Below are 72,089 nucleotides of genomic sequence, written 5' to 3' on the forward strand. Positions count from 1 at the left end.
TTACCTTTAAAGATCTTTTTGGTGAGAACTTATAAGTTTTCTTCTCTTACATGTGTGCTATGTGACTTCAGTCATGTCCAACTCTTTGTGACCCCATGGACTTTATAGCCTGCCAGGCTCCTCTGTCCATGGGGATTCTCCATGAAATAATACTAGAGTGGGTTGCCATGCCCTCCTCCAGGGGATCTTCCTGACCCAGGTATTCAACCCATGTCTCTCATGCATCATGCACTGGCAGGAGGGGTCTTTACCACTAACACCACCTGGGAAGCCCCACAAATCTCAATAACACATTACAAACCATAATCACATTACATGTTAGATTCTCAAACCTTATTCATTATCTTACATCTTAAAATTTGTGCTCTTTAAAAAATTCATTCTTGAATCATTGATTTCTCAGCACTTATTTTTACATGACCTGTGACATGTTCTTGTATTTATGGTTTTGGAGTCAGGAGAAAAGATGTCCCCCTCCTGTTGTAAGCAGTTTAGCATTAGATCTTTGAGGGACAATATTTATCTAGCAGCTCCATCTCCCTATCATTGTCAGAAATCAAGATGATTTATACAGATAAGGATAATAGGGGAAAGTGGTTTCCCTGGTGGCTCAGATGGTAGAGAATTTGCCTGCAATGTGGGAGACCTGGGTTGCACCCTTGGTTCAGGGAAGAACCATGCAGAAGGAATTCGTTACCCACTCCAGTATTCTTGTCTGAAGAATCCTTTGGACAGAGATGCCTGGTAGGGCTACAGTCCATGGGGTTCACAAAAAGTCAGACATGCCTGAGTGACTAACACACAATGAACTTAAGGATTTGGAAGTTGTATCAGCGCTAAGGATAGCTTAAAAGGAAGAGCAAAACTCTTTGAGACAGGCAAGAACAGGGGTACATGAACACTTTTACGCCCACATGGCAAAGAAGACAATGGATATTACAGTCTCTAAAGAGTCTTGTACATAGCTACAGCTAAAAGTGAGGGCCTGTGACCAGAGCTCTGGGCTCAGTGGAGAAACCTGACCACTTCCCAGCAAGAAAGGAGCCAGAGGAAATAATCAATCGACTAATCTCTTTCTCCACTGACTCACCAATCTCTTTTGGCCATCCCTGGCCAAACTCAAGTAGAAGTCAGAGGCCAGAAGAGCTGGAGGTATAAAGTCTGGTCTTCTCAGCCTCCAAAGGTTCATAACATAATACAAAATTATCAGGGTTCCTGAGGGGCATATAAGGAATATCAAATACACCCACCATTTCTATGTAGTAGATCTGTTTTCTTTATCTAATGAATCGTGTTGTAGTTATCTTGCTAGACATTTAGGATGACTGGGTAGGATTAACTTTAATGGGAGAGGTCAGTTTCTGATTTGACCTAGACTGGAGTATTTGTCATTGTATTTCTGATATCATAATATTATTACTGGGACCATAACTGACTATATCCTTGATTCACTTAAACCCTTTGGAGAGATAGGTAATGGGACCAGACTTAGGAAGGGACCAGAAACTATCAAGAGATATTTTTTATACATTGTTGAATTCATTTGGTTGATTTGTATGTGTGAGAGTGAAAATTTTAATTCCAACTTTGTCAGAGATGTTAGTCTGAAATTTCCTTTTGTACGGCCTTTATCTGATTTTGATATAGAGCAATATTGGCCCCATCTCATTAGTAGGGAATGGTTTCCTACTCTTTCATTTTCTTGAAGAGATTATGTCAGATTGATCTTAATTTTTTAACTGTTAGAATTCTCTAGTCTGGTCAAACTATCTTGGATTGATGATTTCTTTTTCAAAAGTTTTATCTCACAGTTTCAATCTCATTCAAGTTTATAGGAGTATTCAGATGATGCAACTATTTTTGCTTCAAGTATTATGAGATTATATTGTTTGATATATACATATTTAGGATTATTATGTATTCCTGCTGGATTGACTGTTTTTTCCTTATGTAATGTCCTTGTCTTCCTTTGTCTTTCAAAATTTTCTTTGCTCTAAAATCCACTTTATCTATTATTAGTATATGTTTTTATCTTTTTATTTTCCAAATACCCATGCCATTATTGAGTTTCTTGGGCTTTCCTGGTGGCTCAGACAGTAAGGAATCCGCTTGCCTTGTGAAGACCCTGATTCAATCCCTGGGTTGCGAAGATCCCCCGGAGGAGGTCATGGGAATCCATATTCTTGCCTGGAGAATTCCATGGACAGGGGAACCTGGTAGGCTACATTCCATGGGGTCACAAAGAGTCAGGCACAGCTTAGCAACTAAACCACCACCTGGTGTTCTTTCACATGTATTCCTTGGGAGGAACAGCCCTACTCAGGCTGCTTCTGATCTAGGTTGGAGGTCAGAGGCCTGCCTGCACAGGGGAAAACTTGAATCTTGAATGCAAGAGAGCATGTTTGCTCCGCTCAGTTTATTCTAAGTTGTTTTTCTCTAAATCACCTCCCTTTCTTCACCTTTATTCCCTGAACCCCATCCTCTGATTACTATTTCTTTTCCCATAGTATAGATCACCTGTTAACATACCATATAATGTACTTGGATTCAGGTTTATTGCAGATTATCTGTCTTCCCCCTGCTGGAATATCAGTCACATCAGAATAAGTGTCTGCCTGCTTTGTTTATTGATGCAAACTAAGCACCTATAAGAGTTTCTGAGTCAGGGAGGAATTAAGTCAATGATCAGTTGGTTAAATGACCAATAGCAGAGTACTGGGCAGGCTATAGGTTTCAAATTTTTGTGGTTTCAATTAGCTATTGTAAATAAGCTGTTCTGCAGTTAATGTTACAAGGCTAAGACACATTTCTGTTTCTTTTATCAGCATAAACATAAACAACATTTGAAGATAAGGTTTTGACCCAAAATGATAGCTAAAATGCACATTTGGAAAACAAAGTTATATGCCATTTGTTTTCTTTTCCAAAATACAATCATATTCCATTTCAAAAACTTTTCCTTACATAGGTGTGTGAAATAAACTTCTATCTAGTCAAAGCTGTGGTTTTTCCAGTAGTTATATATGGATGTGAGAACCGGACCATAAGGAAATTGAGCACCAAGGAACTGATGCTTTTGAACTGCGGTATTGGAGAAGACTCTTGAAAATCCCTTGGACTGCAAGATCAAATCGGTCAATACTAAAGGAAATCAGCCCTGAATATTCATTGAAAGGACTGATACTGAAGCTAAAGCTTGAATACTTTTCCCACCTGATGCAAAATACTAACTCATTGGAAAACACCCTGATGCTGGGAAAGATTGAAGGCAGGAGGAGAAGGAGATAGAAGAGGATGAGATGATTGGATGGCATGACTGACTCGATGGACATGAGTTTGAGCAAGCTCTAGGAGATGGTGGAGGACAGGGGAGCCTGATGTGCTACAGTCGCTGGGGTCTCAGACAATTGGAAATGACAGAGTGACTGAAGTCAATTGAAGGTATGCATATGTGTTATGTATATAACATAATGATTATATGATCATTATACATAGGTCACATTGACATATAATGCTATTTTAGTTTCAGGTATCATTATACATAAATAATATTGAATATAATGTTATTTTGGTTTCAGGTGTACAACATAATTATTTGATATATATTGCAAAATGATCACCACAGTAAGTCTGGTGAACATCTGTCACTAGAAATAGTTACAATTTTCTTCTTGTGATGAGAACTTTTTTTAAGATCTCTTAGCAGTGTTCAACGGAGAAGGCAATGGCACCCCACTCCAGTACTTTTGCCTGGAAAATCCCATGGATGGAGGAGCCTGGTGGGCTGCAGTCCATGGGATCGTGACTGAGCGACTTCACTTTCAATTTTCACTTTGATGCATTGGAGAAGGAAATGGCAACCCACTCCAGTGTTCTTGCCTGGAGAATCCTAGGGATGGGGGAGCCTGGTGGGCTGCCATCTATGGGGTCACACAGAGTCGGACACGACTGAAGCGACCTAGCAGCAGCAGCAGCAGCAGCAGTGTTCAAATAGGCAATAAGTATATTCCCTTTTTGACTTAGTGCAGTTAAATGAGACAAGTGGCTTTGAGTCTTAGAATCAAAGAATCATGTTGAAACAGTTGAGTTGAATCAAACTTCTCAGTACCAACTCATATAGAGCTTTCTTGAAAAATCCATCCCTCATTAGGCCCACCTGGCACCCATCACAAATGGTATGGTGTACAGGCAGAGATCTGTGTTTAAGGCTTATGGTATCTTTTCCACGTGTCCATGCATTTCTTTCTCGACATCATTCAGTGCCTCATCCATCTCCTGTCTTCACTATCCAAACAGCTTATAATTACAGCAGAAGACATCTAAGTAGCTAGACTCAGAATTGCTGCCCACTGGGCATTTTGGAAAGAGGCTGGGAAGGAGTCCTTCCAGTTTTAGAGTTTTACTTTCAGGGGATTAGAAAGCCTTTCAGTTTGAAGAGTCCATCAATACAAATATCTATCAGTAGTTAACACTGTTTAATTTATTTGATTAGAGATTAGCTGACCATCTGCTTAGAGTAAGGCAATGAAAGGTTAGTAAACAAGGGAGGATTCAGAGAAAAGGATGAGAACCTCTTGGAGAAAGTGGACACATGATTAAGGAGACCATGACCTCTAGTTTGTTTGGAAGGAATGATATTGAAGCTGAAACTCCAGTACTTTGAAAGGAATGATACTGAAGCTGAAACTCCAGTATTTTGGCCACCTCATGCAAATAGTTGACTCATTGGAAAAGACTCTGATGCTGAGAGGGATTGGGGACAGGAGGAGAAGGGGACGACAGGGGATGAGATGGCTGGATGGCATCACTGACTCGATGGACATGAGTCTGAGTGAACTCCAGGAGTTTATGATGAACAGGGAGGCCTGGCGTGCTGCAGTTCATGGGGTCGCAGAGAGTCAGACACGACCGAGCGACTGAACTGAACTGAGCTGAAGTAGGTCGGTATTGTTTAGGCTGGTTCTGTAAAGGTATGGGTTGTTTCCATTTTATTTCCATTCATCCTCTATGCTTTACAATGTATGTCTTATTTAAGTGTTGGAAGTGACTAGTGACTTGCTCCTTGTTATCACTGGGTAGTCACCCTTTAGATCTGGTATTCCATAGGGTCTAGCAGAGGCTCCGTACAATATTTATTTCAATCATTTGCTGCAGAACCTTAACATTTTTTGGTGATTTCTGGTACTAAGTTGATGAAATACAGGAAAATAGAGCTCAGATGCTTTTGGATAAAACCTTAATTTATCTCTTCCTTTCTCTCTGACTTTTCAGTTATTTATTCACTCAACTCGTTCCATATTGTTGGATGTCTTTTTGACTCTTATGTCTGCCTCATTCCTTGCATGTGATCAAGGTCTATTTCATTTCCTGTATCTCTCACATCCTTTGCTTCTTTTCACTTGGCAGAGCCCTCTTTGATTTTCAGTGTCATAATATTCCCAGCTCTTTCTCATCCCTTTCTTTTTCTCTATCAGCCCCAACAGCCACAACTCCTCAATCCACATTAAAGTTTCTCTTTTCTAATTCTGGACATTCTGCTCTCTTGGACTAAATATTCTTGGTTTCCTGTTGTTTTGTAGAATAAAGACAAACTCTCCAAATTGGAATATATGATTCTCCATAATGCAAAAAAATCCATACAAATATTTCTCCATTCTAGCCCTACAATAATATTTACAGTATATCATGGGAGCATAATCATGAGAGATACAACATGAATGGTAAGAAATGAACATTTCTCGTGTTTTTGTCAGACTTGATTATTCACTGATACCTTATAATGTTATACATATTAATATCTCAATTGCCTTAATCTAGGATGTCAGAGATCCTTACTTCATAAGATAATCCTAACTGAACTGACAGATATACTGTTTTCCTATTTTTTGCACTCAGCATCCCATCAACTTTTCAAAACTCCATCATGAAACTATCCCATTTGCGTCACTCCTATGACACACTCAGATGGCTCCTAGCTTTACTTCAATCTAGTGTAGCACAATGTTGACCTCACATATTATTCTTTTTCAGTCTACCACGTAATATAGCAATTTGTGCTTTTATATCACCCTCTCCTTCTCCACAACATGAGGGCCTATTTCTGGAAAATAAAGATTTTTTTTAAACCTCAGTTTAAGTCCTCACTGTATCCATGACATGTGATTTACTAAACTATAAGGTCAGTGAACTTCAAAGGTTCTTCATTCGGTAACCACTGCTACTATTCTTTATATAGCTGGGCCATTTCTTCAAATGTAATCTTACATGGAAATCTGTAAAAGACGGGGAAATGGATGCTTTCTGGATGGCAAGGGAGTGATTGTTAAATCCTGTCCAAATATCCCCACTTTGGCTATCCCTGATTGACTCTATAGAATATTTATGGCTCTGTTCAATATTGTCTGAAACCCTACAGTATTCAATTTATATGTCACAGTCAAGCAAGGAGAGAGCTCTCAATGTCACCACCTCTGTTCTTGTTGTAAAGTCTTAAATAAATGGTTGAAATAAATCCTCTGAGACAAATACATGAAGATGTATGTGATCTATTGGTGAGTGTATGTTTCCTCAAATTGCATTGTCCCCATTATTGCCAAATTTTCCCAGTAATAAATACCATCCTCTGCTGGAAATATCTAGAAATTGAAGGAAATAAAGTAAAGCAAATAACAAAAGAGAATTAGATGTTTTGGGCAGTAAATGACTTACAAAGTGCTTACAGAGTTTTTTCATGTTCTCTTACCTTCTGGAAGAAGAAAGAGAAAATGCAAGAAAGCTGACACTTTACATGCATGAAGGAGCCTATGGAGGGATTGATAGATTGCTTTGGGGCAGATTATTCTGTCATGTTCTGAAAGGTTTGGGTCATCCCAGGTAGAGGCAGGGGCAGGACTCAGGCAAGAATAACCCTGGCTATGAGGGAAGAGATTGGTTTTGTTGGACAATGTTCCTGTATGTGGGTGAAAGGTGTCCTTGCCTTAAAGAAGATAATTTGGCTGGATTCTGCCCTGAAGAGTTGCCAAGCTTTCTTCATCTCTAGAACTATGCCCTTTAGTACAAACAAAGGAATACTCCTAATATAAATAACAATTTCAGAAAAAAGAAGAGAGAAGGGAAAATAGAAACAAAAGGGAATATGAGATATTTGCTCTTAGGATAATAAAAAAGCATTATATATTAGGGTTCTTAAAAATAACGTCTTCTAACAGCATTTCATCCTTCACTACCCAAGTCCTAGACTCACTTTCCCTTTGCTGCTTTTCCTTCCTTCTGTCGTTCACTTCCTTCTCTCTTATTCATCCCCCTTTCCCTTCTACCTTCTGATTTCCCATTTTCTGTTTACCAAGAATTACTGCTAGAGCCCTAAAGATGCTGCAAAACCAGCCCAGCAACACCACTGACTTCTTAGGAGAGCCAGTCAAGAGACTGGCCCTCATCCCAGGTTGTTTGGAGGTTGTTAAACAAGCTGAGCAATGCTAATCCAGTCACATTGCTCCAGTCTCAGTAGAGACTCAGTCTATTTGGAGGATTTTATAATTCAGGGACCTACTAGGGCATGTTTGTAAGGCCATATAATTAATGACAAGTATAGTTACTCTAAAAGGAAGAGAAAAATGGTATCTCACTCCTCAGATACATGTGTTTTTAAATACAGCTTTCTGATCTACTCAGTGTCTATGTGATCAGTTGGACAGTTATCCAGAGGCCCCAGGTGGGGGACAGATGCACACCAGTATTTCTGCCATTCAGTTGTTCAGAGTGTTTATCATACATGGGTTTCCTGTGGGTCAGCTAGTAGGCAGCTGACTATGGGCTGCTTAATTTCTCCAGATGGTGCTTGCAGAGTGAGGGAAACAGGCTCTGGTGAATACTGCAGGTGGGGATCTGTCGGTTCCAGAACATTTCCCTTGATTAAAAAGGAAACTATGAATTTGGGGATCCCCAACTTGTTAATGTCTTGGAAAATCACCAGGGTTCCCCTCAAGCAAAACGCTTGTCAGTCAGGGGGAATTTCAGATCAGTTCATCTGGACCAAGAGAAGGCTACAACAGCACCATGTAAGTCAGTGATGTCAGAACTTTCCCATCTCGTTACCATCTACCCTGTTCCAACATGGCCCGAGGAATGAAGATCCAGAGAGGGAGAGAGAAGGAACCTTGCAGAAATGGACACATCTGCACTTCCTGGTAGGTCCCCTGGGCCTCAGCAGGGGAGAGGGAAACATTGAATAGGCTTAATGTGAGATGGAGCTGACACTTGACTGACTTGGACTTGTGAAACCCAGAGTGATAGAATATATGGAACGGCTGCAAGATGATGCAGAAAATCAGTGTGCAGTGGAGTGTGGGTGAAGTCAGCCACTGGAGGAGGATGGAGCCAGTTCACATTTGTATCTTCTATGTTCTCAACATTTGTGTCCCCCATAAACTTCATATGATGTAATTCTGATTCCCATGGTTATGGCATCCATAGGTGGTGCTTTTGTGAAGTAATGGAGTTACAAGAATGGAGCCTCTTCAATGAGATGAGTGCTTTTATAAATAAGAGACACTCAGAGCTCCCGAACCCTCCCCCCATGTGAGGATACAGTAAGAAGTGTGTGACCAGAAAGGACCCTGCATGACCACGCTGTGGAAATCCATTTCCATTGTTTTTAAGTCTGTGATGTTTTGTTATAGCAACCCAGAAGGACTAAGACAGCATCCTAACAATCTTTACACAGTTCAGTAAACCTCATGCTATTTATACAAAGCTGCAAAGCACTTATCTTGTCTGGTGTAACACGGTGATAGTTGGCTGACAGTTCGTGGCTGGCTTTCATAAAGAATCCTGAGTATTCAGTCTTCTTGGTGGCATGACCAGAACCATGAACAATTGTTTAAATCTTTGATTCTAATAATTTGACCCAGAATAATTGGCTGTGATTCTTACAGAATCTCTTCATGGTCTTCTTTGAAATACCAGGTTCTGCTATTAGTGACTAACTTTAATAGGAGCTTCATTCTCTCAATTGTAGGGGTGGATTTTCTTTTGATTTTCTATTAAATGAAGATAAGAAATGTTAACAAATTGCCCTCTTAGATTTTGACATCTCTACAGAGTCTGTGTTTATTTTTTTAAGAGGAGACCCATTTCACAGAGCATGCATTAAAAAGCTATAAATTTCAAAGAAGTTTGCTATGGGTTAGATCATTATGACCACCTCAGAGGTGAATGGGATGGATGTGGATTTAGCATGTGTTGGTGATCGGCACATCAGGATCCTGGTGTAAATGTCAATTTTACATGTATCCCCTCACAGGTACCAGAACAGGATATAAAATACAAAAGGATGCCTTTCTTCATTTCTGAAATTCAGGATTGGAAGGTTTGCCCTTCCAATGCGAGCTTCCAACATCTTTCACTTGACTGGAAAAATAACCTCAATACTCAATAGATAATGACCTCCTAATGCATTTTGTAAGTATTTGCTTATTTTTGTCCCTTCTAATTATCAAATTAAAATTTGGGGAAAACATATAAATAATTAAACCCTCTAGATATGGATTTTGGAGCCAGCCTATAAGAAAACTATTAGAAATCTAAAAAGTAGAAACATAACTCAAGTTTAGTTTTAACTTTCTCTTTTCTTCCTTCCCACTCCTATCCGTTGATTTGAGGAGAACACAGAAAGAAGACAAGTGGAACTTCAATAGCAGATGTCCTGGGTTACTTTGAAGAAAATGCTGACCTTGAAAATTCTGTTCTCTAGTTCTTACTCTTGAAAACATTTCAACAACCTGTGCCAAGGAAGAGGCAAGCTTTTGGTGGAATTGTGTGCAATTCAGGGAAGGCTGCCCATGTCAAAATTTGCAGTGAAATTCTGATTCCTTTACAATAGAATCTATCACTATTAATGACTAGGCTCCTGCTTTATGTAGTAGCAGTCTGGCATATAGAAGTCATGAATTGTTTTCTTACACAATTCGATATTTCCAAACTCCTTATTCATTACAGAGGTCACCTCTTTCTTTCATGAACAAAGCGAGAAAGCCCTCTGCAGCATGCTCACCTGGCTGAATTGCCTCTCTATGAGTGCTTGAAGTTTGTATGATTTTTTAATATTGTCTCTGCCGCTTCATGTCTCATAGCATCTGAGACATCTTTCATACTCCACAGTATCGTGACTAGATGATACACAGGTCTCTGCCACGAGTACACTAACATGAGTATCCACTTACTAAGGTCTTCATTCTAAGCAACCATAAGAAACAGTCTCATTAAAATAATCATAATTCAGTGGAGCCTGGGACTTCCACTCGTGCGTGAGGCGAGCGGAGCCGGAGACGAGACTAGAGGCCGAACTCGGGATCTGACAAGATGGCCGGGCTGCCCCGTAGGATTATCAAGGAAACCCAGCGTTTGCTGGCAGAACCAGTTCCCGGCATTAAAGCAGAACCAGATGAGAGCAACGCCCGTTATTTTCATGTGGTCATTGGTGGCCCTCAGGATTCCCCCTTTGAGGGAGGGACTTTTAAACTTGAACTATTCCTTCCAGAAGAATACCCAATGGCAGCCCCTAAAGTACGTTTCATGACCAAAATTTATCATCCTAATGTAGACAAGTTGGGAAGAATATGTTTAGATATTTTGAAAGATAAGTGGTCCCCAGCTCTGCAGATCCGCACAGTTCTGCTATCGATCCAGGCATTGTTAAGTGCTCCCAATCCAGACGATCCATTAGCAAATGATGTAGCGGAGCAGTGGAAGACCAATGAAGCCCAAGCCATAGAAACAGCTAGAGCATGGACTAGGCTATATGCCATGAATAATATTTAAATCGATTCGATCGTCAAGTGTGCATCACTTCTGTTCTGCCAAGACTTCTTCCTTTTTTGTTTGCATTTAATGGACACAGTCTTAGAAACATTACAGAATAAAAACCCAGACATCTTCAATCCTTTGGTGATTAAATGCACATTAGCAAATCTATGTCTTGTCCTGATTCACTGTTGTAAAGCATGAGCAGAGGCTAGAAGTATCATCTGGATTGTTGCGAAACGTTTAAAAGCAGTGGCCCCTCTCTGCTTTTATTCATTTCCCCCATCATGGTTTAAGTATAAAGCACTGTGAATGAAGGTAGTTGTCAGGGTTAGCTGCAGGGGTGTGGGTGTTTTTCTTTATTTTATTATTATTATTTTTTTTTGGTGGGGGGGAGGTAGTTTTATTTTAATTTTATGGGCTCCTTTCCCCCTTTTTATGGTGATCTAATTGCATTGGTTAAAAGCAGCTAACCAGTTCTTTAGAATATGCTCTCTAGCCAAGTCTAACTTTATTTAGACGCTGTAGATGGACAAGCTTGATTGTTCGAACCAAAATGGGAACATTAAACAGACATCACAGCCCTCACTAATAACATTGTGACCTTGCTGTCAAGTGTAGAATCCTCCCTTCAAGAAAAAGCTTGTGACCATTTTGTATGGCTTGTCTGGAAACTCCTGTAAATCTTATGTTTTAGTAAAATATTTTTTGTTATTCTAAAAAAAATAAAATAAAATAAAAGATCATAATTCAGCAGTTTTGGTAACATGTGATCTTTGCTCAGAGCAGCTGACCCAAAAAAATTTTGGTTATTCCTATGTGTATGCAGAGATTTTTGAAGGTGGTAAAAGTTGCAAAAGTATAAAATGTAAGCTATTAGCTCACACTTCACTAAATTATTAAAAATCTGGGTTAGTTTAGGAACTAATTCTTCTGATGAGTTCTAATCTATAACATGAAGAAGTTTCTTTTTTCCTCTGAAATTTTACCACCCACTCAGTGAGTTCTTTTATGTTGTATATTTGTGTGAGATAAATCTAAGTATTTTATGGCAAGGCAGTATGTGCCTGCAGTGTCTGACCCAGGAAAGAGGGATTCCACCTGTGCTCACATCATTGACACCCAGTGATTCATTCGCATTAATGAATTAGGTGAGTCATTCGTATTGATTTTTGATCAGTAATATGTTTTATGATATTACAACAAAGAGACAATGAAAAGGCATGACATTTCTAAACAAGCTTCTCTTCTCAGCTGATCCCACACGAACCCTCTGCTGACATCAGAAGAGTCTGTTTTGTTGACATGTCTCTGGGCAGAAAATGGCACAGCATTGTCTTTAGTAACAGCATCAGTGGGATTCCCAATGGAGGGTTCCCCACTTGTTCACTACTACTAGCAGAATTGAACATGAAAATCCCGAGGGCTGAAAATCTATAGTTAATATGCTTGATTTCTGTACAGCCATGAATTGTTTTACTGGTAAAGAACAGAGAACTGAGTAGGATTAAATATAGTAATGCACATAAAGTGATTAGTAAAATGTATGGCCATGTAGTAGCTCTCAATAAACTTTAAATTTAAGCTTATTGAAAAATCCAACCTCCTCCTCCTTTTTGACCTTATATTCATTACTAATGAGATTAACAGAGGAAAAGAATGCTGGTATCATTAAGAAAGTTGTAGAGAGAGAAGAGAGTATTTTAATGGGGGATGCATGTGAAAATATTTTAAATAATGTTAGGATGAAGGATAATGCAGGAAATCAGAAAGGAGAGATTATAACGGTGAAAATTCGGAAATAAATGATTGAGGCTTGATATATATAAATTGCCTCAAAACAGAGGCAATTGTTGTGGCCATGAGAAGCAAAGCGATGTTTTATAGGCCAATGTGGGAGAGACTTACAAGTTAAGAATAAAAGGTGACAGAAGAGTCATTGAGAATGACAAATGAAGGAGGTGTCAGAGAAGTAGAAGAATCAGGAGAGCCTTTAAAGGCAGATGCAGTGGCTCAGATGGTGCAGTATAGGACTCCCACGTTGCAGTCACTAGTAACAGGGAGTACTCAAAACTGGGGTGTGTTTCTTACATATTCATGAATTTTGCAATCTTATATTTTACACATGGAAGTTCCTATTCACTTTTTGTTTTTGTACAGTATAATGGCTGCAATCCTGTGTCTAATTCATCAGTTGAACTAAAGTTGTCTGCATGGACAATTTATAGATCTGTTATTTATCTTGCTACTACAGATCTTTAGTCATCCCTTGATTTTGCTCATGCTTCATCAAGTGCATAATATAATTTCTCTTCAACTGCTTACAGATCCTCCACCTTTTTCTGCATGTACAGTTACCATTACCTCTAATAATCTGAAGCCTGGTAAACTACATACTGTCGCATTTGATCTGGTGAAAAACCCAGGTGAAACTCACGTTCATCTGTTGGGCTTTTTCTCTTTCTTCAGGAGTGTGGAGGGAATTGGTGTGGCAGTTTTTGGTTGCATTGATATACTCAGGTTTGCCCTGGGCAATTTTTCATCCTGAAAGTGATTAGGCAATTAGTTAGGGTTGCTGGGTATTCAGTAGATGAATCCATTACGAGAACATTAACATGCTTGATAGACTGGAATTTTTTTAACGGGGCAAGGAAGAGCTTCACAAAATTTGAAAGTCATTCTTTTCCTACTTTTTCTATACATTGTCTCTATAAAAATGATTTTACATCTAACTTTTCTAAGTTCAGTCTTTTCCCTTCTCTATTTAACCATTATTTTTTTAAATTTTTTTTTGTATTTGAATCAAATATAGTATATTTGTACCAATACTTGGTGCTTCCCAGGGGACAGAGATATAAGATGACTCAGGTTTGATCCCTAAGTGAAGAGCATCCCTAGGAAGAGGGTACAGCAGCATACTCCAGTATTCTTGCCTAGCCAATCCTATGAACAGAGGAGCCTGTTGGGCTAGTTAGTAAGGTTGCAAAAAGTTGGACACAACTGAAGTGACAGAATGCATGCACCTATATTTAACCATTTAGTCTCTTGTTTACTGTGGGTTAGAGCCAATATATTGCCTTATAAGGACCAATACAGTTGTGACGCTGACTTATCTCTAAATCCACACACCAAAAACCTTAGTGTTCATCCCAGGTGCAGAATACAATCTTGTTTATGGTGGGAAAATGGTGCGTCAGAAAAACATGGTATAAAGTTATAGGAAATACTAAGCAATGGACTGAGAAAAATAAGAGTAGAAAAATCTAGCTAACACATTGATAGAGAAAAACTAATCTTTAGTGAAAGTCATGAACATTTCAAGAGATTCCTTGGAAGGGTTGGAAAAAAATGGACAGTCAAAAATGGAGGATGAAACAAAAACTGGTGATTAAAAAGAACTACATGAATTCAATAGAAACCTTCAGCACCACTTTTTATTAGCTGTCTGCTCTACTGTGTGCTTCTTGATTGACCTAAAAGAATTAACATGCAACTTTCAAATATTTTCCTCAGAAAGAGAATAATTGTTTCCAATTAGCATACTATATTGGTGTTTTTGTTTCTGGCTTACTTTACTGTGTATAATAGGTTCCAGTTTCATCTATCTCATTAGAACTGATTCACATGTATTCTTTTTAATGGCTGAGTGAGTAATACTCTGTTGTGTATATGTACCAGAGTTTTCTTGTCCATTCGTCTGCTAACGGGCATCTACGTTGCATCCATGCCCTGGCTATTATAAACAGTGCTGCAAAAAACACTGGGGTGCACATGTCTCTTTCAGTTCAGGTTTTCTCAGTGTGTGTGCCCAGCTGTGGGATCGCTGGGTCATATGGCAGTTCTATTTCCAGTTTTTACTGAATCTCCACCCTGTTCTCCACAGTGGCTCTATTACTATTTTAATAAATATCAACCCTAGTATACCAGAGAATTAAAGGGAATAAAATTACAATAGTATTAGTAATAACACATTCCACCAAATTATAATCCAGTAATGCTCCCAGTTTTAACTGACTTTCTATCCATGTATAATTGAGGTCCCCTACTCATTTTTCCTTACTAGGTGTTTCAATTTTGAAATAGAATGTAGAAAACAATTGAGTGGAAAATTTTGAAAATCACCTTGGATTTTAGATACCTCAAGATTAAGTATGTAATTATTAGTTATTTACAGTTAGTAGGGCTATTCTTCAGAGAAGGCAATGGCAACCCACTCCAGTACTCTTGCCTGGAAAATCCCATGGACGGAGGAGCCTGGTGGCTACAGTCCATGGGGTGGTGAAGAGTCGGAGATGACTGAGTGACTTCACTTTCACTTTTCACTTTCATGCACTGGAGAAGGAAATGGTAACCCACTCCAGTTTTCTTGCCTGGAGAATCTCAGGGACGGAAGCCTGGTGGGCTCCTATCTATGGTGTTGCACAGAGTTGGACATGACTGACATGACTTAGCAGTAACAGCAGGGCTATTCTTAGCACATATACCTCAGTGTAGGGTGATTGCTATTGAGTGAAGGATGTATACTGTGAAGTGCAATCACCAAACAGATGATTGGAGATAAAGAATGCAATGCCAAGAAGACACAGGCTTTTGTTCTGGAAGGAAAAACCTACAATGTCTGTCATCTACAGTCTAATCTTCAGATTTTTCAAATACTTATTCTTCCTTTGCTCATTTAATAATTTGAGTTGCTTGATTTCTTTCCTACTGAGTTGCATGAGTCTCTTATATAAACTTGGATATGAAACCCTTACCAAATATGTGAATTGCAAATATCTTCTTTTCATTCCATATGTTGCCATTTCATTTTATTGATGGCTTCTTTTACTATGCAGGTTTTGAGTTCAATGTGGTCTCACTAGTTTATTTTTGCAGTTCTTGCCTTTGCTTTTGATGACTGAGTTGTTTGAGTTGCTTGTATTTTGGAAAGCAATCCTTTATCAGTTGTTTTATTTGCTATTATCTTCTCTCATTTTTACCAAAAGACACAGACTGGCTGAATGGATACAAAAACAAGACCCATATATATGCTGTCTACAAGAGACCCACTTCAGTCCTACAGACACATACAGACTGAAAGTGAGAGGATGGAAAAAGATATTCCATGCAAATGGAAATCAAAAGAAAGCTGAATTAGTAATTCTCGTATCAGAAAAAAATAGACCTTAAAATCAAAACTATTATGAAAGATAAAGAAGGACACTACCAAATGATCAAGCGATCACTCCAAGAAAAAGACATAACAATTTTAACTATTTATGTACCCAACATAGGGGCACCTCAATACATAAGTTAAACAATAACTGACCCAAAAGGGGAAATTGATAGCAACAAGGTAATAGTAGGGCATGCTAACACCGCACCTATAATAATGGAAAGATCAACAGAACAGAAAATTAATAAGGAAACACAAGCCTAAAAGGAAATATTAGAGCAAACAGACCTAATTGATATCTAGAGCACATTCCATCCAAATGCAGAATGTATTTTCTTCTCAAGTGCACATGGAACATTTTCCTCATCTTGAGTCACAAATCAAACCTCAGTAGATTTAAGGAAATTGAAATTATTTCAAGCATTTTCTCTGACCACAACACTATGAGACTAGATATCGATCATAGGAAAAAAAAAAAAAAACAACAACAACTTTAACGAACACAAACACGTGGTGACTAAACAACACATTTTAAATAATGAAAAGGTTACTGAAGAAATAAGGGAAATCAAAACATTCCTAGAAACAAAGAACAATGAAAACACGATGATCTAAAACCCATAGGATGCAACAAAAGCAGTTCTAAGAAGGAAGTTTAAAGTAATAGAAATCCTACCTCAAGAAACGCATTGAATAGACAACCTAACTTTACATATCTTTAACTCTTTTTAAATTTCTCTTATCAATGTCTTAGAGGTTTTGCATAAAATCTTTCAACACCTTGCTTGTTTATTTCTAAATGTTTTATCTTTTTTTGATACAATAGTAAATGGGATTGTTTTCTTTATTCCACTTTCTTATAGTTCATTGTTGATATATAGGTCAGCAACTGAGTTTCATATATTGGAATATAGTAAACATAATGTATGCTACATTTTTAAAGACTAGACGTTTTCCCACAAATGAGACATATAGATGATCAACCGGTATATGACAAGATGCTCTGCATCATTAATAATAAAAGGAAATGCTTATCAAAAGCACAAAGGATATCACCTCATACCTATTTGAATGGCAGGTACCAAAAATGTAAGAAATGACAGATGTTATTGAGGATGTGGAGAAAAAGGAGTGCTTATGCACTGTTGGTGGGGATGTATACTGGTGCAACTCCCATGGAAAAATATTGTGGAGGTTCCTCAAGAAATTTAGAAGAGAACTGTTATGTGATCCATTATCCCACTTCTAGATATATAGTCAAAGGAAATAAAATCCTTGTCTCAAGAGAGATCTTTATTCCCATGTTCATTACAGCATTATTCACAGTAGCCTTGATATAGGAACAACCTGGGTATCTTTCAAGAGGTAAATGGATTAAAACAATCTGATGTGACTGATATATTGGTAAATATTATTTATCCATTAGAAAAAAAGAGAAATCCTTCAATCTGTGGCAACATGGATGAAAGTAGAGGGCATTAAGCTAAACAAACTAAGTCAGAGAATGACAAATACCACAATATCTCAATTATAAGGAGTCTCAAAAAAAAAAAATCTCTGAGAGAGTGGACATTATCTTGTGGCATACCAGCTCAATGGACATGAGTTTGAGTAAGCTCTGGGAGTTGGAGTGGACAGGGAAGCCTGGCATGCTGCAGTCCATTGGATCTCAAAGAGTTGGACGCTACAGAATGACTAACTCAACTGAAGAGAGTGGAACTTACCTGTGTTCTCCTCAAAAAGCAAAAGTTAAACATGTGTGATGATGGCAAGGCTACTTAATAGAAAGGGAAACTCATTTCTAATATATGCACAAATGGGGATGGACAAGATGATGGAGGGGTAGGTAGAAGTGGGGTACACCTCTCTCCACCCATGCATCAAGAACATCTAAAGACGCAGCAGTTCTCACAGAAGACCAGGTGAATGCTGGCAGGACTCCCTGACTGCTGAGAAGGAATATCTGGATCCATACAGAACTCGGTAGGACAAAGGAAAGAAGGGACAAGGAGGAAAGGGAAGGAAGGAGCAGAGCAAGTGGAACCAGCCTGCACCTGCGGGAGAGGGAGCTAAAGCGCAAGGGAAAGATCCCTGTGTCCATGGCAGTCCACCGGGATGGGGGAGGCATTTGAAGCTGTTGGGGAATGAACTAAGTAATCTGTGACAATCTGAATGGAGTGAGAACCACATAGACAAGCCATGCTGCAGCCTTTCATACCTTGGACAGGGTTGTAAATCCACTGGTGTCCACGGATGCTGGGAGCTGGAGCCATGGGGATTGCACAATGATCCCAGGATGAGGACTCCTATGGACCGAAGGGAGTCAGCCCAATGGGATGGAATGGAGGAAATCTGCTGCATGCAGTGCTCCTTAAGGAAAACTATGAGGCCATAAAATTAGGGTTCCACTGCCTGTGGAATAGAGTTATCTCTTTCTCCATGCTGGTACCTGTAGGTTGAGCAATAGAGAAAGACTTCAGTAAGTGTGGTCCTTGAGTGCCTGATGCACTAAGCAATGGAGAATTTTGAATGTCTATATACCCTGCTGCTGCTGCTGCTAAGACGCTTCAGTCGTGTCTGACTCTGTGTAACCCCATAACTGGCAGCCCACCAGGTTCCCGCGTCCCTGGGATTTTCAAGGCATGAACACTGGAGTGGGTTGCCATTTCCTTCTCAAATGCATGAAAGTGAAAAGTGAAAGTGAAGTCATTCAGTTGTGTCCGACTCCTTGCAACCCCCATGGACTGTAGCCTACGAGGCTCCTCTGTCCATGGGATTTCCCAGGAAAGAGTACTGGAGTAGGGTGCCATTGTCATCCCTACCCTATTTCACTACCACAAAATTGGACTCATCTCACGTGCTAGTGAATTAATGCTCAAAATTCTGAAGCCAGGCTTCAGCAATACGTGAACCATGAACTTCCAGATGTTCAAACTGGTTTTAGAAAAGGCAGAGGAACCAGAGATCAAATTGCCAACATCCGCTGGATCATGGAAAAAGCAAGAGAGTTCCAGAAAAACATCTATTTCTGCTTTATTGACTATGCAACAGCCTTTGACTGTGTGGATCACAATAAACTGTGGAAAATTATGAAAGAGATGGGAATACCAGACCACCTGACCTGCCTATGAGAAAGCTATATACAGGTCAGGAAGCAACAGTTAGAACTGGACATAGAACAACAGACTGGTTCCAAATAGGAAAAGGAGGACATCAAGGCTGTATATCGTCACCCTGCTTATTTAACTTATATGCAGAGTACATCATAAGAAACGCTGGACTGGAAGAAACACAAGCTGGAATCAAGATTGCCGGGAGAAATATCAATAACCTCAGATATGCAGATGACACCACTCTTATGGCAGAAAGTGAAGAGGAACTAAAAAGCTTCTTGATGAAAGTGAAAGAGAGGAGTGAAAAAGTTGGCTTAAGTTCAAAATTCAGAAAACTAAAATTATGGCATCTGGTCCCATCACCTCATGGAAAATATATGGGAAACAGTGGAAACAGTGTTAGACTTTATTTCTTTGGGCTCCAAAATCACTGCAGATGGTGATTGCAGCCATGAAATTAAAAGAAGCTTACTCCTTGGAAGGAAAGTTATGCCCAACCTAGATAGCATATTCAAAAGCAGAGATATTACTTTGCCACCAAAGTTCCATCTAGTCAAGGCTATGCTTTTTCCAGTGGTCATGTATGGATATGAGATTTGGACTGTGAAGAAAAGTGAAAGCCAAAGAATTGATGCTTTTCAACTGTGGTGTTGGAGAAGACTCTTGAGAGTCCCTTGGACTGCAAGGAGGTCCAACCAGCCCATCCTAAAGGAGATCAGTCTTGGGTGTTCATTGGAAGGACTGATGCTAAAGCTGAAACTCCAATACTTTGGCCACCTCATGCGAAGAGTTGACTCATTGGAAAAGACCCTAATGCTGGGAGGGATTGGGGGCTGGAGGAGAAGAGGGTGACAGAGGATGAGATGGCTGGATGGCATCACCGACTCAATGGACATGAGTTTGGGTAAATTCCAGGAGTTGGTGATAGACAGGGAGGCCTGGCATGCTGCAGTTCATGGGGTCACAAAGAGTCAGACATGAATGAGAGACTGAACTGAACTGAAAAATAAAATATGAATTAAAAATAAATAAAAGATCTGGAATAAACCATAACCACATGCATAACAGCTTTCAGTGAGCTCTTGGAGTTCTAACTGATTATGGAACCCAAGAATGGTCTTGGGAGATCCTCAAACTTGTAATTGCTGTCTGAAGTGAATGAAGTCTTAAGGACTTTCCATAATGAAATTTGCATCCCTCTAAGGCCCTTCTTTTCATATGCATAGCTGTGATGTTTCCATGTTGTTCAACTGGTACTTTGTCTAAGAAATCAGTAATTAACTCATATTTCAAATAGGAACATATATAGGAGGGAGGGGATTGCTCAATTACTGATAACCAAGGAAGACTTAACTTACTCATATACTGTTGGGAAATCCATCAAAGAGTTTGTCATCTCAGACCCTCCACATGGGGCTGCTGGTCCTTACTCAGCTTCCTTAGTCCTTGGCTTCCTATCAGCACCACAGAGCATTCAGTATGGATGAAGCTTTGAGCTACCTTAGACAAGTAAGTCTCCTCATTGGGTGCCACATTCTAAATGCTTGTGATCTCCCAAAATTCATATGTTGAAAATCTAATTCCCAAAGTGATGATGTTAGGAGGGAGGACCATTGAAAAATGATTAGGTCATGAGGCAGAGCCCACATGAATGGGATTAGGGCTCTTGTGAAAGAGGCCTGAAATACTTGCTCATCCCTTTTATTTAAGAATATGTCCTGGAAGAGGCCCTCACTCATTTGACTATGTTGGCACCCTGATCTTGGACTTCTAGCCTCCAGAACTGTGATAAGTAACGTGGTATATAAACCACCCAGCCTCTCGCATTTTGTAATAGCAGCCTGCATGCACTAAAACACTGGATATGATTAAACAGGAAAAAAAATTGTCAATCTTGTTTTTCCCTTCCAAGGTCATGAATGTGGAACAGGTAACATAGATATAAATAATTCCAAATAAACTGGCAGATGATAACATACTCCATAGAATTGTACATTTCTTTCCAATTGTAGTTCCTTGACATGCCCATTTGGGAAGATATTTTCTTAGAGGTAATTAACATTTAAACCAATAGACTGGATTTTATGCAATCAGTTGAGGACCTTAAGTGTAAAGATAGAGGTTTCCCAAAATCAAAGCAATTTGGCCTGAAGACAGCACCCTTAACTGGTACCCCAATCTCCAGCCTGTCAGCCTAAACTGGACCCTAAGGCCTGTCACTGGGCTCTCATCAGAATCCTAACATAACTGCTCTTTGACTTCGAAACTTATCTTCACTTCTCTAGGCCTTGGTTTTCTCACCCAGAAAAGGAAAATTAGAGTAGAAAATCCTTTACATTTCCAAAGATTATACAAGTCTCTGTATAAAACAGGATTCCAAACTGAGGTTTTATTCTTTTTCCTGAAAAGAAAATTATCGATTGGTTGTGCAGCTTACCTGTTTGGATCTCTTATACTTCTCATTATCTGCCCTATCCCACAGTGTATTTCTCTAGCTTCGCTTTAAGAAAAAATCCTTGATAGAAATAATTACTTGACTGTTATAGAATATTATTTTTATCTTTGATCTTCCATTGAAAAGCAGGAGTTGTAGTTAAGCACACTAGTGAAAGAAACTGTCTCTAAATGTCAGGATGTCACCTTGAAAAGTTTGCTGTGCATAGTTGCTGAGTTGTGTCCAACACTTTACAACCCCCTGGACTGACTACCCTTGGGACTACAGCCCGCCAGGCTCCGCTGTCCATGGAGATTTTCTAGGCAAGCATACTGGAGTGGTTTGACATGCCCTCTTCCAGGGATCTTCCTGACCAGGGATGGAACCCAGTTCTCCCATACCGCAGACAGTTACTTTACTGTCTGAGATGCCAGCTCCCAATAAAATGGGTCTTGAAGTATACAGAAGAAGCGTGATATGCCTACTTTTGTATCCTGCAACAGTGTTTTTTTTTTTTTTTCTAATTATCAGTCCCGTTTCTATTTACCTGAACATTATCTAGAATGAGGCTCTCTCTAAAAGAAAAAATTTAACACTAAAGGAACTTTTATCTGGAATAGCAGTTAAGGTTTTGTCCCGTTGTCAATTCATCCAAAATACCAGAGGCTGGGTATTTGCTTTTAATTATAATATTTACCTCAGAAAGAACAAATGGCTGTCCAGTTTCCGCCATGTTTGATACTCAATAAATAGTAACTTCAGGGCAGTTGGCATACTCCTGTAGCCCCAGTGGAACTGAATGAAAGGAGTGGGAATTGATGTTGTTCAGATAATTAACTATAATGTAAGTCAGAAAGTGGTGAGTGAGATGAAAATGGTGAGAATGACATTAGGAAGCCATCAGGAGGGAGATGGCACTTTCATCTAGGAAAGGTAGGCAACAATTCATCAAGGAAGTGAATTTCTTTTGAACCTTCAAAGAGAGATTAGGTGTTTATGTACAATGTAAGAATATTTAATTTGTAGGGTCTGCTTAAAGTATTTTTATCTGTCATGATCAGAGAGTACAGCTAAGAAAATGAACTCCTTTAGTGAAGTTGAGAATCCTATGGTAAAAAGTAGACTCAAGTGGCAGGTTCTGATCACTGTCTCTGCTGCTGCTGCTGCTACTAAGTCGCTTCAGTCGTGTTTGACTCTTTGTGACCCCACAGACCACAGCCCACCAGGCTCCCCCGTCCCTGGGATTCTCCAGGCAAAAATACTGGACTGGGTTGTCATTTCCTTCTCCAATGCCTGAAAGTGAAAAGTGAAACTGAAGTCGCACAGTGGTTTCCAACTCTTCATCATCCCGTGGACTACGGCCTACCAGGCTCCTCCGTCCAAGGGATTTTCCAGCAAGAGTACTGGAGTAGGATGCTGTCACCTTCTCTGGCACTGTGTCTAGTTCTGCCCTATTCAGGCTTTTAGTCAGTGATTAGGTTATCACATTATGTTAGGAAATGAACTGTGAGGGCTAGTGTATGTGGAATAAAAGACTGAACATCCAGTGCTTTCCATCTAATAGGGTAACAAAAGTTGATGCATCCACAGTTCTGTGAAAGTGAAAGTCAGTCAGTCGTGTCCGACTCTTTGTGGCCCCATGGACTATACAGTTCATGGAATTCTCCAGGCCAGAATACTGGAGTGGGTAGCCCTTCCCTTCTCCAGGGACTCGTCCCAACCCAGGGATCAAACCCAGACCTCCCACACTGTGGGCAGATTGTTCACCAGCTGAGCCATAAGGGAAGCCCCCACAGTTCTAGTTCTGTAATTATGTCCCAATAATAAGGATATAAGGGTTTTGGTGGGGAGAGAAGTCCTCCATGGTTTTAGTTCACTGTATGCTGTGAGAGCAGCATCAATAATTCATTGGAATTTTACTCTGCACGAATAAAAGTGTTTCACTGAACAAACACTTAAGGAAAGCCTGCTGGATGCAAAGAATGGATAGACGTGAAGAGCACACATGTGGACTTTGTAAATTAGGACATAAATTTTAGAAAAACAGAGGTACCCAAACATGTAAGAATTAAAGATTTTAAAATTTAAAAAAATAAAAAACTAAAAAAAAAAAAAAAAACAGAGGTAAATTTCAAAGTTAAATGTTGCACCACAGTTGGGACATGAGTCAAGAGGGAAAAGTACAGAATGCCATATGTCCACATAACAAGGAGACCTGAGCTCTGTCAGAATCAAAATAGGCTGCTTTGGGGAAGTGGTTTTTACTGAGATCTTAAAGATGTGGGGGAAGTCATGAGGTAAAAGAGCAAGGACCTTCCATGGAGAAGGAATGGCATTTATAAAGAGCTTTAGCCATATGTGAGAATATAGAGTGAGAAGATCAAACATGACAGGATTGAACGTTCAAGGAATTCAATTTACCTGGTAAAACTTATGCAAACTGGACAGTGAATACAAGGTGGAATATGATCAGTCTGTGAAAGAAATAAGAATCAAGTTTTGCAGAGCATAGGAGATATTTCCATTTGCTGGGTAATTCGGTAAAGATTCACCTAAACCTAGGAAACCTGGTTTCTATTGCTACTTTTGCATCAAGTTTTTTAAGTTTAGATAAGTGATTTAATCACTCTTGGATTTACTTATATATCCTTAATATGGGAAGATTGTCCAAGATTTCTTCCTTTTCTGATTATCCAGTGAATCCCACTGGTGATTTTCTGGAATTTAAAAAACTCTTCTACATACCAAGAGTAATGGCTGAAATATCTATAATATTATATAAAAAGCATTGAAATTCTTAGTTTGTCTCCTTTTTCAGTTTTTTAGAATATAATTTCCAGATTAAATGGCGAGATGTTTAAAGTATATGTGACAATTTAAATAGGCATACATAATTAATGGATTCCCTCATTGATTTAATTAACACATCTATTAATATCACCTCACATATTTACCTTCCAAGATCTTTTGGTGAGAACTTTTAAATTTTCCTCTCCTGCATGTGTGCTAAGTGACTTCAGTCATGTCCAGCTCTTTGCGACCCCATGGACTTTATAGCCTGCCAGGCTCCTCTGTCTATGGGGATCCTCCAGGAAAGACTAATAGAGTGGATTGCCATGCCCTCCTCCAGGGGATCTTCCTGACCCAGGGATTCAACCCACATCTCTTATGCATCCTACACTGGCAGGAGGATTCTTTACCACTAACACCACCTGGGGAGCCCCACAAATTTCAATAACACATTACAAACCATAGTCACGATGTTACACATTAGATCCTCAGACCTTATTTATCATCTTACAGCTTAAAGTTTGCGCACTTTTAAAAAGTCATTCTTAAATCATTGATTTCTCAGCACTTATTTTTAAATGACCTGTGACATGTTCTTGCATTTATGATTTTGGAGTCAGGAGAAAAGATGTCCCCCTCCTGTTTAAGCAGTTTAGCATTACATCTTTGAGGGACCATCTTTATCTAGCAGCTCCATACCCACCCCTATCATTGTCAGAAATTGAGATGATTTACACAGGTAAGGAAAATAAAGAAAACTGGCTTCCCTGGTGGCTCAAATGGTAGAGAATCTGCCTGCAATTTGGGAGACCTGGGTTGCACCCCTGGGTCAGGGAAGATCCATTCAGAAGGGAATGGTTACCCACTCTAGCATTCTGTCTGAAGAATCCTTTGGACAGAGAAGCCTCATAGGCTAAAGTCCATGGGTATCACAAAAAGTCAGACGTGCCTGAGTGACAAGCACACGATGAACATTAAAGATTTGGAAGCTGTATCAGAGCTAAGGATACCTTAAAAAGAAAAGCAAAACTCTTTGAGACAGGCCAGAACATGGATGCATGAACACTTTTAGGCCAACAGGGCAAAGGAAGAGAATGGATATTGCAGTCTCTAAAGAGTCTTGTACATAGCTGCAGCTAAAAGCAAGGGCCTCTGACCAGAGCTCTGGGCTTCAGTGGAAAAACTTGGCCACTTCTCATCAAGAAAGTAGTCAGAGGAAAAAATCAATCCACTAATCTCTTTCTCCACTGACTCACCAGGATTATTATGTATTCCTGCTGGATTGACTCTTTTTTCCTTAGGTAATGTCCTTGTATTCCTTTGTCATTAGATATTTTCTTTGCTCTAAGGTCTACTTTATCTAATATTGACATCTGTTTTTATCCTTTTATTTTCCAAATATCCATGCCATTATTGAATTTCTTGGGCTTTCCTGGTAGCTCAGACAGTAAGAAATCCACTTGCCTTGTGAAGACCCGGATTCAATCCCTGGGTCGGGAAGATCCCCTGGAGGAGGTGATGGGAATCCGTATTCTTGGCTGGAGAATTCCATGGACAGAGGAACCTGGTGGGCTACAGTCCATAGGGTCATAAAGAGTAAGGTACAGCTTAGCAACTAAAGCACCACCTGGTGTTCCTTCACATTTAATTCTTGGGAGGAACAGCCCTACTCACGCTGCCTTCTGATACTAGGTTGAAGGTCAGGAATGCTGGGCCTGGCTTGTCTTCTCTTAGGTGCTGCTGGTGTTGTTCTTCCATTCTTCAGGCCCTAATCTAGTTCAACTTCTTCTTGCCAACTATAAAAGGTCTCCTTTAGTAGTCTTTTCTTATTTCCAGAACAGAGGAGTGGGCACAAAGAGATCAAGACCATCTTGTCTGAACCAGAAGCCCAAGGTGTGTTTTGTAACCTAGGGAAGAGATTTCATGGAGGGAAGTGGAAGAGGGAAGTGCAAAGGATTCCAGTGTAGGCTGGCAATGAAAGTCATGGAGTCCCTTTCTTTAGAAGTCATCAGAAGCTGAGAAAGTATTTTTTCTAGATGAGTGTATATTCAGCTCTAAGTGAGTAAACTCTCTGGTTCAGCAAATGGTAAGTCTTCTGTATTTTTTCATTAGTTTTCTTTACAAATGCATATATAATGATATCCATAAGACATTTTATTTATTTTTTCTTCTAGGCCATTTCAGTTCAGTTCAGTTCAGTTGCTCAGGCATGTCCAACTCTGTGGCCCCATGAACTGCAGCAGGCCAGGCCTCCCTGTCCATCACCAACTCCTGCAGTCCAACCCCATGTCCATTGAGTCATTGATCCCATCCAACCATCTCATCCTCTGTTGTCCCTTTCTCCTCCTGTCCTCAATCTTTACCAGCATCAGGGTCTTTTCAAATGAGTCAGCTCTTTACATCAGGTGGCCAAAGTATTGGAGTTTCAGCTTCAACATCAGTCCTTCCAATGAAGACCAAGGACTTATCTCCTTTAGGATGGACTGGTTGGATCTCCTTGCAGTCCAAGGGACTCTCAAGAGTCTTCTCCAACACCACAGTTCAAAAGCTTCACTTCTTTGGTGCTGACTCAGCTTTCTTTATAGTCCAACTCTCACATCCATACATGATCACAGGACAGAACTCTTTGACAAAGTAATGTCATTGCTTTTTAATATGCTGTCTAGGTTGGTCATAACTTTCCTTCCAAGGACTAAGCGTCTTTTAATTTCATGGCTGCAATCACTATCTGCACTGATCTTCAGTTCAGTTCAATTGCTCAGTTGTGTCCGACTCTTTGCGACCCCAGGAATTACAGCACGCCAGGCCTCCCTGTCCATCACCAGCTCCTGGAGTTCACTCAGACTCACGTTCATTGAGTCAGTGATACCATCCAGCCATCTCATCCTCTGTCATCCTCTTCTCCTCCTGCCCCCAGTCGCTCCCAGCATCAGAGTCTTTTCCAATGAGTCAACTCTTTGCATGAGGTGGCCAAAGTACTGGAGTTTCAGCACTGATTTTAGAGCCCAGAAAAAAGTCAGCCACTGTCTCCCCACGTATTTGCCATGAAATTATGGGAATGCATGCCATGATTTTAGTTTTCTGAATGATGAGCTTTAAGCCAACTTTTTCACTAGTCCATTTGTTTCAAAGCCATTGCTCTGCTTTTACTAGGATTTGAGATTTAAACCCTGAAAAAAAGAAATATATTGTAGACTTTGAATTATTTACCAGTAGATGAATTGATGATATACAAAAGAACTAAAGATGTTCACTTTATTGAGCTCACAAAATTTTATATATGCATATGAAGAGAGTTATTCACATATAATTTTATTCCTGGCCCCTTGTGGTATTCTGAGAACTTTGACTGAAGCTATATGTAAAAGAAATTACTTTATTATGATAGTTAAACTACTGGTATAATTATATGCGCATATTCAAAATCCATAGGCCAATGGCCATAAAGATGAGTGTCTTCATCCCCTAGGGAAGAAAATGATAGCAATTCCATTTCTATTTATTTTTATCTCACAGTCATTTAATTTCTACTTTGTGTATATTTTTAAATGTCATAATATATTAGAATAACAATGCATATATAATATTTTTGCATAATATAATTAGGTCACTGACAGTGTGTTGAAAACTGGAAAATACTTTGGAGATTAGTTCTTTAGGAAACAGAAAATTATCAAAATTTGCTGCATAAAATGTTAATTTGGGGGAGTTTACCAATAAGTTTTTATGAAACCAGTTCAACTGAAGAGAGGCAGAATGTTCAGAACATCCATGTTGGTATGAGTTTGCACAGAGCCTCAGAGACGGAAATATTTTTGAAGTTGTGTAGAAGACCAAGAGACCTGACTGGACAGGGGAAAACTTGAATCTTGAATGCAAGTGAGCATGTTTGCTCCCCTCAGTGTGGTCTAAGTTGTTTTTCTTTAAATCACCTCCCTTTCTTCACCTTCATTCCCTAAACCCTGTCCTCTGCTTTCCTATTTCTTTTCCCATAGTACAGACCACCTGTTAACATATAATATAATATACTTGGATTCATGTTTATTGCAGATTATCTGTCTTCCACCAGCTGGAATATCAGTTCCCTGAGGATAAGTGTCTGCCTGCTTAGTTTATTGATGTAGACTTAGCGCCTATAAGACTATCTGAGTCAGGGATGAATTAAGTCAATGATCAATTGGTTAAATGACCAATAGCAGAGTACTGGGCAGGCTATAGGTTTCAAAATTATTTTATTTTAATTAGCTATTATAAATAAGCTGTTCTACAGTTAATGTTACAAGGTTAAGATGTGTTTCTGTATCTTTTATCAGCATAAACATAAAACTACATTTGAAGATAAGGTTTTAGACCCAACATGATAGCTAAAATGCACATTTGGAAAATATATATATACTAGTTGAACTGTTTTCTTTATCCAAAATATAATTATATTCCTTTTCAAAAACTGTTTCTTACATAGGTGTGTATACATATATGTTTATATATATAAATAAAATTCTATCTAGTCAAAGCTATGATTTTTCCATTAGTCAGTATGGATGTGAGAGCTGGACCATAAGAAAACTGAGTAAGGAGGAATTGATGCTTTTGAATTGAGGTGTTAGAGAAGATTCTTGAGAGTCCCTTGGACTGCAAGGAGATCAAACCAGTCAATACTAAAGGAAATCAGCCCTGAATATTCATTGAAAGGACTGATACTGAAGCTGAAGCTCCAATACTTTTTCCATCTGATGCAAAGAACTGACTAATTGGAAAAGACTCTGATGTGGGAAAGATTGCAGGCAAAAGGAAAGGAGATGGCAGAGGATGAAATGGTTGGATGGTGTCACTGACTTGATGGACATGATTTGAGCAAGCTCCAGGAGATGGTGAAGATGCTGAGTCCATGCGGTCTCAAAGAGTTGGATATGACTGAGTGACTGAACTTTACTGAAGGTATGCATATGTGTTATGTATATAACATAATGATTATATGATCATTATACATTGGTCACATTGACAAATAATGCTATTTTAGTTTCAGGTATCATTACACATAGATAATATTGACATATAATGAAACTTTGGTTTCAGGTGTACAACGTAATTATTTGATGTATATTGCAAAATGATCACCACAATAAGTCTGGTGAACATCTGTTACTAGAAATAGTTATAATTTTCTTCTTGTGATGAGAATTCAAAAGATTTCTTCAGTTCAGTTCAGTTCAGTCACTCAGTCTTGTCTACTCTTTGCAACACCATGAACTGCAGCACTCCAGGTATCCCTGTCCATCACCAACTCCTGGAATTTATCCAAACTCATGCCCATCGAGTCCGTGATGCCAGCCAGCCATCACATCCTCTGTTGTCCCCATCTCCTCCTTCCCCCAATCCCTCCCAGCATCAGGGTCTTTTCCAATGAGTCAAATCTTCTCATGAAGTGGCCAAAGTATTGGAGTTTCAGCTTCAGCATCAGTTCTTCCAATGAACACCCAGGACTGATCTCCTTTAGGATGGACTGCTTGGATCTCCTTACAGTCCAAGGGACTCTCAAGAGTCTTCTCCAACACCATAGTTCAAAAGCATCAATTCCTTGGCGCTCAGCTTTCTTCACAGTCCAACTCTCTCATCCATACATGACCACTGGAAAAATCAAAGCCTTGACTAGACGGACCTTTGGTGGTAAAGTAATATATCTGCTTTTGAATATGCTATCTAGGTTGGTCATAATTTTCCTTCCAAGGAGTAAGCGTCTTTTAATTTCATGGCTGCAATCACCATCTGCAGTGATTTTGGAGCCCAAAAAAATAAAGTTTGACACTGTTTCCACTGTTTCCCCATATATTTCCCATTAAGTCATAGGACCAGATGTCATGATCTTCGTTTTCCGAACATTGAGCTTTAAGCCAACTTTTTCACTCTCCTCTTTCACTTTCATCAAGAGGCTTTTTCATTCCTCTTCACTTTCTGCCATAAGGGTGGTGTCATCTGCATATCTGAGGTTATTGATATTTCTCCCAGCAATCTTGATTCCAGCTTGTGCTTCTTCCAGTCCAGCGTTTCTCATGATGTACTCTGCATGTAAGTTAAATAAGCAGGGTGACAATATACAGCCTTGATGTCCTCGTTTTCCTATTTGGAACCAGTCTGTTGTTCCATGTCCACTTCTAACTGTTGCTTCCTGATCTGCATACAGATTTCTCAAGAGGCAGGTCAGGTGGTCTGGTAATCCTATCTCTTTCAGAATTTTCCACAGTTTATTGTGATCCGCACAGTCAAAGGCTTTGGTATAGTCAATAAAGCAGAAATAGATGTTTTTCTGGAACTTTCTTGCTTTTTTGATGATCCAGCAGATGTTGGCAATTTGCTCTCTGGTTCCTCTGCCTTTTCTAAAACCAGCTTCAACATCAGGGAGTTCATGGTTCACATATTGCTGAAGCTTGGCTTGGAGAATTTTGAGCATTACTTTACTAGCGTGTGAGATGAGTGCAATTGTGCGGCTCCTTAGAGTACTTATTTCTATCATTTGCTGCAGAACCTTAACAGTTTTTGGTGATTTCTGGGACTAAGTTGATGAAATACAGAAAAACAGAGCTCAGATGCTTTTGGATAAAACCTTAATTTATCTCCTCCCTTCTCTCTGACTTTTCAGTCATTTATTGACTCAACTAGTCCCATACTGTTGGATGTCTTTTTTGACTCTTAAGTCTGCCTCGTTCCTTGCATGTGGTCAGGTCCATTTCATTTCCTTTACCTCCCAAATCCTTAGAGTCTTTTCACTTGGCAGAGCCCTCTTCGATTTTTAGTGTCATAATGTTCCCAGCTCTTTCTAGTCTCTTTCTTTTCCTTTACTAGCCCCAACAGCCACAACTCCTCAATCCACATTAAAGTTTCTCTTTTCTAACTGGACATTCTACTCTCTTGGACTAAATTTTCTTGGTTTCCTGTTTCTTTGTAGAGTAAAGGCAAACTCTCCAAACTGGCATGATTCTCCCTAATGCATAAAAATCCATACAAGTATTTCTCCATTCTAACCCTACAATAGTATATATAGTATATCATGGGAGCATAATCATGAGAGATACAACATGCATGGTAAGAAATGAACTTTTTTTATGTTTTTGTCAGACAGGATTATTCACTGATACCTTACAATGATATACATATTAATATCTCAGTTGCCTTGATATAGGATGTCAGACATTGTTACTTCATAAGATAATCCTAAATGAATTGACAGATATACTGTTTTACTCTTTTTGCACATCAATATCCCATCAACCTTTCAAAACTCCATCATAAAGCCAACTTAGTTGTGTCACTCCTATGACTATTCAGATGGCTCCTAGTTTTACTTCAATCTGCTGTAGCACCGTGTTGGCATAACATCTTATTCTTCTTCATGCTACATGCAATATAGTAATTTGTGTGTTTATATCACCCTCTCCTTCTCCACAACATGAGGGCCTACTTCTGGACAATAGAGACTTTTTTAAACCTCAGTTAATTGCTCACTGTATCCATGACATGTGACTTACTAATCTATAAGGTCAGTGAACTTCAAAGGTTCTTCATTTGTTTGTTACCATTCACTAACCACTGCTACTATTCTTGATATAGCATAGCCATTTCTTCAAATGTAATCTTACAAGGAAATCTGTAAAAGAGAGGGAAATGGATACTTTCTGGATAGTAAGGGAGTGATTGTTAAATCCTGTCCAAATATCCCCGCTTTGGCTATCCCTGATTGACTCTATAGAATATCTATGGCTCTGTTCAGTATTGTCTGAAATCTACAGTATTCACTTTATATGTCAGTCAAGCATGGAGAGCACTCTCAATGTCACCACCTCTGTTCTTGATCTAAAGTCCTAAATTTATGCTTGAAATAAATTTTATGAGACAAATACATGAAGCTTTGTGTGGTCTGTTGGTAAATGCATGTTTTCTCCAACTGCATTGTCTCTCTTATTGCCAAATTTTCCTTCTAATAAATACCATCCTCTCTGCTAGAAATATCTAGACATTGAAGGAAAGAAAGTTAAGCAAGTAACAAAATAGTTTGGATGGATTCTGCCCTGAAGAGTTGTGAATTGTTGTTCATCTATAGAACTATGGCCTTCAGTAACAACAAAAGAATACTCCTAATATAAAGGACAATCCCTGAAAAGAAAGGAGAGAAAAGAAAATTGAAGTAAAAGGGAATATGAGATATTTGCCCTTCAGTTCACTTAGTCTTATCCCACTCTTTGCGACCCCATGAATTGCAGCACATCAGGCCTCCCTGTCCATCACAAAATTCCGGTGTTCACCCAAACTCACCATTGAGTCTGGGATGCCATCCATCCATCTCATCCTCTGTTGTCCCCATCTCCTCCTTCCCCCAATCCCTCCCAGCATCAGGGTCTTTTCCAATGAGTCAGCTCTTTGCATGAGGTGGCCAAAGTCCTGGAGTTTCAGCTTTAGCATCATTCCTTCCAAAAATCACCCAGGACTGATCTCCTTTAGAATGGACTGGTTGGATCACCTTGCAGTCCAAGGTACTCTCGGGCGTCTTCTCCAACATCACAGTTCAAAAGCATCAGTTCTTTGGAAATAAGCTTTCTTCACCGTCCAACTCTCACATCCGTACACGACTACTGGAAAAACCATAGCCTTGACTAGACGAACCTTTGTTGGCAAAGTAATGTCTCTGCTTTTGAATATGCTATCTACGTTGGTCATAACTTTTCTTCCAAGGAGTAAGCATCTTTTCATTTCATGGCTGCAATCACCCTCTGCAGTGATTTTGGAGCCCCCAAAAATAAAATCTGACACTGTTTCCACTGTTTCCCTGTCTATTTCCCATGAAGTGACGCGACCCGATGCCATGATCTTCGTTTTCTGAATGTTGAGCTTTAAGCCAACTTTTTCACTCTCCTTTCACTTTCATCAAGAGGCTTTTTAGTTCCTCTTCACTTTCTGCCATAAGGGTGGTGTCATCTGCATATCTGAGGTTATTGATATTTCTACCAGCAATCTTGATTCCAGCTTGTGCTTCTTTCAGTCCAGTGTTTCTCATGATGTACACTGCATAAAAGTTAAATAAGCGAGGTGACAATATACAGCCTTAACGTACTCCTTTTCTTATTTGGAACAAGTCTGTTTTTAGGATATTTTAAAAAGCATATATATTTGGGTCCTTAAAAATAAAGTGTTCTAACAGCATTTCATCTTTCACTACCCAAGTCCTTGACTCACTTTCCCTTTGCTGCTTTTCCTTCCTTCTGTCTTTCGCTTCCTTCTCTCTTATTCATCCCCCTTTCCCTTCCACCTTCTGATTTCCCATTTTCTGTTTACCAAGAATTACTGCTAGAGCCCTAAAGATGCTGCAAAACCAGCCCAGCAACACCACTGACTTCTTAGCAGAGCCAGTCAAGAGACTGGCCCTCATCCCAGGTTGTTTGGAGGCTGTTGAACAAGCTGAGCAACCCTAATCCAGTCACATTGATCCACTCTCAGTAGAGACCAAATCCTCTATTTGGAGGATTTTATAATTCAGGGACCTACTAGAGCTTGTAGGTAAGGCCATATAATTACTGACAAGGATCGTTGTTCTAAAAGGAAGAGAGAATGGTATCTTACATCTCAGATAAATGGGTATTTTTTTTTTCACTTTTAAAATTTTAATATCTTTAATTCTCACATGCGTTCCCAAACATGAACCCCCCTCCCACCTCCCTCCCCATAACATCTCTCTGGGTCATCCCCATGCACCAGCCCCAAGCATGCTGCATCCTGCATCAGACATAGACTGGCGATTCAATTCTTACATGATAGTATACACACAATGGAGTATTACTCAGCCGTAAATGGGTATTTAAATCGGGCTTTGTGATCTACATCTACTCTGTGTCTATGTGACCAGTTGGACAGTTATCCAGAGGCCCCAGGTGGTGGACAGATGCACACCAGTATTTCTGCCATTCAAGTGTTCAGAGCGTTTATGATACATGGGTTTCCTGTGGGTCAGCTAGTAGGCAGCTCACTGTGGGCTGCTTAATTTTCTCCAGATGGTGCTTGCAGAGTGAGGGAAACAGGCTCTGGTGACAACTGCAGGTGGGGAGCTGTGGGTTCCAGAACATTTCCCCTGATTAAAGGAAACTATGAATTTGAGGATCCCCAACTTGTGAATGTCCTGGAGAATCACAAGGATAATCCCTCAAGAGAAACACTTGTCAGTCAGGTGGAATTTCAGATCAGTCCATCTGGACCAAGAGAAGGCTACAACAGCACCATGTAAGTCAGTGATGTCAGAACTTTCCCTCTTGTTACCATCTACCCTGTTCCAACACGGCCTGAGGAATGAAGATCCAGAGAGGGAGAGAGAAGGAACCTTGCAGAAATGGACACATCTGCACTTCCTGGTAGGTCCCCTGGGCCTCAGCAGGGGAGAGGGAAACACTGAATAGGCTGAATATGAGATGGAGCTGACACTTGACTGACCTGGACTTGTGAAACCCAGAGTGATGGAATGTGTGGAATGGCTGCAAGGTGATGCAGGAAATGAGGGTGCAGTGGAGTGTGGGTGACGACAGCCCCTGGAGGAGGATGAGCCAGATCACCTTTGTATCTGCTATGGTCTCAGCCTTTGTGTCCCCCAGAAATTTCATATGATGAAACCTTGATTCTCATGGTTATGGTAACCCTAGGTGGTGCCTTTGTGAGGTGATAGAGTTATAAGGATGAAGCCTCTTCAATGAGATGAGTGCTTTTATGTATAAGAGACGCACGGAGCTCCCGAGCCCTCCCCCCATGTGAGGATACAGTAAGAAGTGTGTGTCCAAAAAGGACCCTGCATGACCACACTGTGGAAATCCATTTGCATTGCTTTTAAGCCTGTGATATTTTGTTATAGCAACCCAGAAGGACTAAGACAGTATCGTAACAATCTTAGACAGTTCAGTAAACCTCATGCTATTTATACAAAGCTGCAAAGCACTTATCTTGTCAGGTGAAACATTGTGATAGTTGGCTGACAGTTCGTGGCTGGCTTTCATAAAGAATCCTGAGAATTCAGTCTTCTTGGTAGCATGACCAGAACCAGGAACAATTATCTAATTCTTTGATTCTAATAACTTGACCCAAATAATTGGCTGTGATTCTTACAGAATCTCTTTATGGTCTTCTTTGTAATGACAGCTTCTGCTATTTTTGACTAATTTTAATAGTTGTTTCATTCTCTCAATTGTAGGGGTGGATTTTCTTTTGATTTTCTATTAAATGAAGATAAGAAATGTTAACAAACTGCCCTCTTAGATTTTGACATCTCTGCAGAGTCTGTGTTTATTTTTTTAAGAGGAGACCCATTTAACAGAGCATGCATTAAAAAGCTGTAAATTTCAAAGAAGCGTGCTATGGGTTAGATCATTATGACCGCCTCAGAGATGGATGGGATGGATGTGGATTTAGCACATTTTGCAGATTCACCACACCAGGATCTTTGTATACATTTCAAGTTTATGTGAATCCCTGCACAGGCATTTGAACAGGTTAATCAAATGCAGAATGACTCACATCTTCATCTCTGGACATCAGGGATGGGAGTCCTGACCAGTAAATGCAAGCCTTGTACATCTTCCGCCTTACTGGAAAAATAATCTGAATACCCAAAAGGTAATGACTTTTTCTGTGCTTTATTAGTATTTGCTTATGTTTTTTTGCTTCTAATTATCAAATTAAGATTTGGGGAAGATACACCAATATAAAACTCTCTAGATATGGATTTTGGAGCCAGCCTATGAGAAAACTATTAGGAATCTAAAAAGTAGAAGCATAAGTCAAGTTTAGTTTTAACTTTCTCTTTTCTTCCTTCCACTTCCATCCATTGATTTGAGGAGAACACAGAAAGAAGACAAGTGGAACTTCAATAGCAGCTTTCCTGTAATACTTGAAGAAAATTCTGCTCTTGGAATTTCTGTTTTCTAGTTCTCTTATTCTTGAAAATATTTCAAATACCTGTGCCAGGAAGAGGCAAGCTTTTGGTGGAATTGTGTGCAATGCAGGGAAGGCTGCCCATGTCAAAAATTGCAGTGAAATTCTGATTCCTTTACGGTAGAATCTATCACTATGAATGCCTGCTGATGCTGCTGCTAAGTTGGTCAGTCGTGTCCGACTCTGCGCGATCCCATAGACGGCAGCCCACCAGGGTCCCCAGTCCCCGGGATTCTCCAGGCAAGAATACTAGAGTGGGTTGCCATTTCCTTCTCTGTATGAATGCCTAGGCTCCTGCTTTATGTAGTTGCAGTCTAGAATATAGAAATCACGAATCTTTTTCTTAGAAAATGAGATAATTCCAAACTCTTTAGGCATTACAGTTGGTCACCTCTTTCATTCATGAAGAAAACGAGAAAGCCCTCTGCAGCATGCTCACCTGGCTGAATTGCCTCTCTAGGAGTGCATGAAGTTTGTATGATTTTTTAATATTGTCTTTGCCGCTTCATAGGATAGCATCTGAGACATCTTTCATACTCCACAGTATCGTAACTAGATGATACACGAGTCTATGCCAGGAGTGCAGTAACATGAGTATCCACTTACTAAGGTCTTCATTCTAAGCAACCATAAGAAACAGTTTCATTAAAATAATCATAATTCAGTGGTTTTGGTAACATGTAATCTTTGCTCAGAGCAGCAGACCTAATAAAGCTTGGTTATTCCTATGTGTATGCAGAGATTTTTGAAGGTAGTAAAAGTTGCGAAAGTATAAAATGTAAGCTATTAGTTCACACTTCACAGAATTATCAAAAATCTAAGTTATTTTAGGAACTAATTCTTCTGATGAGTTATAATTTATAACATGAAGAATTTTCTTTTTTCCTCTGAAAGTCTACCACCACTCAGTGAGTTCTTTTGTGTTTGTATATTTGCGTGAGAGAATCTAAGTATGTATGGCAAGTCAGTACGTGCCTGCAGTGCCTGACCCAGGAAAGAGGGATTCCACCTGTGCCCACGTCATTGTTACCCAGTGATTCATTTGTATTAATGAATCAGGTGAGTCATTTGTATTGATTTTTTATGTTTGTGATATTTTTGATATTTTGATATTTGTTTTATGATATTACAACAAAGAGACAAGGAAGAAGATGTGACATTCCTAACAGGCACTCTTTTCTCAGTTGATCCCACACCAGCCTCCTGCTGATCCCAGAACAGTCTGTTTTGTTGACATGTGTCTGGGCAGAAAATGGCACCGTGTTGTCTTTAGTAACAGCATCAGTGGGATTCACAATTTAGGGTTTTCCCCTCTAGTTCACTACTACTAGCAGAATTGAGCCTGAAAATCCCAGGGGCTGAAGATCTCTAACTAATATGCTTGATTTCTTTACAACCATGAACTGTTTTTATGGTAAAGAACAGAGAACTGAGTAGGATTAAATATAATAATGCACATAAAGTGCTTAGTAAAATGTGAGGCCATGTAGTAACTCTCAATAAACTTTAAATTTAAGCTTATTGAAAAACCCTCCTCCTCTTCCTCTTTGGCCTTTTTCCTTTACTTGATCATCCTCAATATTAATGAGCTTAACAGAGGAAAAGAATGCTGGTATCATTAAGAAAGTTGTAGAGAGAGTGTGTTTTAATGGGGGATGCATGTGAATATATTTGAAATAATGTTAGGATGAAGGATAAGGCAGGAAATCAGAAATGAGAGATCATAATGATGAAAATTTGTAGCTGCCATAAATGATTGAAGCTTGATATGTAAACTGTGTTACCCTCAGAACAGAGGTAATTGTTGTGGCCATGAGAAGCAAAGCAATGTTAGATAGGTCATTGTGGGGGAGACATACAAATTAAGAATAAAAGGTGACAGAAGAGTCATTGAGAATGACGAATGAAGGAGGTGTCAGAGAAGTAGAAGCAGAATCAAGAGAGCCTTGAAAGGCAGATGCGGGGCCTCGGGTGGTGCAGCATAGGATTCCGAAGTAGGAGTCACTAGTAATAGTGAGTACTCAACACTAGGGTGTGTTTCTTACATATTTATGAATTTTGCAATCTTATATTTTATACATGGAAGTTCCCATTCATTTCCTGTTTTCTTACAGAATAGTGTCGAATGCATTGGTTGAACTAAAGCTTCTGCATGGATGATTTATAGATCTGTTATTTATTTTGCTACTACAGATCTTTAGTCATCCCTTGATTTTGCTCATGCTTCATCAAGTGCATAATATAATTTCTCTTCAATTGCTTACGGTTCCTCCACCTTTTTCTACATGTACAGTTACCATTACCTCTAATGATCTGAAGCCTGGTAAGCTATATACTGTCTCATCTGATACTGTCTCATCTATATACTGTCTCATCTCATGTTCATCTGTTTGGCTTTTGCTCTTTCTTCAGGAGTATGGAAGGAATTGGTGTGGCAGCTCTTGGTGGCATTGATATAGTACTGTTTTCCCTGGGCATATTGTTCATCCTGAAAGTGATCAGGCAATTAGTTAGGGTTGTTGGACATTCAGTAGATGAACCCATTACCAGAACATTAACCTATGTGATAGACATGTAATTTTTTTGATGGGGAGCATCACAAAATTTGAAAGTCATTTGTTTCCTACTTTTTCTATACATTGTCTCTATAAAAATGATTTTACATCTAACTTTTCTAAGTTCAACCTTTTCCCTTCTCTATTTAATCATTATCTTTTTCTTTCATTTTTTAGTATTTGAACCAAATATAGTACTTTTGTACCAATACTTGGTGCTTCCCAGGTGACGGCAGTGGTAAAGAACATTCCTGCCAATGCAGGAGATATAAGAAGACTCAGGTTTGATCCCTAGGTGAGGAGCATCCCTTGTAAGAGGGTATATTAGCATACTCTGGTATTCTTGCCTGGCCAATCCTATGGACAGAGGAGCCTCTTGGGCTACAGTCAATAGGCTTGCAAAGAGTTGGACACAACTGAGGTGACTTAGAATGCATGCATGAACCTGTATTTAATCATTTAATCTCTTGTTTACTGTGGGTTAGAGCCAATATATTCCCTTATGAGGAGTAATACAGTTATGACTCTGACTTATCTCTGAATCCACCTGCCAAAAACTTTAGTGTTCATCCCAGGTACAGAATACAATGTTGTTTATGGAGACAAAATGGTGCAGCAGAAAAATATGGCATAAAGTTATAAGAAACACTAAGCAATGGACTGAGAATAGTAAGAGTAGAAAAATCTAACTAACACATTGATAGAGAAAAACTAATCTTTAGCGAAAGTTACGCACATTTCAAGAGATTCCTTGGGAGAGTTGGAAAAAAAATGGACAGTCAAAAATGGAGGATGAAACAAAAACTAGTGATTAAAAGGAACTATGTGAATTGAACAGAAACCTTTAGCACTGCTTTTTATTAGCTGTCTGCTCTACTGTGTGCTCCTTGATTGACCTAAAAGAATGAACATACAACTTTCGAATACCTTCCTTAGAAAGAGAATAATTGTTTCCAATTTTAAACACCCCTTCTACTGTAGCTCTAAAGTTATTCACTGCAAATCATTAAACAATAATTTGTAGCATTAAAAAACTACCATTATTTGTTTTTGTGACCAGGATTCAGCTTTGTTTAACATGTTCCATCCACACAGTTCACTGCAGAGCAGTTCTCATTTATTGGCTATTTACTCTGAGCCTGGAGAAGAAAGCCCAAAGAGAATTGAAGGACCAGAAAATCAACATGCTTCCTTTTCCCCAGTCCCACCTAAAAGTGCTTTATGTCAGGCAGTATTGTGGACTGAATGTGTGTTCTTCAAATTCATGTGTTAGAACCCTAACTGCCAAAGTACTGTGTTTTGAAAGGGTTGCAACTTTTTGGGATCCCATGGACTGTAGCCCACCAGACTCTTCTGTCTATGGGATTTCTCAGGCAAGAATACTGGAGTGGCTTGCCATTCCCTTCTCCAGGGAATCTTCCAGACCCAGGGATAGAACCCAGGTCTCTCACATTGTGGGAAGATTCTTTACCATCTGAGCCACCACTAAAGCCCCTTAAGGTTAAATCGGCCCTTAGGGTGGAACACTGATCCAATAGGTTTAGTGTCTTCATGAAGCGAAACACCAGAGAATTACTTCTGTGTCTCTGTGTCTTTTCCTCTATCTCTCTTCCCCACCCCCTACCCTGTGAGGACTCACAGAGAATCCAGCCTGGAAGGAAAGAATTTTTACCAGAACCACACCTTCCTGGTGCCCTAATCTGGGACTTTTAGCCCCCAGAACTGTAAGGAAGTAAATTTCTGTTGTTGATTCCACTGAGTCTATTGTGTTCTTTTATGGCATTCTTGGCTGACAAATACAAAATCATTTATTTCAAAAATTTACAAAAGGAAATGAATGAATGGAAATTGACAAAGTTATCCTACTTCTTAGGAATCTTAGAGATTTCACAAAACTGATCTTTTCTTTGATTTCCACATCTTATGAGCTGACGGCTTCTTTGACCTAGAGACTCTGCTATTTGAAATTTGGCTGATGCAGCCTTCTTGTTTAAAGTATAGTATAGCCCAGTCAGTTAAGCGAAGGTACCTTCTGGGAGCCTGGTGGGCTACATAGTCCATGGGGTCACAAGAGTTGGACACGACTTAGCAACTAAGCCACCACCACCACAGTACTTACAAACTCATTGAACATTATGGTGGAAAGGTTATGGAAGTCGTGGGACAGCCTGGCGGCATCAATAAACAGGTCTGTAATTTACCCAGAGTTTTTTTTTTTTTTTCAATAATTGTTATATGAAGAAGGGTTAATGAGTTGATATGGAGAAGGCAATGGCACCCCACTCCAGTACTCTTGTCTGGAAAATCCCATGGATGGAGGAGCCTGGTAGGCTGTAGTCCATGGGGTCGCTAAGTCAGACATGACTGAGCAACTTCACTTTCACTTTTCACTTTCATGCTTTGGAGAAGGAAATGGCAACCCACTCCAGTGTTCTTGCCTGGAGAATCCCAGGGACAGGGGAGCCTGGTAGGCTGCCGTCTATGGGGTTGCACAGAGTCGGACATGACTGAAGTGACTTAGCAGCAGCAAGGGATTCCAGGGGGATGTCAAAACGTCAGAACAGCAGAACAGGCATGAGTTGACTGGCACAAGAGCAGATTTGACATGACCAGCAAATGGAGCAGGCAGGACCCTGCTAAAATAAAAACATGAGCCATTCTGAGATTATCTAGTCACCTGAGGTTATCAAATCCATCCTGCGGAGGGAAGCCTTCTCTTTCCCTATAGCTCATAGCAGGAGTTGGTGCTGTAGTAGTTGGGGTGGGAAAGGAGTGTCTTCTGTGTAAATTTAGACAGATGATGATATTTGCACAGATAGATAGTTGGAGAAGTAGGTTACTCCTTGTAATTTTATATTGCTCCCAGAAGTACTTCTGTGCTCTGCAAACATTTGGCACTTAATTCTGAGCTAGAGTGTCTAGGCCATTTTTTTAAAAAACAGTTTAATGTTGGGACTCTGCAGACTCTGGCAGCAAGGCCATCTAGGAGTTTGTAATTTTTTTCACTCTACATTGACTAATGCTTAAATTTTAGACACTGAAATGACAAGAAAAGTCCAGTTGATCTGTGTGGTTTACCATCATGCTGGGGTAAGAGTAAACATATAACTGACTGATCACTACTTTTGAGTACCAAGAGAATAGTAAGAGAAAAGGATACTGTACCTTGGATCTGCTCACTCACCTTAGTAACCCCATGCATGTGTTTGATACTTTCCCAAAAGCTTTAAAACATCTTAAAATTTGTGTTTCACAAGAACCCTGTGAGATAGCCTTAATCTTCACTAAGATCATCAAGCTCTGTTAATGAAGATATGATGACTTGGAGAGGGCAAGTGATTTTCCCCAGGTTCCATTATTAGCAGATGCAGGTGACTGGGCAGATGTCACATCACACATGCCTGTGGGCTCTTGGTCTGCATGTGTGTAACCAGGACCACATCCAGAGCTGTGATGACTCTGCTTAAAGAGAAAAATATTTTGTCTTTGACTGCAAAACAGCAGTGATCCTAGAACGTTGGTTTTATCCACTTGTTCTGCTCTGTCTATAAAACACTCACTGTTACAGTCTCTGACAATTATCAGTGTGGGGGCCTGGTTCTCCTGGCTAGCCTTTCTTTTAGGCACCTTGACAGCTCTTCTACTTTTATGCATCTTTAATCTTCTCATTACGTTTGTTTCTTCAAGAAAATAGCAAATATCTCTCCAAATGGTAAAACAAGAATATTACCTGGTCAGCACCCAAGACAACATCATTGACTCTGCCAACAAGGCCTACCCTTTCCTGACTTGGACTTTTTAGGGACAAAATTTATCTGTCTGATGTGGAGTACATCCTGACAACCCATAGAACTTAGTTTTTGAACAATCTCCAAACATCTCCTTTTTGATAGTAGAACTAGACCTTCCTGCTTCAGTGATGTATTGTAATATTTCAGAAATTATTCCTGGCCCTGCCTTTGGCCAACAGAAGCATAAAATCATAGACTCTTGCAAGCATGATTTTAACATTACTCTTCCTGTCCATCCTTTGTAAGTAAGCAAAATTTAAGACTAAAGTGAGCAAAAATTGAGTTTGGACAAGAGAACTGATAAAATAGAGATTTTATCCTCCTGAATGAGATCTTAACATGATTGTTTTTCCAATATACCAGAAGAGTGGTAATTTAATTAAGGATAAGATATCAACTAGATTTACTAGATTTTCTCTGTTCTTATTTAGTTTAAAGGGGCATAGTATCTAAGAATAAAATGGTTATTTAAAATAAGGTGATGAAAATAAAAGAAGTGGTTTTCAAAATGAAGACATAGAAGTTGGAGAAATTTAGGACTATCTCTCTCATCAACTAAAGAGCTTATTGTGACAGGCAAGGAGAATAATAGCTTGTATAACATAGAGGTATTTGTGTTCATATATTTCTGCGCATTTATACATGTCTTATGCCTAAATATATATTTAATTCCTTCATGGAACTTGGACATTATAAAATTCAATTTTATAAGAGCCACTAAATATAGCAGAATATCCTAATTCTAATGTGATTGATCTTCTGTTGGTAGATGACTGACTATATGATTTTTTTCTGTTAAATTGTTATTCGTGTGTTTGCTTTGGTAGCACATATATTTAAAAATGGGAATAATACTGAGGAGATTAGCATGGCCCCTGCCCAAGGATGACACACAAATTTGTGAAAACTTCCATATTTTTCCATAACAACTTCGAGGGGTGGGACGGGAAGGAAGGTGGCGAGGAGATTCAAGAGCAGGGGGGACATCGGTGTACCTACGGCTGATTCATGCTGATGTTTCACTGAAAGCAATACAGTATTGTAAAGCAATTACCCTTCAATTAAACATCAATAAATTTAATTATTAAAACTTTTATTGAGGATCATATAACAGGTTCAGATATTCATTGTATGACTAAAGAGGATCTGACTGGAAACTGATGGTGCCAATTATCATTGGTTAGTGATTCATTAACTTTATAGTTGAATGAGAAAAGTAAACTAACAAACACTACTGTCATGATTCAGTGCCATAGCAAGCTATAATCCTTGTCTGTGTTCGCTTTTAGGTGGTATAGTGCCCAAACTTTGAAACTGAGCCTGTTCCCAGAAGCGCAGTCATGAGTCCTGCCCAGGGTTTTTGTTCCTGATGCTGGAGGCTTCTGTTCGCTGGTCACTAAGGCCCAAATTTTCTCTGCTGAGCATTCTCTGGGTCTATCACATGCAGAAGTCTTTATATTTTGGTTTTCTAATTTGATTCTCTTATTCTTTTGATCAGACTACTAAGTCCCTTTACAATTTATTTTTCAGACCATCTTGTGCTTTGATTTTTCTGATGCTCATCAGTGTATTTGCTTCCATGTCTACCTCTCTGAGTAGTTTTCAGCATCTACATAAACCCTACCCTATTCTCTTACTGCCTGGATTTTGGTGTTTAGCATCAGCATATTTTATGAACTTCATTTTCTTTCTGGTGCAGTTTCTGGTACACAGTTTAAGCTGGCTGGCTCCCATCTGACTTGTTCGTGTTGTCTCCAAAAATTAGAGAACTCTGTTTTCTTTTGAGGCAGTACTTCCCCTTGTTTTAATACCATTGCTAATTTTCTATGTTTTCACTTCCTGCCTCATAAGCTTTGTCTTTCTCAATCTACTGTAACTTAAGTACTATGTGTCTCTATGTTGGTATTAATATTTTAAATAAATATCAGCCTAGCATACCTGAGAAGTAAAGGGAATAAAATTACAATAGTATTAGTAAGAATACATTCCCCCAAATTATAATCCAGTAATGCTCCCAGTTTTAACTGACTTTCTATCCATGTATTGTTGATGTCCCCTACTCATTTTTCCTTATTAGGCGTTTCAATTTTGAAATAGAATGTAGAAAACAGTGGAGTGGAAAATCCTAAAAATCATATGGGGTCGCACAGAGTCGGACACGACTGTAGCGACTTAGCAGCAGGAGCAGCAGCAAGACTAAGTATGTAATTATTAGTTTTTTATAGTTAGTAGGGTATTTTTAGCACATATAGCTCACTGTAGGGTGATTGCTATCGAGTGAAGGATGTATACTGTGAACTGCAATCACCAAACACATGATTGGAGATAAAGAAAGCAATGCCAGGAAGACACAGGCTTCTGTTCTGGTAGGAAAAACTTACAGTGTCTCTCATCTACTGTCTACTCTTCAGATTTTTCAAAACACTAACTCTTCCTTTGCTCATTTAATAATTTGGGTTGTTTGATTTCTTTTCCTACTGAGTTGCATGAGTCTCTTCTATGTTCTTGGATATGAAGCAAAAACCAAATATATGACTTGCAAATATCTTTTATTGATTCAATAGGTTGTCATTTCATTTTATCGATGGCTTCTTAAACTATGTAGAAGGTTTTGAGTTTGATGTGGTCTCACTAGTTTATTTTTGCAGTTCTTGCCTTTGCTTTTGATGACTGAGTTGTTTGAGATGCTTGTATTTCAGAAAGCAATCCTTTATCAGTTGTTTTATTTGCTATTATCTTCTCCCATTCTTACCAAAAGACACAGACTGGCTGAATGTATGCAAAAACAAGACCCATATATATGCTGTCTACAAGAGACCCACTTCAGTTCTAGAGACGCATACAGACTGAAAGTGAGAGTATGGAAAAAGATATTCCATGCAAATGGAAATCAAAAGAAAGCCAGATTGGCAATTCTAGTATCAGAAAAAATAGACCTTAAAGTCAAAACTATTATAAGAGATAAAGAAGGACACTACCAAATGATCAAGGGATCAGTCCAAGAAAAAGACATAACAACTTTAACTATTTATGTACCCTCATAAGCATACCTCAATACATAAGGTAAACACTGACAAAAAAGGGGAAATTGACCGTAACATAATAATAGTAGGGCATGTTAACCCCGCACCTATACCAATGGACAGATCAACAGAACAGAGCATTAATAAGGAAACATAAGCCCAAAAGGAAATATTAGAGCAAATAGACCTAACTGATATCTTCAGCAGATTCCATCCAAATGCAGAAGAATACACATCCTTCTCAAGTGCACATGGAACATTTTCCTCATATTGGGTCACTAATCAAACCTCAGTAAATTTAAGGAAACTGAAATTATATCAAGCATTTTCTCTGACCGCAACATTATGAGACTAGATATCGATAATAGGAAAAAATAAAATTAAAGAACACAAACACATGGTGATTAAACAACACATTTCCAAATAATGAACAGGTTACTGAAGAAATAAGGGAAATCAAAACATTCCTAGAAACAAAGAACAATGAAAACATGATGATCTAAAACCTACAGGATGCAACAAAAGCAGTTCTAAGAGGGAATTTATAGTAATACAAATCCTACCTCAAGAAACACATTGAATTGAAAACCTAGCTTTACATATCTTTAACTCTTTTTAAATTTCTCTTATCAATGTCTTAAAGGTTTTGCATAAAATTTTTCAGCACCTTGCTTAAGTTTATTTCTAAGTGTTGTAACTTTTTTTGATGCAATAGTAAATGAGATTGTTTTCTTTATTCCGCTTTCTAATATTTCATTCCTTATGATTATACAGTGGAAGTGAGAAATAGATTTAAGGGCCTAGATCTGATAGATAGAGTGCCTGATGAACTATGGATGGAGATTTGTGACATTGTACAGGAGGGATCAAGACCATCCCCATGGAAAAGAAATGTAAAAAAGCAAAATGGCTGTCTGGGGAGGCCTTACAAATAGCTGTGAAGAGAAGAGAAGTTAAAAGCAAAGGAGAAAAGGAAAGGTATAAGCATCTGATTGCAGAGTTCCAAAGAATAGCAAGGAGAGATAAGAAAGCCTTCCTTAGTGATCAATGCAAAGAAGTAGAGGAAAACAACAGAACAGAAAAGACTAGAGATCTCTTCAAGAAAATTAGAGATATCAAGGGAACATTTCATGCAAAGATGGGCTCAATAAAGGACAGAAATGGTATGGCCCTAACAGAAGCAGAAGATATTAAGAAGAGGTGGCAAGAATACACAGAAGAACTGTACAAAAAGATCTTCACGACCAAGATAATCATGATGGTCTGATCACTCAGCTAGAGCCAGACATCCTGGAATGTCGTAAAGTCCAGTGGGCCTTAGAAAGCATCAGTACGAACAAAGCTAGTGGAGGTGATGGAATTCCAGTTGAGCTATTTCAAATCCCGAAAGATGATGCTGTGAAAGTGTTGCACTCAATATGCCAGCAAATGTGGAAAACTCAGCAGTGGCCACAGGACTGGAAAAGATCAGCTTTCATTCCAATCCCAAAGAAAGGCAATGCCAAAGAATGCTCTAACTACCACACAGTTACACTCATCTCACACACTAGAAGGTAATGCTCAAAATTCTCCAAGCCAGCCTTCAGTAACATGTGAACCTTGGACTTCCTGATGTTCAAGCTGGTTTTAGAAAAGGCAGAGGAACCAGAGATCAAATTGCCAGCATCCGATGGATCATCAAAAAAGCCAGAGAGTTCCAGAAAAACATCTATTTCTGCTTTATTGACTATGTCAAAGCTTTTGACTGTGTGGATCACAATAAACTGTGGAAAATTATGAAATAGATGTGAATACCAGACCACCTGACCTGTCTCTTGAGAAACTTGTATGCAGGTCAAGAAGCAACAGTTAGAACTGGACGTGGAACAAGAGACTGATTCCAAAATAAGAAAAGGAGTGTGTCAAGGCTGTATATTGTCACCCTGCTCATTTAACTTATATGCAGAGTACATCATGAGAAACGCTGGACTGGAAGAAACAAAAGCTGGAATCAAGATTGCCAGGAGAAATATCAATAACCTCAGATATGCAGATGACACCACCCTTATTGCAGAAAGTGAAGAGGAACTAAAAAGCCTCTTGATGAAAGTGAAAGAGGAGAGTGAAAAAGTTGGCTTAATGTTCAACATTCAGAAAACAAAGATCACGGCATCTGGTCCCATCACTTTATAGGAAATAGATGGGAAAACAGTAGAAACAGTGTCAGACTTTATTTTTCTGGGCTCCAAAATCACTGCAGATGGTGATTGCAGCCATGAACTTAAAAGATGCTTACTCCTTGGAAGAAAAGTTATGACCAACCTAGATAGCATATTGAAAAGCAGAGACATTACTTTGCCAACAAAGGTCCATCTAGTCAAAGGCTATGGTTTTTCCAGTGGTCATGTATGGATGTGAGAATTGGACTGTAAAGAAAGCTGAGCGCCAAATAATTGATGCTTTTGAACTGTGGTGTTGGAGAAGACTCATGAGAGTCTCTTGGACTGCAAGGAGATTCAACCAATCCATTCTAAAGGAGATCAGTCTTGGGTATTCTTTGGAAGGACTGATGCTAAAGCTGAAACTCTAGTACTTTGGCCACCTCATGTGAAGATTTTACTCATTGGAAAAGACTCTGATGCTGGGAGGGATTGGGGGCAGGAAGAGAAGTGGACGACAGAGGATGAGATGGCTGGATGGCATCACTGACTCGATGGACAAGAGTTTGGGTGAACTCTGGGAGATGGTGATGAACAGGGAGGCCTGGTTGCTGCAATTCATGGAGTCTCAAAGAGTCAGAAACGACTGAGTGACTGAAGCGAACTGAACTAAACTGAATAATTCATTATTGATATATAGATCAGCAACTGAGTTTCATATATTGGAATATAGTAAAAATAATGTATGCTACATCTTTAAAGAACAGACATTTTCCCACAAATGAGACATATAGATGGTCAACAGGTATATGACAAGATGCTCAGCATCACTAATAATCAAAGGAAATTCAGATCAAAAGCATGAGAGATATCACTTCATACCTGTTTGAAAAGCTAGTACCAAAAATGTAAGAAATGACAAATGTTATTGAGGATGTGGAGAAAAAGGAGTGCTTATGCACTGTTGGTATGTATGTATACCAGGGCAACAACCATGGAAAAATACTGTGGAGGATCCTTAAGAAATTTAAAAGAGAATGGATATGTGACCCATTATCCCACTTCTGGATATATAGTCAAAGGAAATGAAATCATTGTCTCAAAGAGAGATCTGTATTCCAGTGCTCACTGCAGCATTATTCACAGTAGCCTTGTTATAGAAACAACAATCTTTCAACAGGTGAATGGATTAGAACAATCTGATGTGACCTATATAGGTAAATATTATAAAGCCATTAGAAAAAGAAAGAAATCGTTCCATTTGTGGCAACATGGTTGAAACCTGAGGGCATTATGCTAAATAAACTAAGTCAGAGAAAGACAAATGCCATTTGATCTTAATTATAAGGAGTTTCAAAAAAAAAAAAAATGGAACTCAAACTAGAAAAATGATTGTCCAAGACTGGAAGGTAGGACAAATAGGTAGAGATTTTTAAAGGTTAAATATTTTCATGTATAAAAAATTTATAAGGTCTGAGTATCTAAGTTTGAGCTTCATGATCTAATCAGGAGATCTAATCATGAGATTGAACAAGCTCTGGGAGTTGGTTATGGACAGGGAAGCCTGTGTTGCCGCAATCCATGGGGTCACAAGGAGTCAGACACCACTGAATGACTGAACTGAAGAGAGTGGATCTTATCTCCTACTGCTAAGTCACTTCAGTCATGTCTGACTCTGTGCAACCGCATAGATGGCAGCCTACCAGGCTCTCCCAGCCCTGGGATTTTCCAGGCAAGAATATTGGAGTGGGTTGCCATTTCCTTCTCCAATGCATGGAAGAGATAAGTGAAAGTGAAGTCATTCAGTCATGTCCAACTCTTAGCAAACCCTTGGACTGCAGCCTACCAGGCTCCTCCGTCCATGGATTTTCCAGGCAAGAGTACTGGAGCAGGGTTGCCATTGCCTTTTCCAAACTTATCTGTGTTCTCCTCAAAAAGCCAAAGATAAACATGTGTGCTACTGTTGCTGCTGCAGCTAAGTTGCTTCAGTCGTGTCCAACTCTCTGCAACCCCATAGATGGCAGCCTACCAGGTTCTCCTGTCCCTGGGATTCACCAGGCAAGAACACTGGAGTGGGTTGCCATTTCCTTCTCCAATGTATGAAAGTGAAAAGTGAAAGTGAAGTCGCTCAGTCATGCCCGACTCTTAGTGACCTCATGGACTGCAGCCCACCATGCTCCTCCATCCATGGGATTTTCCAGGCAAGAATATTGGAGTGGGGTGCTAATTGCCTTCTCCAACTTAACACAAAGGGAAACTCATTTCTAATACATGCACAAATGGGGGTGGACAAGATGACAGAGGGGTAGGTGGAAGTGGGGTACACCATCTCCACCCATGCATCAAGAACATCTAAAGACACAGCAGTTCTCACAGAAGACCAGGTGAATGCTGGCAGGACTCCCTGACTACTGAGAAGGAATATCCGGATCCATATAGAATTCAGCAGGACAAAGGAAAAATGGGACAAGGAAGAAGGGGAAAGAAGGAGCAGAGCAAGTGGGACCAGCCTGCACCTGGGAGAGGAGGAGCTAAAGCGCACGGGAGAGATCCCTGCCTCCATGGCCATCCACTGGGATGGGGGAGGCATTTGAAGCAGTTGGGGAGTGAACTCACTAATCTGTGACAGTCTCAACGGAGTGAGAACCACACAGACAAGCCATGCTGCAGCCTTGCATACCTCGGACACCGTTGTAAGTCCACTGGTGTCCAAGAAGCTGGGAGCTGGACCCATGGGGATTGCAGAATGATCCCTGGGTGAGGACTCCTGCTGACCTTGGGCAGTCAGCCAGATGGGATGGGATGGTGGAAATCTGTTTCATGGAATGCTTCTTAAAGCCGTGAGGCCATAAAAGTAGGGTTCAACTGCCTGTGGAGTAGAGCTATCTCTTTCTCAATGCGGGTACCTGTAGGTTGAGCAATAGAGAAAGATTTCAGCGAGAGTGGTCCTTGAGTGTATGAGGCACTAAGCAATGGAGAATTTTAAATGTCTATATACCCTACCCTACACTATTCTCTGTCTAAATTTTGGGTTTTACCATCGTAATATTTTTATGAACTTAAATTTCTTCTGGTAGGGTTTCTGGTTTACAAATTAAGCTAATTCCTCACATCTGGTTCATTCTTGGTGTTTCAAGAAACTTTGAGAACCTTCCTTCCTGTCGAGGTAATACTGCCCTTTACTTTACTGCCATTGCTGACTTCCCATGCTTTGACTTCTTGCCTAATATATTCTATGTATTTCTCCATTCATTTTAACTTTAGTAGTATGTGTCCCTGTGTTGCTATTAATATTTATAATAAATTATTAACCTGATGCAGTAGAGAATCAAAATGACTACAGTTACAACAGTAGTAATAAATTACCCCAAATTATAATCCATTAATGCTCCCATTTAAAACTGATTTTCTATCTATATATTATTGAGGTCTCTTAACTCATTTTCCTTACCAGGTGGCTCAATTTTGAAATGAAATATCAAATATAGAAATATATTTGATATATTATGTAGAATATATTCAATATATTATATTATATATTAATTATATAATTAATACATTAATATATATAATATGATAAATTATAGTATATTATAATATATTAGTATATTATTATATATTATACATTTGATCTATATTATGTGATAAACATATTTGATATGTTGTATAGAATACTATATGGAATATAGAAAACAATGGAGTGGTAAACTCCAGAAACTACCTTCCTTTTGATATGTCTCATTAGTAAGTATGCAAATATTAGGGTATTTTTGCCCCCAGTGGGGCTGCTCTTAGTACATATTATAGCTCACTGTGGGATGATTGCTATTGACTGAAGAACGTATACTGTGAACTGTAATTGTAAAACAAGTAAGTGGAGATGAAGAAAGTAATGCCAGGAAGGCACAAGCTTTTGTTGTTCTAGAAAGAAAACCTTGCTGTATCTCTCGTCTACAGTCTAATCTTCAGATTTTGTGAAAGTGTTACTTTTCTTATGCTCCATCAAAAATTTGGATTATTTGGGTATTTTTGCCCTTGAGTTGTATGTCTCATGTATTTTTGGATATTGAGCCCTTATCAAATATATGACTTGGAAATATCTTCTGTCAATCTGTAAATTACAATTTGATTTTGTTGATGTTTCTTTGTTTGGAGTTGGATGTGGTCCCACTTGTTTGTTTTTGCAGTTGCTGCTTTTGTTTTGGTTTGAAACCCAAAAACTCATTGCAAAGACTGATGGCAAGAATATTACCTCAATGTATTCTTCTAGGTGTTTAATCGCTTAAAGTCTTACGTTCAACTTTTTAATCCCTTTTTAGCTGATTTTTGTGTATGGTAAAAGACAGGGGCACAGTTTCATTTTTTCATAGGACTTTCCAGTTTTCCCAGGGCCATTTTTGAAAAGCTTGTCCTTTCCCCACTGGATATTCTTGGCTCCTTTTTCATAAGCTAACCGACAGTATGTGGGTGTGCTTTTCTTTCTAGCTTCTCTGTTCTGCTCTGTTGATCAATGTATCTGTTTCCATGCCAGAAGCAAATCATTCTGTTTTGATTGCTATAGCTTTCTAATATAATCCGAAATCAGCAACCCTAGTCTAAAACTTTGTTCTTTTTTCCCAAGATCACTTTGACTCTTTGGTGTTTTGTGATTTAATACAGCAGAATAAACCAAGAAGAGATGGAAAAAGTACACAAAAGAAATATACAAAACAATATCTTAATGACTTGGATAATGACAATGGTGTAGTTTCTCCCTCAGAGCCAGACAATCTGCAATGTGAAGTCAAGTGGGTCTTAAGAAGCACAGATGCCCATAACCTAGTGGAGGTGATAGAAGGCCAGCAAAGCTATTTAAATTCCTAAAAGATGATGCTAAGAAAGTGCAGCCCACAATGTGTCAGAAAATTTGGAAAAGCCAGCAGTGGCCAGAGGACAGGAAGAGGTCAATCCTCATCCCAGTTTCCAAGAAGGGCAGTACTAAAGAAAGCTCAAGCCACTGAACAGTTGCACTCATCTCCCATGCTAGTAAGATTATGCTCAATTCCTCCAGGCTATGCTTCAGCATTATGTTCATGCTGCATTTAGAAAAGTCAGAGGAACCAGAGATCAAATTGCCAACATTTGCTGGAACATAGAGAAAGCAAGGGAATTCCAGAAAAACATCTGCTTTATTGATCTCACTAAACTGTGTCGATCACAACAAAGTGGAAAATTCTTTAGGAGATGGGCATACCAGACCAACCTTACCCATTGAGAAACTTGTATGCAGTTCAAAAAGCAACAGTTAGAAGCAGACAATGAACAATAAGCTGGTTCAGAATTAGTGAAGGAGTCCGTCAAGGCTGAATATTGTCACCCAGCTTATTTAACTTATATGCAGACCATGTCATGAGAAATGCTGGACTCGATGAGTACTAAAGGCTGGAATCAAGATTGCTGGGAGAAATATCAACAACTTCAGATATGTGAATGACACAACTATAATGGCAGAAAGTGAAGAGGAACTAAAGAGCCTCTTGATGAGGGTGAAAAAGGAGAGTGAAAAAGCTGGCTTAAAACTCAATATCAAAAAATCTAAGATCATGGCAACTCGTCCCATCACTTATATGGCAAATAGAAGGGGAAAAGGTGGAAGCAGTGACAGATTTCCTCTTCTTGGGCTCTAAAATCACTGTGGATGGTGACTGTAGCCATGAAATTAGAAGACAATTGCATCTTGGCAGGAAAGCTGTGACAAACCTAAACAGTGTGTTAAAAGCAAAAACATCACTTTGCTGACAGAGGTCTGTGTAGTCAAGTCTATGCTCTTTCCAGTAGTCATGTACGCATATAAAAGCTGGACAGACAATAAAGAAGGCAGAGTGCTGAAGAACTGATGTTTTTGAACTCTGGTGCTGTAGAAGACTCTTGAGAGTCCCTGGGCACCAAGGAGATCGATCCAGTCAACATTAAAGGAAATCAACCCCATATATTCTTCAGAAGGACTGATGCTGAAGCTGAATCTCCAATACTTTGGCCACCTAATGTGAATAGCTGTCTGATTGGAAAAGACCCTGATGCTGGGATAGATTGAGGCAGAAGAAAAAGAGGGTGACAGAGGATGAGATGGTTGGATGGCATCACCAATTCAATGGGCATGAACTTGGGCAAATTCTAGGACATGGTTAGGAACAGGGAAGTCTGGCGTGTTATAGTCTGTGGAGTCACAAAGAGTCAGACATGACCTGGCAACTGAACAACAACATTTTCATACAAGTTGCAGAATTTTTTTTTCTGTTTTGTGAAAAATGCCTTGGAATTTTGAAAGAGACTGCAGTGAATATGTAAATAGCTTTGGGTAGTATGGATGTATTAACAATATTAATTCTTCCAGTCAATAAATATGAAATATGTTTCCTTTCGTGTCTTTTAAACATTTCTTTCATGTGTGCCTTGAATGTTTTCATACACAGATCTTTCAACACCTTGCTTAAATATATTTCTAAGTATTTTATTTTTTATGCAATTCTAAATGGGATTATTTGTGTTTCTGTAATTTGTTTTGATGTATGGATAGGTAACTGAGTTTTGTATATTCAAATACAGCATACAAAATGCTTGCTATTTTTTAAAGAATAGACAAATTTTCCCCCAAATAAGACATACAGAATGCCCAAGAAGTATATGATAAAATGCTCAACATCACTATCAGAGAAGTGGAAATCAAAAGTACAACATACACCACCTCATTCTTGTTTAAATGGCTTTTACCAAAAAAGTAAGAAATAAGTGTGGTTGAGGATGTATAGAAAATGGAGGTCTTAATGGGCTGGAAGAGGTCAGTTTTCATTCCAATCCCAAAGAAAGGCAATGCCAAAGAATGCTTGAACTACTACACAACCGCACTCATCTCACACACTAGTAAACTAATGCTCAATATTCTCCAAGCCAGGCTTCAGCAATACGTGAACCGTGAACTTCCAGATGTTCAAGGTGGTTTTAGAAAAAGCAGAGGAACCAGAGATCAAATTGCCAACATCTGTTGGATCATCGAAAAAGCGAGAGAGCTCCAGAAAAACATCTATTTCTGATTTATTGACTATGCCACAACCTTTGACTGTGTGGATCACAATCAACTGAGGAAAATTCTGAAAGAGATGGGAATACCAGAGCACCTGACCTGCCTCTTGAGAAACCTATCTGCAGGTCAGGAAGCCACAGTTAGAACTGGACATGGAACAACAGACTGGTTCCAAATAGGAAAAGGAAAACGTCAAGGCTGTATATTGTCATCCTGCTTATTTAACTTCTATGCAGAATACATCATGAGAAACGCTGGGCTGGAAGAAGCACAAGCTGGAATCAAGATTGCTTGGAGAAATATCAATAACCTTGGATATGCAGATGACATCACCCTTATGGCAGAAAGTGAAGAGGAACTAAAAAGCCTCTTGATGATAGTGAAAGAGGAGAGTGAAAAAGCTGGCTTAAAGCTCAACATTCAGAAAATGAAGATCATGACATCTGGTCTCATCAGTTCATGGGAAATAGATGGGGAAACAATGGAAACAGTGTCAGACCTTTTTTTTTTTTTTTTGCTCCAAAATCACTGCAGATGGTGATTGTAGCCATGAAATTAAAAGACACTTACTCATTGGAAGGAAATTTATGACCAACCTATATAGCATATTGAAAAGCAGAGACATTACTTTGCCACCAATGGTCCGTCTAGTCAAGGCTATGGTTTTTCCAGTGGTCACATATGGATCTGAGAGTTGGACTGTGAAGAAAGTTGAACACTAAAGAATCGATGCTTTTGAACTCTGCTGTTGGAGAAGACTCTTGAGAGTCCCTTGGACTGCAAGGAGATCCAAACAATCCATTCTAAAGGAGATCAGTCCTGGGTGTTCTTTGGAAGGACTGATGCTAAAGCTGAAACTCCAATACTTTGGCCATCTCATGTGAAGAGTTGACTCACTGAAAAGACCCTGATGCTGGGAGGGATTGGGGGCAGGAGGAGAAGGGTACAACAGAGGATGAGATGGCTGGATGGCATCACTGACTCGATGGACATGAGTTTGGGTGAACTCCGGGAGTTGGTGATGGACAAGGAGGCCTGGCGTGCTGCAATTCATGGGATCATAAAGAGTGGGACACGACTGAGCAAATGAAGTGAACTGAACTGAATGGATTATTGGTAGGAATGTAAATTGATGCACCTCCCATGGAATACTTCCTGGAATTGTCTCACGAAATTTCACAAAGAACTGTTACGCAGCCAGTAATCCCACTTCTGGCTATCTATTCATTTCTGTATTTATATTTAATGGAAATGAAATAATCATCTCCAAGAGAAATCTGTACTCCCATGTTCATTGCATCAGTATTCACAGTACCCTAGAAACAACCTATTATATGACCAATCTAAGTATCTGTCAGGAGGTGAAGAGATTAAAACAATACAATGTGATATATATATATATATATATATAATATATATATATATGTAAATTTTATTTAGCCATTAAAAAAGAAAGAAATTCTTCCATTTGTGGCAGCATGGATGAAATTAGAGGGCTTAATGCTAAGTGAAACATGTTAGAGAAAGACAGTTACTGTATGATCTCAACTGTAAGGAATCTAAAAAAGAAAAAGTGGAACTCAGAAAGAGTGTAGTTAAGTGATTGCCAAGGCTTGGAGAGTGGGGGAAATCAGAATGGGTTCATAAAAGTGTATACATTTTAACATATGAAAATTATAAGGTCTGAGGATCTAATGAATAGCATGATGACTACAACTGATAAAATTGTGTTGTATAATTGTTGCTGTTTAAGAGAGTGGAACTTACCTGTGTTCTCTTCAAAAAATAAAAGGTAAACATGTCAGATGACAGGAACGTTCTTAATAGAAAGGGAAAATATTTTCTAATATATATGTAAATGAGGGTCAGCACTACGGCAGAGGGATAGGTGGAAATTGCAAGTGTACTGGAGTGGGTTGCCATTGCCTTCTCTGGAGGAGCTTCCCGACCTAGGGATTGAACTATCTCCCGTGTCTCCTGCATTGCAGGCAGATTCTTTAGCTGCTGAGCCATCAGGGAAGTCCTAACAAACCTACCATATGTCTTAGAAATTCTACTATTGGGCATATACCCTGAGAAAACCATAATCCATAAAGACACGTGTACCCAAAATTCATTGCAACAGTGTTTACAATAGCCAGGACATGGAAGCAATCTAGATGTGCATTGAGAGAGGAATGGATAAAGAAGTTGTGGTATATTTATGCAAGGGAATTTTATTTAACCTTAAAAAGAAGTGAATTTGGGCCACTTGAGCTGAGGTGGATGACACTACAGCCTGTTATATAGAGTGAAGTAAGTCAGAAAGAGAAAACCAAATATTGTATATTAATGTATATATGGAATCTAGAAAAATGGCACTGGTTAACCTATTTTTCAGGGCAGGAAGAGAGAGACAGGCAATGAACATGTTTGTGGACACAACGCAGAAGGAGAGGGCAAGTTGAATTGAGAAAGTAGCATTGACACATAGTACATTCAGTTCAGTTCAGTTCAGTTCAGTTCAGTTGCTCAGTCATGTCCAATTCTTTGGGATCCCATGAATCACAGCATGCCAGGCCTCCCTGTCCCTCACCAACTCCTGGAGTTCACTCAGTCTAATGTCCATCGAGTCCGTGATGCCATCCAGCCATCTCATCCTCGGTCATCCCTTTCTCCTCCTTCCCCCAATTCCTCCCAGCATCAGAGTCTTTTCAAATGAGTCAACTTTTCGCATGACGTGGCCAAAGTACTGGAGTTTCAGCTTTAGCATCAGTCCTTCCAAAGAAATCCCAGGGCTGATCTCCTTCAGAATGGATTGGTTGGATCTCCTTGAAGTCCAAGGGACTCTCAAGAGTCTTCTCCAACACCACAGTTCAAAAGCATCAATTCTTCAGTGCTCAGCCTTCTTCACAGTCCAACTCTCACATCCATACATGACTACTGGAAAAACCATAGCCTTGACTAGACGGACCTTAGTCAGCAAAGTAATGTCTCTGCTTTTGAATATGCTATCTAGGTTGGTCATAACTTTTCTTCCAAAGCTGTATATTGTCACCCTACTTATTTAACCTATATGTAGGGTACATCATGAGAAACACTGGACTGGAAGAAACAGAAGCTGGAATCAAGATTGCTGGGAGAAATATCAATAACCTCAGATATGCAGATGACACCACCCTTATGGCAGAAAGTGAAGAGGAACTAAAAAGCCTCTTGATGAAAGTGAAAGTGGAGAGTGAAAAAGTTGGCTTAAAGCTCAACATTCAGAAAATGAAGATCATGGCATCCGGTCCCATCACTTCATGGGAAATAGATGGGGAAACAATGGAAACAGTGTCAGACTTTATTTTGGGGGGCTCCAAAATCACTGCAGATGGTGACTGCAGCCATGAAATTAAAAGACACATACTCCTTGGAAGAAAAGTTATGACCAGCCTAGATAGCATATTCAAAAGCAGAGATGTTACTTTGCCAACTACATTACCATATGTAAAATATTAATAGACAGCTAGTGGGAAGTGTCTGTGGGACACAGGAAGCTTACCCAGTGCTCTGTGACAACCAAGAGAAATGGTATGGGGTGCGTGGTGGGGGGATTACATGTATACTTATGGCTAATTCACATCACCGTACAGCACAAACCAACACATTGTAAAGAAATTACACTCCAATTAAAAGTAAATTTAAAAAATAATATATACATATATCAAATCATCATGTTACATACTTTAAATATCTTACAGTTTTATCTACCAATTCTGTCTCAAAAAATACTCTGCTTGCATATGTCAATGTCTACATAGGAAAAAGAAAAACTTTGCAGTATCTACTGAGAAAGGCAAAATGGAGACTTTTTCAATGCTTAAATATCACTTAAGCAAAAGGATTAATAATTAAATAGTTATCGGACGAATAGCCGATAACTATTCATTATCGAATAGTTATTCGTTATCCAGTGGACGAATAGCCCCTCAGCCTCCGGCCTCACTTTTAACTGGACCCTCTTCTCCTCTTTCTAGTGCTTTGGTAGGTTCCTTATCTTTGAGTGCAAATTTAACAAGTCAGCTTCCTACAAATGTTATAACTGGGTGCTTAGTCCCCAGAGGTGACAAAGTCCCTTATACTTGAACCTGCCTGTGTGAAATAAAAGCCTCCCAGAATCATTCGTGTTTTTAAGGAGATCCAAGAGGCTGAGGGTAGCACTGAGGAGGAGGTTTTGTTTTCCAAGCTGGATCCTCTTGTCAGGACTAGATCAGGGGTGTGTGAAATTTTTCAGGCTGCTTGAGCAGCAGTGGCTGTCTTGTGCTTGCATACATATGCCCATCTCACACATACACACACACACACACACACACACACACATAATAAATGACTGGCATACAGAGGAAAGTTAGGTTCCCTTTTTCCAGTGACTGAAGATAACAAATTTAGACTGATCTTATGCCCTAATTCTCTTCTTTTCAGAGTAAAATGTGAAGAAAAAATGTGAAAATCCTACACAAAATCTTCAAATCAGAAGAGAATTTTAACGTTCCTCCTTCATTATCTTAAAATAAAAATATTCAACAAATACAAATGCATAGATATCATATATTCATACAGATACACATAAAGGGTAGCTGAAGGATCTTCTAACCAGAATGTCATTAACTTTGGTGTGGAAAGTCTCTGACAGTGTTATGATGACCAGTCACTGAAAGGTTTGACGTTTTTCTTGTGGCTGAATATGGTTTTCCTTTTGAACACTTCAGATCATAAAGCCTTTGTGGGGCTACAGCAAAAACCGAGAAACCTGCCCTTGTTTTGCTATCACCACCTCTGATTTTTTAACCTCTGGGGGTGTCTTATCAACAGAAGACTCATCTGAAATGGCTGCTGCTAAAATGAACATGTGTTGCATTTGAAAAGATATTTTTATTATTTGTTACCATAAAGCTGGAATTTTTGACTACTTTTCCATTCTGTAGGAAATTTTACATTTTAAAGTATGAGTGTTTATATTAAATTTATAGGGACTTGAGAAGGAAATGGCAACCGACTCCAGTAATCTTGCCTTGAAAATCTCATGGACAGAGCAGCTTGGTGCAGCCTAGTGTCCATGGGGTTGCAAAGAGTTGGGCATGGCTGAGTGACTTCACTTCCACTTTGCATAAGAGTTTTAAAAAATTAAAGCTTTGATCAAATTTGGAACTAGAATATAGGATTGGGGTGACCTGATATCTCTCAGTCCTTTTGCTTGGTTACAGAGTGGGAACCACATCAGATGGTGACCATTCTGTTCCTCATACAATTCCTAGGAAGTCAGTCCACAGTCTCCTTTAATGATCCACCCCAGGACTCAACAACCCAGGTTGCTGAAATTTCTTGTTATACATACCTTGAGGCATGAAGTCATTCCGTGTTTTCTTTTCCATTTTCCATGGAATTTGAAACATCTCTCGTCTAATAATTCTTAATACACTTTGATGTGATTATTAAATGATCTTGAACATAATTTTCTAAGGGTAAGCCATCTTCAGCATTTAGCATTTTTCATGTCTTCCTTTCCATTCAATCCTTTGTATATTTTGGCATATGAATAAATAATCATGATTGAAATTGTTTCAAAGCTTCATAATTTACAGAGCAATTTTTTACCCGTGCTGGTCTTAGTCTCATTGTGATAAACAAGGAGACAAGGGTTTCTTGCACTTAAGGAAGAAAGAAATCTGGGAAGGAAGGAAGTTAATGTGATGTGTAATGAAGGGTTGAATAGAGCAGGAAATGGATGTAAGAACATGAAATAATGGGATGCTTATGATAATATTATAATAATATTATAATATATATAATATAACAGGATAAATATGATAATATTTCGGTGGCCAAACTATGTAAGATAGATGAGTCTGTCAAGAACAGTTGCCATTTTCTGATTCACTAATTTTTGTAGCAAGATCAAAGCCTCATATTTTTTTTTTTTTTTGTTTTTTATTTTTTTAATTTTAAAGTCTTTAATTCTTACATGCGTTCCCAAACATGAACCCCCCTCCCACCTCCCTCCCCACCACATCTCTCTGGGTCATCCCCATGCACCAGCCCCAAGCATGCTGCACCCTGTGTCAGACATAGACTGGCGATTCAATTCTTACATGATAGTATACATGTTAGAATGCCATTCTCCCAAATCATCCCACCCTCTCCCTCTCCCTCTGAGTCCAAAAGTCCGTTATACACAGCTGTGTCCTTTTTCCTGCCTTGCATACAGGGTTGTCATTGCCATCTTCCTAAATTCCATATATATGTGTTAGTATACTGCATTGGTGTTTTTCTTTCTGGCTTACTTCACTCTGTATAATCGGCTCCAGTTTTATCCATCTCATCAGAACTGATTCAAATGAATTCTTTTTAATGGCTGAGTAATACTCCATTGTGTATATGTACCACAGGTTCCTTTTCCATTCATCTGCTGATGGACATCTAGGTTGTTTCCATGTCCTGGCTATTATAAACAGTGCTGCGATGAACATTGGGGTACATGTGTCTCTTTCAATTCTGATTTCCTCGGTGTGTATGCCCAGAAGTGGGATTGCTGGGTCATAAGGTAGTTCTATTTGCAAATTTTTAAGGAATCTACACACTGTTCTCCATAGTGGCTGTACTAGTTTGCATTCCCATCAACAGTGTAAGAGGGTTCCCTTTTCTCCACACCCTCTCCAGCATTTATTGCTTGCAGATTTTTGGATCGCAGCCATTCTGACTGGTGTGAAGTGGTACCTCATTGTGGTTTTGATTTGCATTTCTCTAATAATGAGAGGTGTTGAGCATCTTTTCATATGATTGTTAGCCATCCGTATGTCTTCTTTGGAGAAATGTCTATTTAGTTCTTTGGCCCATTTTTTGATTGGGTCGTTTATTTTTCTGGAATTGAGCTGCATAAGTTCCTTGTATATTTCTGAGATTAGTTGTTTGTCAGTTGCTTCATTTGCTATTATTTTCTCCCATTCAGAAGGCTGTCTTTTCACCTTGCTTATATTTTCCTTTGTTGTGCAGAAGCTTTTAATTTTAATTAGGTCCCATGTGTTTATTTTTGCTTTTATTTCCAGAATTCTGGGAGGTGGATCATAGAGGATCCTGCTGTGATTTATGTCGGAGAGTGTTTTGCCTATGTTCTCCTCTAGGAGTTTTATAGTTTCTGGTCTTACATTTAGATCTTTAATCCATTTTGAGTTTATTTTTGTGTGCGGTGTTAGAAAGTGATCTAGTTTCATTGTTTCACAAGTGGTTGACCAGTTTTCCCAGCACCACTTGTTAAAGAGATTGTCTTTACTCCATTGTATATTCTTGCCTCCTTTGTCAAAGATAAGGTGTCCATTAGTGTGTGGATTTATCTCTGGGCTTTCTATTTTGTTCCATTGATCTATATGTCTGTCTTTGTGCCAGTACCATACTGTCTTGATGACTGTGGCTTTGTAGTAGAGCCTGAAGTCAGGCAAGTTGATTCCTCCAGTTCCATACTTCTTTCTCAAGATTGCTTTGGCTATTCGAGGTTTTTTGTATTTCCATACAAATCTTGAAATAATTTGTTCTAGTTCTGTGAAAAATGTGGCTGGTAGCTTGATAGGGATTGCATTGAATTTGTAAATTGCTTTGGGTAGTATACTCATTTTCACTATATTGATTCTTCCAATCCATGAACATGGTATATTTCTCCATGTATTAGTGTCCTCTTTGATTTCTTTCATCAGTGTTTTATAGTTTTCTATATATAGGTCTTAGTTTCTTTAGGTAGATATATTCCTAAGTATTTTATTCTTTTCGTTGCAATGGTGAATGGAATTGTTTCCTTAATTTCTTTTTCTACTTTCTCATTATTCGTGTATAGGAATGCAAGGGATTTCTGTGTGTTGGTTTTATATCCTGCAACTTTACTATATTCATTGATTAGCTCTAGTAATTTTCTGGTGGAGTCTTTAGGGTTTTCCATGTAGAGGATCATGTCATCTGCAAACACTGATAGTTTTACTTCTTCTTTTCCAATTTGGATTCCTTTTATTTCTTTTTCTGCTCTGATTGCTGTGGCCAAAACTTCCAGAACTATGTTGAATAGTAGCGGTGAAAGTGGACACCCTTGTCTTGTTCCTGACTTTGGGGGAAATGCTTTCAATTTTTCACCATTGAGGATAATGTTTGCTGTGGGTTTGTCATATATACCTTTTATTATGTTGAGGTATGTTCCTTCTATTCCTGCTTTCTGGAGAGTTTTTATCATAAATGGATGTTGAATTTTGTCAAAGGCCTTCTCTGCATCTATTGAGATAATCATATGGTTTTTATTTTTCAATTTGTTAATGTGGTGAATTACATTGATTGCTTTGCGGATATTGAAGAATCCTTGCATCCCTGGGATAAAGCCCACTTAGTCATGGTGTATGATCTTTTTAATGTGTTGTGGGATTCTGATTGCTAGAATTTTATTGAGGATTTTTGCATCTATGTTCATCAGTGATATTGGCCTGTAGTTTTCTTTTTTTGTGACATCTTTGCCAGGTTTTGGTATTAGAGTGATGGTGGCCTCATAGAATGAGTTTGGAAGTTTACCTTCCTCTGCAATTTTCTGGAAGAGTTTGAGGAGGATAGGTGTTAGCTCTTCTCGAAATTTTTGGTAGAATTCAGCTGTGAAGCCGTCTGGACCTGGGCTTTTGTTTGCTGGAAGATTTCTGATTACAGTTTCAATTTCCGTGCTTGTGATGGGTCTGTTAAGATTTTCTATTTCTTCCTGGTTCATTTTTGGAAAATTGTACTTTTCTAAGAATTTGTCCATTTCTTCCACGTTGTCCATTTTATTGGCATACAACTGCTGATAGTAGTCTCTTATGATCCTTTGTATTTCTGTGTTGTCTGTTGTGATCTCTCCATTTTCATTTCTAATTTTATTGATTTGATTTTTCTCTCTTTGCTTCTTGATGAGTCTGGCTAATGGTTTGTCAATTTTATTTATCCTTTCAAAGAACCAGCTTTTGGCTTTGTTGATTTTTGCTATGGTCTCTTTTGTTTCTTTTGCATTTATTTCTGCCCTAATTTTTAAGATTTCTTTCCTTCTAATAACTCTGGGGTTCTCCAATTCTTCCTTTTCTAGTTGCTTTAGGTGGAGAGTTAGGTTATTTATTTGACTTTTTTCTTGTTTCTTGAGGTATGCCTGTATTGCTATGAACTTTCCTCTTAGCACTGTTTTTATAGTGTCCCACAGGTTTTGGGTTGTTGTGTTTTCATTTTCATTCGTTTCTATGCATATTTTGATTTCTCTTTTGATTTCTTCTGTGATTTGTTGGTTATTCAGAAGTGTGTTGTTCAACCTCCATATTTTGGAATTTTTAATAGTTTTTCTCCTGTAATTGAGATCTAATCTTAATGCATTATGGTCAGAAAAGATGCTTGGAATGATTTCGATTTTCTTGAATTTATCAAGTTTAGATTTATGGCCCAGAATGTGATCTATCCTGGAGAAAGTTCCATGAGCACTTGTAAAAAAGGTGAAATTCATTGTTTTGGGGTGAAATATCCTATAGATATCAATTAGGTCTAACTGATCTAATGTATCATTTAAAGTTTGCGTTTCTTTGTTAATTTTCTGTTTAGTTGATCTGTCCATAGGTGTGAGTGGGGTATTAAAGTCTCCCACTATTATTGTGTTATTGTTGATTTCCCCTTTCATACTTGTTAGCATTTGTCTTACATATTGTGGTGCTCCTATATTGGGTGCATATATATTTATAATTGTTATATCTTCTTCTTGGATTGTTCCTTTGATCATTATGTAGTGGCCTTCTTTGTCTCTTTTCACAGCCTTTGTTTTAAAGTCTATTTTATCGGATATGAGTATTGCCACTCCTGCTTTCTTTTGGTCTCTATTCGCGTGGTATATCTTTTTCCAGCCCTTCACTTTCAGTCTGTATGTGTCCCTTGTTTTGAGGTGGGTCTCTTGTAAGCAGCATATAGAGGGGTCTTGTTTTTGTATCCATTCGGCCAGTCTTTGTCTTTTGGTTGGGGCGTTCAACCCATTTACATTTAAGGTAATTATTGATAAGTATGATCCCGTTACCATTTACTTTATTGTTTTGGGTTCGGGTTTATACACCCTTTTCGTGTTTCCTATCTAGAGAATATCCTTTAGAATTTGTTGGAGAGCTGGTTTGGTGGTGCTGAATTCTCTCAGCTTTTGCTTGTCTGTAAAGCTTTTGATTTCTCCTTCATATTTGAATGAGATCCTTGCTGGGTACAGTCATCTGGGCTGTAGGTTATTGTCTTTCATCACTTTAAGTATGTCTTGCCATTCCCTCCTGGCCTGAAGAGTTTCTATTGAAAGATCAGCTGTTATCCTTATGGGAATCCCCTTGTGTGTTATTTGTTGTTTTTCCCTTGCTGCTTTTAATATTTGTTCTTTGTGTTTGATCTTTGTTACTTTGATTAATATGTGTCTTGGGGTGTTTCGCCTTGGGTTTATCCTATTTGGAACTCTCTGTGTTTCTTGGACTTGGGTGATTATTTCCTTCCCCATTTTAGGGAAGTTTTCAACTATTATCTCCTCAAGGATTTTCTCATGGTCTTTCTTTCTGTCTTCTTCTTCTGGGACTCCTATAATTCGAATGTTGGAGCGTTTCATATTGTCCTGGAGGTCTCTGAGATTGTCCTCATTTCTTTTAATTCGTTTTTCTTCTTTCCTTTCTGATTCATTTATTTCTACCATTCTATCTTCTGTTTCACTAATCCTATCTTCTGCCTCTGTTATTCTACTATTTGTTGCCTCCAGAGTGTTTCTGATCTCATTTATTGCATTATTCATTATATTTTGACTCTTTTTTATTTCTTCTAGGTCCTTGTTAAACCTTTCTTGCATCTTCTCAATCCTTGTCTCTAGGCTATTTATCTGTGATTCCATTTTGATTTCAAGATTTTGGATCATTTTCACTATCAATATTCGGAATTCCTTCTCCAGTAGATTCCCTACTTCTTCCTCTTTAGTTTGGTTTGGTGGGCAACTCTCCTGTTCCTTTACCTGCTGAGTATTCCTCTGTCTCTTCGTCTTGATTATATTGCTGTGTTTGGGGTGGCCTTTTTATATTCTGGAAATTTGTGGAGTTCTCTTTATTATGGAGCTTCCTCACTGTGGGTGGGGTTCTATCAGTGGCTTGTCAAGGTTTCCTGGTTAGGGAGGCTTGTGTTGGAGTTTTGGTGGGTGACGCTGGGTTTCTTCTCTCTGGAGTGCAGTGGAGTGACCTGTAATGGGTTATGAGACATCAAAGGTTTGGGGATAATTTTGAGCTGCCTGTATATTGAAGCTCAGGGGAGTGTTCCTGTGTTGCTGGAGAATTTGCGTGGTATGTCTTGTTTTGGAACTTGTTGGCCCTTGGGTGGAGCTTGGTTTCAGTGTAGGTATGAAGGCATTTGATGAGCTCCTATTGCTTAATGTTCCCTGAATTCAAGAGTTCTCTAATGTTTTCAGGCTTTGGATTTAAGCCTCCTGCTTCTGGTTTTCAGTTTTATTTTTACAGTAGCCTCTAGACTTCTCCATCTATACAGCACTGATGATAAAACATCTAGGTTAAAGATGAAAAGTTTCTCCACATTGAGGGACACTCAGAGAGGTTCACTGAGTTACAAGGAGAAGAGAAGATGGAGGGCGTAGTTAGAGGTAACTGGAATGAGATGCGGTGAGATCAAAAGAGGAGAGAGCAAGCTAGCCAGTAGTCACTTCCTTATGTGTGCTCTATAGTCTGGATCGCTCAGAGGTATTTACAGAGTTATATGGGGAAGAGGAGAGGGAGGAAGTAGACAGAGGTGACCAGGAGGATAAGAGAGAGGAATGAGTAGGAGAGAGACAAATCTTGCCAGTAACCAGTTCCTTAGGTGTTCTCCACTGTCTGGAACACACAGAGATTCACAGAGTTGGATAGAGAAGAGATGGGGGAGAAAAGAGACAGAGGCCACCTGGTGGAGAAAAAGGAGAGTCCAGAGGAGGAGAGAGTGGTCAAGCCAGTAATCTCGCTCTCAGGTAAACTTGGGTAGTGAAGTTTGGGTTTTTAAATGTACAAAATTGACAACAAAAACCTAAGAACAAAGATTAAAAATCTAGAGTAGAGGTTGGATTTTCAAAGATACAATATTAAAGAAAAGCAGAAGGAAAAAGGAAGAAAGAAAAAAAAAGAATTATTAAAAAACAAACAAACAACAACAAAAAAAAAACCACCAACAACCATCCAAAGACTATATATGGTGTTTGCCTTAAAAAAAAAAAAAAAAAGTCTTTTTTTTAAATAGTAATAATAGGTTATAGAAATAAAAATTAGAGGAGAAATAGAAGACTTAAAAATTAAAAGAAAAGTTAGAAAAAAAAGAAAAAAGAAAAAAAAAAGCAAAAAAAAAAAGGAATGATTTTAAAAATAGTGAAAATATATCTGGCCCTTCTCTGGTGTTATGGCCATGTGGGATCACTTCCAAGGTGGTTCCCTCTGTTTAACTTCTGTTTGCTGGTTTTTTAGGCTCACTAGTTCAGTCGCGCTGTGGGGAGGGGGGATGCTGCAAACAAATAGCACTGTCGTGTGCACACAGTATCTCTGCCCCACTTGACCTGTCCTTTCTCACGGCGCACAAACCGCTCTGGCTCTACGATGCTCAGCCGGGAACCGTCTGGGGCCGGCCCTAGGCTGCATGCACTTCCCCGGTCCAAGCCGCTCAGGTTCGGCGCTCAGGCAGCCCTCAGAGGCACAAATTCAGCTGGGACTGCTCCTTGTGCCCTTCCCAGGTCTGAGTAGTTCAGGAGTTTGGCGAGCGCGATCGCCGCTGCTTGTCACCTTTTTTGCCGCTGCTGCTCAGCTTTCTGGGTGGACCGCTGGCGCACCCCGTGAGGCAGATTGTGACTGTCCAGCACCCCCAGAAGTCTTGGCAAGGTTGCCTGCTTGCAGTTAGGTAAGTCAAGTCTCTCCAGGTCTGCAATTGCCCCTTTCCAGTCCTTACGGCTCTGGCTGCCTGTCCCCGGCGGCAGATGGTCTGCAGCCAGCTTTTCCGTTCAGTCCTTTGTTCTGTGCTCGGTCCTGGCGGTGTCTTATGTTCGAGCTTTTCGAGTGGTAGCTATCCCATAGTCTGGTTTGCTAGCCCAAGTTAGATCGTTCTGGTTGCGCGTGGGGCGTTCCTGCCCAATTCTTACAAAGCACTGCAGCCTGCGCCTCCCGCGCGACCCTGCCCTGCCCCCACTTCCCAATGGCGGATGCAGGCGTCTGTGCTGCTTTTCCGCTGGGGGAGTTACTGTTGGGCTTGTAATCTCCTGGTTTTAATTATTTATCTATTTTTCCTTCCTGTTATGTTGCCCTCTGTGTTTCCAAGGCTCGCCACAGACTCGGCAGGGAGAGTGTATCCTGGTGTTTGGAAACCTCTCTTCTTAAAATTCCCTTCCCGGGACGGGCTTCCCTTCCCGGGACGGAGCTCCCTCCCCACCTCCTTTGTCTCCTTTTTTGTCTTTTATATTTTTTCCTACCTGTTTTTGAAGACAATGGTCTGCTTTTCTGGTTGCCTGATTTCCTCTGCCAGCCTACAGAAGTTGTTTTGTGGAGTTTGCTCGGCGTTGAAATGTTCTATTGAGGAATTTGTGAGGGAGAAAGTGGTCTTCCTGTCCTATTCCTCCGCCATCTTTCCCTCTCCCCCTCAAGCCTCATATTTTTTGCAGACTCTTGCCTGATTGAATCCCATCCTGACAAAGTTGGCACACACCTCCGCACACAGGTGTGTACACAGACCTTGACAAGTGAAATGAGCCGATTTGCATTGTGGCTACCAATTGCTCTTCAGTCTGCCCCTCTTTCCCTCCAATTTTCTGTACTCTTCTTGCATGTTCTACCAGGTAGGATGTGGGAAATGGGTAACTCCAACACACACATTAAAAGTTGTGGGGATAAAGTTGACTCCATTACAAATTAAAGTTAAGCTGCTGGTTCAGCATTAAAGAACCCACCTGCCAATGCAGGGGACATGGCTTCAATTTCCTGAATAGTGAAGATCCCCTGGAGAAGGAAATGGCAACCCACTCCAGTATTCATGCCAGGGAAATCCCATAGACAGAGGAGCCTGGTTGGTTACCATCCATGGGGTTGCAAAAGAATCAGACACGAATTAGTGACTAAATAACGAAATCAAGGAAGTCTTTTCCCCATCATTTCCTCCTTCTGACCACTACTGAACATGATTTAAAAACAGGAGATTTGGAGTTGTAGTCAAAAATCAGAAACATATATTACTTTTCCAACTGAAGGAGGAATCTGTAAACTCAGTCCATAAATGTTTAAAATCTTAGTACTTCATTAAGTTGTGATGACTACAGTGAGACAGTCAAGGTTGAGAAATAGAAGCTCAGCCTTTTCCCCACAGCGAGACAGCTGCCAGATGACACTGTGCTCTGAGCTTGTTCTCTTGTCCTCTGTTCTGCTCATCTCCTGCATGCAGAACAAGAAAACTTTAAAAGCTATTAGGGTTTGGGGGGCTCAGATACACAATGTCAAAAAATTTCCCAAATCCCACAAAGAAAACAACCGTTCTTCTTCTTCTTTTTTTTTTTTTTTTTGGAAATTTTAAGGAAAGATTTATGGGCTTTCATATGTATAAAACCATCTGATGCTTCATAGCTTCCAGGCCAGTTGCTTTGAGAGTTCAAAGTTTGGACTGACCACACCACTATTGTTACGAGTCCCTCCTTCTTGAGTAGTTCAATTTAATTTCTACATTGATACCTAAGAAGCTAGTCTTTTAAACTATTGGACAACTTGTAAAAATCAGTAGGATTTAGGAGAGTGTACCTGTTGCTTTTTAAAAGCATTTTTACTGTGTGACCCTTGCTGCATTCAGGAGTCCAGTTGGTGACCTCTGAGTTTCCACTTAGCTTCCTTGTGGAAGCACTGCATAATTTTTGTTTTGTTTTAGCAGTTGGTGATCTTTGACCCCTCTCAGTAAAGTGTTTAAGCTGAGGAGAACTGAAGAAAGCTTTCAGATGGGCTATTTCCTAGAGTAATCTTCATCTCAGCATAGCAAACCCTTATATAGAAATGGTTTCCAGCCTCTATAGAGTGTTCTAGTGGAGCACTCAGATCAAAGGCTTGATATTTGAAAAATGCACATTCACATTGCAGAGCAAAAAAACACAAATGTTATGCAAGTCAATAATACCACTTCAAAGTGACTCAAGTTAGTTCTCAATTTCAAAAGAAAATGGACAAAATGAGAACAGGGTGTATAAGTTTTCTCTGCCTAATTCAATTTGTAATTGAGATGAAATCTCAACTATGCCTTTACTGCTAGTGACAGGTCCCCAAGGACTCTGGGTGTAGGGCAATCTGCTTATTAATTGCCTGTACCTGTGATAATCTTGTACATTTATATTACAAGGGTAACAAACTTCTATCCACCTCACACTTTTGGAATGCAAATTAGTTACACTTTATTGAAGGAATAGCATTTTAGGGAAGAATATAAAATGAGAAACAGAGATAATGTGGAATCACCCTTTAGATCCCTTTAGTCCCAGAAAATTAGTTGTATTTGTAGGATTTTTTACTGTTGTTGTTATAGTATTTGTTGATTACCCATTTTATGGGTGTCTGTCATTCTCCTAGGTATAGTATAATTGTATCTTCAGATTACACAACATTTTAGGGATAGGGCTGTTTATTTTTTTCTTTGCATGTTCAACATGCTTTATGATAACAATAGAAAAAGTCTTATGTGTGCATCTATGCATGCAAATGTTTTAACGTATTATATTGGTGCTTACTTGATGTATGTGTCTTGCATACATTATCTGATTTGCTAGAAACTAAATATTAACCATTTTGTGATGAAAATTAACTCTCCTGACAACTCTTTCTTTCCCCATCTTCTTTCCTGAAATGATGATGGTGAACTATAATATTGTGGAAGTTTATATTCAGAATGTAAAGCTCAAAACGTGAGACTCAGAGATTGAATCTTGAGGTCTGATCTGTTCCTCAACTTTGCCTTAACCCATTACACATTATGTCAGCAGTTAGGCAAGGCAATATGTTTCCTTCCACAACAGTAGCTCTTATTTTGCTTCTCAACCTCTGATAAATCTACTTGTTTGCATCCTCTTTCCAACACAGTGCTAACATGTCAAAGTTCATATGTAGACTGAGATGAAAACTGAATTGTGCATCTTAAATGATACTACACCGTCATTTGTTTGGAAAATGGAGAGACTCCAGATTGAGCAGATATGATACACAGATATTTGTCTAAACTGGTTCTGGATCTGACTCATCTGTGACTGAATCTTGGTTACCAGACGTGCATTTCATTTCTACTTAAACTCCGAAAGTGCTTCGGAGATTTTGATCAGGTTCTTTAGAATTTACTTTTAGTTAATCCTCTTAAACACAGTTTATAGACTAAGGGGAACCTCCCAACACTTTGCAGAATGAAATTGCATCCCCTAAAATGGTTCCTCCTTGTATTGCTCAGTGACTGATTGGTGTAAGAGAGCAGGCTGACTTGGGCTGCTTTCTTTCCTACTGTTTTGTAGTCAGTATAAAAGCAGAGGGCTCTGTAAGCATAGTTGAGTGAATACACAGCTAGAGGCTCAAGATTTTAGAGTCACCTTTTGCTTACTCACTTCTCCTTTCCTGTCCTCATATCACATCTGTCACCAGTTTTCTGAGACGTTTCCTCCAGAGAGTGGGCCTTTCCACCTGCCTCTGATGTGAAATGCACTGAAAATGGTTTTGAACCTTGACAGATATATCAACTTCAGTTTTTCTAACTAGCAACACCAAATAAACTCTGACATGGGGATTACTAACCTCATGTCTGCCAATGGGTTGATCCATGGTTGCCATCACCATTTAGAAAAGTACATTTGAAAATATCACCTGATATGAGTTTCAGTTGCAAATTTTGTGAATCTTCAATCCAATATTGTCATAACTGAGAAATTTGGAAAATGTCTGAAACTGTATATATACAATTTTATATACTGTTTTATATATCGATATAATTTATGTATATATACTTAAATATGCATGCTGCTAAGTTGCTTCAGTGTGTCCGAATCTGTGTGACCCCATAGACGGCAGCCCACCAGGCTTCCCCATCCCTGGGATTCTCCAGGCAAGAACACTGGAATGGGTTGCCATTTCCTTCTCCAATACATGAAAGTGAAAAGTGAAAGTGAAGTCTCTCAGTCGTGTCAACCCTTAGCGACCCCATGGACTGCAGCCTACCAGACTCCTTCATCCATGGGATTTTCCAGGCG

The 72,089-nt window shown here is 39.2% G+C and overlaps 1 protein-coding gene, 1 non-coding gene and 1 pseudogene across 2 annotated transcripts; 2 read left to right on the forward strand and 1 right to left on the reverse strand.

The window, feature by feature from the left end:
- The first annotated feature begins 10,283 nt into the window (after positions 1-10,283).
- Positions 10,284-11,541, forward strand: LOC138425096 (ubiquitin-conjugating enzyme E2 N-like). The gene has a single exon (XM_069562715.1). It carries the CDS (start codon positions 10,360-10,362, stop codon positions 10,816-10,818), a length of 459 nt encoding a protein of 152 aa, XP_069418816.1. The 5' UTR covers positions 10,284-10,359; the 3' UTR covers positions 10,819-11,541.
- Positions 11,542-35,742: 24,201 nt separating this feature from the next.
- Positions 35,743-50,491, reverse strand: LOC138425184 (placental prolactin-related protein 3-like; annotated as a pseudogene).
- On the forward strand, positions 43,406-43,516 carry LOC138426116 (U6 spliceosomal RNA). The gene has a single exon (XR_011251540.1). It is a non-coding gene; the product is annotated as a U6 spliceosomal RNA (small nuclear RNA).
- Positions 50,492-72,089: the final 21,598 nt, after the last annotated feature.

The sequence above is a fragment of the Ovis canadensis genome, chromosome 20, assembly GCF_042477335.2.
Source record: "Ovis canadensis isolate MfBH-ARS-UI-01 breed Bighorn chromosome 20, ARS-UI_OviCan_v2, whole genome shotgun sequence".
In the NCBI taxonomy this organism is placed as follows: domain Eukaryota; kingdom Metazoa; phylum Chordata; class Mammalia; order Artiodactyla; family Bovidae; genus Ovis; species Ovis canadensis.

Coding starts and splice junctions, on each gene's coding strand:
- LOC138425096 (XM_069562715.1), top strand. CDS start 10,360: ATGGCCGGGCTGCCCCGTAGGATTATCAAGGAAACCCAGCGTTTGCTG.